This window comes from Myotis daubentonii, chromosome 6 (genome assembly GCF_963259705.1).
Source record: "Myotis daubentonii chromosome 6, mMyoDau2.1, whole genome shotgun sequence".
Lineage (NCBI taxonomy): Eukaryota > Metazoa > Chordata > Mammalia > Chiroptera > Vespertilionidae > Myotis > Myotis daubentonii.
The window spans coordinates 91,348,037-91,402,015 of record NC_081845.1 but is presented as its reverse complement, the minus strand read 5'-3'; the positions used below and the strand labels follow the sequence as shown (position 1 = coordinate 91,402,015).

The 53,979-nt window shown below is 45.6% G+C and overlaps 1 protein-coding gene across 7 annotated transcripts; it reads left to right on the top strand.

The window, feature by feature from the left end:
• Positions 1-4,024: 4,024 nt before the first annotated feature.
• RNF8 (ring finger protein 8) lies at positions 4,025-44,823 on the top strand. Of its 7 annotated transcripts, none has more exons than XM_059701811.1 (9): positions 4,026-4,278; positions 12,390-12,518; positions 24,349-25,089; positions 27,747-27,809; positions 30,003-30,092; positions 32,088-32,195; positions 34,223-34,427; positions 40,955-41,111; positions 44,349-44,823. In XM_059701811.1, the coding sequence occupies exons 1-8, from the start codon at positions 4,039-4,041 to the stop codon at positions 41,086-41,088; spliced, it is 1,710 nt and encodes a 569-aa protein (XP_059557794.1). In that variant the 5' UTR covers positions 4,026-4,038; the 3' UTR covers positions 41,089-41,111; positions 44,349-44,823. The 7 variants fall into 7 exon arrangements, with proteins under 7 accessions (XP_059557796.1, XP_059557798.1, XP_059557797.1 ...); XM_059701812.1 differs by having other exon boundaries at positions 4,027-4,230; XM_059701813.1 differs by lacking the exon at positions 27,747-27,809 and having other exon boundaries at positions 4,025-4,278.
• The last annotated feature ends 9,156 nt before the right edge of the window (positions 44,824-53,979 follow it).

The following is a 53,979-nucleotide window of genomic DNA, read 5'->3' as shown; positions in this document are numbered from 1 at the left end:
TCTTTCTGCTTCCTCATGGCGACTGGGTTCCAAGAGCAGCCCCAAAAGGCCCGGTGGAAACTATCACCTTTGATGGCGTAGCATCCCCTCTGAGTCACATACTCACTTAGATTCTTGCAACTTGAGAGTAAGAGCATGTGGGGCGGGTGATATTCTTGTAATCATCTTGGAAAATAATCTGCCACATTTTCTTTCCATATTTCTCTCCCACTTTCCTTTTCTTCTTGCCCTCTGCTTCCTCCTCTTGTCATTTTCCTTCCCCATTTCCCCATTCTTTCTAACATTCCTTAGACCTGTTCAGTTAACATTGATTGAGTACATGCAGTGAGACATGTCAGATCCACAGGTACAGGTAATACCTGCTTCATTTTCTGCATCCTGCTCTCTTTCCCAGGTATGGCCATCCCAGCTTAGAGACCACGGCTAGATTGTAATGAGGCTGCCTGTGGGGCTAGGTAGATCCAGGCTCACAGCCCTGGCTTTAGCCCCTGTACTGCCATTTACTAGTTGAGTTACATTCATTCATTCAATAAAAATGTCAGGAATACAACAGAAAACAAGACATAACCATTAAGAAGCTCATGGTAAGGACATCTTAGGCAACCCAGTAGTCTCAGGTTCCTCCTAGGTAAATGGGGATATCTTGCAAGATGGTAGTAAGGATTAAAATAATATATAAAAAACATGCAATAGGTACTCAAAATGGTACCTACTAATTCATTGTAGAACTATTTACCATAGCAAAAGACTGGAAAGAACCGAACTGTTTATCAATAAGGGACTGGTTGAAGAAACAATGGCACATCCACACCATTGAGTAACTACAACTATAAAGAGGAAGCAGGAATATATGTATACACTGCTATGGAGTACTCCAAGATATATTGTTAAATAAAACAAGCAAGATGTGGGAGTGGGGTGGGGGTGGAGTTGAATAGGTGAAGCACAAGGGATTTTTGTAGGGCTTAGAAACTATCCTCTATGATAGTGTATGTGTGACACTATGCATTTTGCCAAAACTTATAGAACTTTACATTAGAACTTTAATGGTACTTAAATTTTAAAAAATCATTTATGAGGTCAAGAGATCCCAGACAGAATGGGGACTTTGACAACAGATTCTAACCAATGAAATAATCTCTCTGAAAGGGGTGGGGAGAAAAGGTGCCAATCCTATTTAAGTAACTCTGGAATTGAGTGAACTCTGTAAGACTAAAGTCAAAAGACCTGCCATAAGCAGTCCACTCTAGTTGTTAAAAGATGTTTCCTGCAGGTGTATGAGCTAACAATTATGAAGCCACTATACACGTATCCTGGAAATGATAGTTAAGTAAATGAATGGTCGATAGTGAGAGCCAGGTTCAGTCTTGGAGTGCAAGGCTACAGATAAGCAAGGGGATGACTGGAATGATCCAGGTGGCAGCTGGTACTGCGTTAGAGTTGTAAAGCGTCAGTATGCATACATTTCGCTTACACATTGAAATAGATAGCTGTATATATATATGTATGTATGTTATTACTCATAGGTATGTGGATATAGAGGGGTTAGTATTCATTCACACATATTATTCCTTGCTCTATCAGCTGAGAGAGCCTAGAAGCAACAACTTTCCATTACCAGCAAGCATACCTAGTGCCCAGATCTTGGTTTCTAATACCATCTATATAATAAAAGCCTAAGCCACCGTTATGGCAGAACGGCCAGAACGACCGGTCGCTATGATACGCACTGACCACCAGGGGGCAGACGCTCAATGCAGGAGCTGCCCCCTGGTGATCAGTGTGCTCCCACAGGGGGAGCGCCGGCTGGCAAACACAGCGGCAGTGGCAGGAGCCTCTCCCACCTTTGCGGCAGCGCTAAGGAGCAGCAAGCAGGCGGGCAGTTATGGTACCCACCAATTTTCCTAACCTTTTTTTTTTATTTTTATTGATTTTTTACAGAGAGGAAGGGAGAGAGATAGAGAGCTAGAAACATCAATGAGAGAGAAACATCGATTAGCTGCCTCCTGCACACCTCCTACTGGGGATGTGCCCGCAACCCAGGTACATGCCCTTGACCGGAATCGAACCTGGGACCTTTCAGTCCGCAGGCCGACGCTCTATCCACTGAGCCAAACCGGTTTCGGCAACCTTTTGTGACATCACAGGCTGAAATTCTTGATCTGACAATGCCACACAGATAACAAGATCCATGGTTGTAGCCATGGTTAGGAAATTAGGTTCTGGAAACAGACTTCAATTGGAATCCTACTCCACCATTTAATTTTTATTTTGAGAAGACTTCTAAACCTCTCTGTGCCTCTTTTCCCACCATCCCTAAAATAGGAATTATAATTGTAACCACTATCATATTGTTTGTGAGTGGCAAGCAAATAAGATAATGTAGGGAGGTTGGTCCAGTTCTTGGCACTTAGCTGTCAATAAATGTTAGCTATTTACTATTATACTTTGTATAATTTATTTAATATATGTCTTTCCTCTCAACAGAATTTAAGAAAATCATTAACCAGGTATTGGAAGATTGAAAAGGCAAGAGGAGACATTGAATTATCACAGAGGTACTCACTATAGGGAGCAGTTACCACATTATATTGGAGAATCAAAGGAAGGACTTTGAGGGTTTTTTTGTTTTTGTTTTTTCAATTAACAGCTTTATGCCCTAGCCACTTTGGCTCAGTGGATAGAGCATCGGCCTGGGAACTGATGGGCCGTGAGCCCAGTCAAGGGCAAGTACCTCAGCTACAGGCTCAATCCCCAGTGCTGGTGGGGTAGGGGAGGGTCGCATGTGGGAGGCAACCAATCAATGTGTCTCTCCCATCGATGTTTCTCTGTCCCCCTCCCTCCACTCTCTCTAAAAATCAATAGAAAAATATCTTTAGGTGAGGATTAACAAAAGACACACACACATACACAAAATAACAGGTTTATTAAGGATAATTTACATACCATAAAATTCACCCATTGGAAGTGTATGTATGTTTCAGTGACTTTTTAGTAAATGTATACAACTGTGCAATCATAACTACAATCCAGTTTTAGAAAATTTCTAGCACTTTCCAAAATTCTCTCAAGTCTATTTGCACTCCATCATGGCTCCCACACCTAAGCCTCAAGTAACCGATTTCTTACTTTGTTTTGCTAATTCTCCCTTAAATATATATTTTCCATTTATTTTTAGAGAGGGGAAGGAAGGGGAATGGGGGTGAAGAGAGTCCGAGAGAAGCGTTATGTAAGAGTTGCCTCCTGTGCCTCCACGGGGGCCAGGATCAAACACGCAACCCAGGTATGTGCCTTTGATCGGGATCAACCCACTACCCTTCCCGTGCTGGCTAACCTCCAACCACTGAGCCACACTGGCCAGAAATCTGGATAGATTTGCCTAGTGTGAGTTTTATTTAAACAGAAGAAGAAATCCGGTAGTAAAAGGAAGTCATGTAAAATATATACTACTTAGGAACAGACTTAACATTTTAAAATTATCACAAGTTTAACGTTAAAAGTTGGTTACAGTTTTATGGAAATCATCATGAAGCAAAATGTTTAAAAAAAAATTTAAAAAAAGCCGCAGCCGCTTTGGCTCAGGGGATAGAGCACTGGCCTGCGGACTGAAGGGTCCGAGTTGATTCCGATCAAGGGCACATGCCCAAGTTGCTGCTGGATCCCCAGTAGGGGCTCTCATAGTTGATGTTTCTCTTTCTCTCTCCCTTCCTCTCTGAAATCAATAAAAATATATATTTTTTAAAAAGAGAGAGAAAGGAAAGGTGAGAAGAGGTTCCAGTTCAGTGCGGCTAGAACAGGGGGGATGGTACTAGAAAGGGCGAGGCGGGTGCGCCTCCAGAGTTAGGTGACCCAACACCCCCGCAGCACTGGGGGGGGGGGGGGTCCTGCGGGAGTCGGCCGTCCTCCCGCGCAGGCGCAGTGGCTCCGCTGGCGGCGGCGACGGGGCAGGGGCGGGGCAGGGGCGGGGCAGGGGCGGGGCGGGCGGGAGTTCGCGCCCATCGCGAGCGCAGAGCGATTGCTTCTGTCTGTTGTGTGGCTATGTTGTCAGAGAAGCGGCGGGGCGGCCGGAACCCGGCCAGGGGCTGGCTGTGTGCTGACGGCGAGCCGGGGCCGAGGGCCATGGGGGACCCCGGCTCCCGGGCTCGGCGGGAGCGCCCCGGGGGCCGCAGCTGGTGCCTGCGGCGCGTGGGCATGGACGCCGAGTGGCTGCTGCTGGAGGACGGGAGCGAGGTGCGCGGGCTGCGGGGAGCGCAGGGAGCCGCGGATGAATGGGAAGAGGTGGGAGCGGGCGGGGAGAGGCGCGCAGGGCTGCCGGGGAGACAGGGCTGGGTGCGGGCGCCGGCCGGCGACTGAGGGGCAAGTGGGGACCCCGAGGGGGAAAGGGCCGGAGGCGAGCGGGGAGCCGGCCGGGAGGAGGCGGGCAGGTGGGTGCAGAGGACGTGAGGACCCGCTGGCTTTGGGGGAAGGAGGTGACTTGGGGGGTGGGGGAACGGGCAGCCCCAGTTTGGGTCGCGCGGAGCCCAGCGCGGGCGCCGGAACCGTGAGCCCAACTTGCGCGGAGATCGTGAACTTTCTCTAGTTTATTTGAAAACAGTTGCGAGTTTTGAGTCAAATTGCTCAAACTTAATGTGAAAAAGCCCTCTTTTCTAACTCCTGAGGGGAATGGGCGCAGGGGTGCGGGCCACGTTTCTCCTGCGAGCTCGGTGCTGCCGACGGGACCCCGAGCTGGGTCGGGCCGGGATTGGGAACAGCCGAGGCTCCGATGCCGTTCCCGGTGCGGCCATAAAGGCAGAAATCCCCGAGGGGAGGCGGGCGCTCCTCCTGGAGGCCGTTTGGAATGTGGGGTTCTACGGAGGGCGAGGGCGCGGGAGGAGGGAGCCGGGGCGGGACCCGCTGTCGGAATGGAACCTTTGGGTCTCGGAACAATTTGTAGGGAAGACAAAGCAGTCTTTCATCATATGTGTGATGTTTAATTAGATTTTCCTACCAACTATATGGTCTCAACTCGGCCCTCCAGGTACTTACTGAGTGCTTACACTGTGTGGTGTCTTATAAAGGAGCCAAACAATAAGGGCTCTCTCTGCTCTCCAGGAGTCTGTGGCTGAACGAGGAAAAAGGAGTTTATACTGTGCACAGTGCAGCAGCCTGAGAACATCGAGGCAGGCATGGGTGATCGAGTGCCAAGAGGAGGATTGTTTAGTGCTGTCTTGGAGCAATGGCTCCTCAATTCAGAGCAGGGATTCAGGTCCAGCCTTAAATGCTGCTGGATTAGGGGTTCTAAAGGGTTCCTTGTATGCTGTGGTTTGGAGAACATCGGGAAGACACTTCTGCCCCCCATCCCTCTTCTCTCCAGGTGTCATTACCCAAAATCCACGTTAGGCATTCATTCTTTTAGAGAATGCACATTTCCCTTTCCCCGCACTGCCCTTTCCAAAATCGTATGCCTTTGGGAAGTTTCACAAATGAAGATCCCAACACCTGAATAATAACTATATTTGCATAGGGTTGGGGCTTTCACATTATTACCTAATCTGAGCCCTACACATGTACGAGGCTCCCACACACAACTCTGTGCAGTGGTTCTCAACCTTCTGGCCCTTTAAATACAGTTCCTCATGTTGTGACCCAACCATAAAATTATTGTCGTTGCTACTTCATAACTGTAACGTTGCTACTGTTATGAATCGTCATGCAAATATCTGATATGCAGGATGGTCTTAGGCGACCCCTGTGAAAGGGTGGTTCGACCGCCAAAGGGGTCGCGACCCACAGGTTGAGAACCGCTGCATAAAGTACTCAGAGGTCAAGTGTTAACTCATTCCTCAGATTAAATTGCTGTGGATTAATTTATTACTTCTGAATAGCTTGGTAATACTGGGAGTCTTGATGAGGAGAGGAAGACAGAGAGAATTAAAACACCTGCAGCCAGGGCAAAAGAACTAAAAAGCATTCCTATCCATATTTTAAACTGTTGGATAATTTTGTGTGGGGTCGCTTCTCTGAGGAGAGACCCACAGATGCCAGAGTGAATGGTGAAAACGAAAACACGTAGGATTGGCTTGTCTCACAGTCCTGTGTGGTGGAGAGGCCTGCCAGGCCTGGATGTATTCAAGGTTGGGGTGTCTTAGGAAGTAGTTGGAGCATAGCCTGCAGTATGTATGAAGGGAGGCCTGAGTGAAAGCCAAGAGATGAAGTCTTACTTATTGAAATAGTCCCAAACCATAGCACAAGCTGATGTGCACATGGCTTCAAGAGGTATGCTGGCATCATTTAATTATAACAGCTGTGTAAGGTCAATTTCCTGCCTTCCTAGTTCACTTCATAGTCTCAGATTTCTCAGATCAAATGATAAAACAAGGTTCCTCTCATTTCACTGTAGGGAATACTGTAGTAAATTGCCTGCCTGAGTGTATGTCTTTAAATTTCTTAAACCAGGGCATTTTTTGAAAAAACAAGTTAGATTTATTGCAAATTACCTAGTTTTCTGGTCATATAAGTATGTAGGCCTTTGGGGAAAGTCATCGTATCTTCATTTGTTCCTTGTTCTTTCTTGTGTTTCTCTCTGTCTTTCCCTCTCTCTTCCACTCTTGTGCACTGAGAGGGTTGGAAAAGGGAAAGAAAGGATGGTTCTAGAATACATGCTGGTCACCTGGTAAAGAGTAGGAGCCATTCCCAGGAGGAAAGGGATAGGATTGGTGAAGGTGGGTAAAGACGAGATAATCTTGTAGACCAATGGTCTCAGTAAGTTCAAAGCTTTGCAGAACTGTTGTACAGCAAATAGAAACAACCCCAGCATAGGAGCTGGCAGTTTGTTGGCACTCAGTTCCCACAGGAAATTAAGTTTTGTGTTAACAAATGATGCCGAGATATCCAGATAAGCTCACTGCAGGCTGCTGAGCCTTGGTTTACTAATGTAAATTTTAGGGCCAGTGAAGAGAAGGACCAAAAAGAGTGTTTCCACCCTAGCTGGTGTAGCTCAGTGGATAGAGCATGGCCTGCAGACCAAAGGGTCCTGGGTTTGATTCTGGTCAAGGGCAGGTACCTTGTTACTCGGTTGCAGACTCCTCCCCTCCCTGGGCCCATGCAGAAGGCAACCAGTCAATGTTTCTCTGTCTTTCCCTCTTCCACTCTCTAAAAATCAGTGGAAACATACCTTCAGGTGAGGATTAAAAATAAATACTGTGTCCTTCCTTTTCTAGATCCAGAGTCTGTAGGAGGCAATTTCAGAAAAAGGACACTCATCTCCCTTTTCTGTATTACTTTTTCCAGGCTATTTACAATGGCAATATGGTTCTCCCCTCAAGTATTAAAATGGAATATGGAATACTTCCTTTATTAGAAATAAAGCTTCCTAAATGGGAATTCGTACTGAATATGGTTGACGATAAATCCTTAAATACTCAATTTTTAAAGGATTTATACATATATTAATTCAGAGGAACTTCTATAATTAATGGATTTTTAAAAAAATATCTTTTATTTATTTCAGAGAGGAATGAGAGGGAGAGAGATGGAAACATCAATGATGAGAGTCATTGATCAGCTGCCTCCTATATGCCCCACACTGGAAATTGAGCCCACAACCCAAGCATGTCCCCCAACCAGGAATCAGACCATAACCTCCTGGTTCATAGGTCAGTGCTCAACCACTGAGCCACCACAGCCACGCCAATTAGTGTAATTTCTAACAAACCATCAAAGAACTGCAAAACTTTGGACTTACGGTTTCGGTAGAAGTGGTCACCACAAAATATTTAAGGGCAACAAGTCAGATTTTAAGAGTTCCTGGCTGCTTGTTGCTCTATAGTTTCCAGTGGTAATAACCCACTTTCCAACTTCTGACCTAAAAAGCACCCATTTTAGAATCTGGGAGGACGCATAAGCAAGATCTCTTTATTACATTCATTCGCAGACATTTACTGAGCACCATGTCAGGTACAGAAATGCAGTGGTACACAAGACAGATATGGCCTCGGCTCATGAAATTTATATTCTAGTAATATGGAGACAGAAATAAATAAAACGAGCAAGTTAGTTTTGGATTGTCATAAATGCATGCTAATAACCTAAAGGAATGCAATGGAGTAGGATGGAGGTGGGTAGGCAACAGGCAGCAACTTTAGAAAGGGTAATTAGGGTAGGCCACCAGGGAGCTGAAAATTGAAAGATGAGAAGGAGCCCATATAAATGTCTGAGAGAAGAGTGTTCTAAGCAGAGCCTGACAAGTGAAAAGGTAGCAGTGAGTGTTTCTGATCATGGTATGAGATAAGACTAAAGAGGTAAAGGGGATTAGGGCATTCAGGACCGCATGGGCTATGGAAGGAAGTTTGGAGACTTTTAAGGAAAGAGAGGAAATGATCTGATATAAAGTTTTTACATTACCCCCAGCTGCTGTTTGAAGAATAAAGTTTAAGAGGACTAGTGCAGCCCTAACTGGTTTGGCTCAGTGGATAGAGCGTCGACCTGCGAACTGAAAGGTCCCAGGTTCGATTCCGGTCAAGGGTATGTACCTTGGTTGCGGGCACATCCCCAGTAGGGAGTGTGCAAGAGGCAGCTGATTGATGTTTCTCTCCCATTGATGTTTCTAACTCTCTATCCCTCTCCCTTCCTCTCTGTAAAAAATCAATAAAATATAGTTTTTTTTTTTAAAAAAGAGGACTAATGCAAAAGCAAAAACTGGAGGAAGCCAGGTTGTTTTGACTAAGATAGTGGCCATAGAGATAGAAATGAAGCGATATAGGACATACTAAATTACAACTAGTAGAATTTGCTGATGATTTGAATGCAGGAATGAGGGACAGAGAAGAATCAAAGATAGCTCCTGAGTTTTGGGCTAAGTGCTGATTGGATGATAGTGTCAGTTACTGAGGTGAAAGTCTGTGGGGAAGAAAAGATGGAGCAAGGAAAGTCATTTACTCTTTGAGGGACTGAGGAGGACAGGCATGATCCTGAAAGATTTTCAAAAAGAGCCAAGCGGGCAACTTTTAGAAAACCACAGATCATTTGGTGTAATGTTCCCAGGTAAGGTTGTGGTATGGGTCATTAAAGAGGTGTTTTGTGCTCCAAGAACAAGCAGGAAATTCCAAGATCTGGATCTCAGAAAAATTGCATTTTCTTCCTCAACAGGGTTATTATGAACTAGACTGGTCCCTCTGGAAAGTATGGTAGATGTCAATTGAGGCCCCTTTGCAACCTTTTCCAGGGGCTCTCATGCTGTCCTTGGGATAAGATGGAAAGTATGGACTTGATACAAAGACTTTGGTTGAATTACAACTGGTTGAAGGGTATATCCAGAACGTGTGGTAGAATGTTTACTAGGCATTCCTGAGAGCTTTGTCTTTGACTACGTCCTCTTTCAATCTTCTATCTGTGTCTTTTTTTTTTTTTAATCTTTATTGTTCAGATTATTACAGATGTCCCTCTTTTTCCCCCCCCATAGCTCCCCTCCACCCGGTTCCCACCCCACCCAGGCCCTCACCACCCCACTGTCTGCATCCATAGGTACTGCGTACATGCATATAAGATCTTTGTCTCGTCTCTTCCTGCACGCCCTCACATCCCCTTCTCCCCGAAAATTGTAAGTCCGCTCCATTTCCATGCCCCTGATTCTGTTACCAATTTATTCTGTTCATCAGATTTTTTATTCATTTGATTTTTAGATTCACTTGTGGATAGATATGTAATTGTCACTTTGTTCATAATTTTTTATCTTTACCTTTTTCTTCTTCTTCCTCTTCTTAAAGAATACCCTTCAGCATTTCATATAATACTGGTTTGGTGGTGATGAACTCCTTTAGCTTTTTCTTGTCTGTGAAGCTCTTTTTCTGACCTTCAGTTCAAATAGGTTTTCAATATCTTGCTCTCTCTCTTCTTCTGGCACCCCCATAATTCAGATGTTGGTATGCTTGAAGTTGTCCCAGAGGCTCCTTACACTATCTTCATATTTTTGGGTTCTTTTTTCTTTTTGCTCTTCCAGTTGGGTGCTTTTTGCTTCCTTGTATTTCAGATCTTTGACTTGATTCTTGGGATCCTCTACTCTACTGTTGAACCTCTGTATATTATTCTTTATTTCAGTCAGTGTATGCTTAATTTCTGACTGGTCCTTTTCCATATTTTTTGGCATTCTCACTAAGGTCCTTAAAGGTCTCACTAAGTTCTTTGGAAGTTTCTAGAAGATTCTTGAGTTAACCTCATAACTGTAGTCTTGAACTCTATATTCAGTAGTATGCTTTCTTCCATTTCTTTCATTTGTGACACATTTCTTTGTCTCCGCATTTTGGCTGCTTCCCTGCGTTTGTTTCTGTGTATTGGGTAGCTGCTAAGTCTCCTTGAATTGATAGAGTGGCCTTGTGTAGTAGGTGTCCTATAGGGCCCAGTGGCTCAGCCTCCCCAGTCACCTGAGGTGGACACTGTTGGTGCACCCTTTTGTGCGCTGTGTGCACAGTCTTGTAGTTGAGCCTTGATTGCTGTTGGTATCACTGGGAGGAATTGACCTCCAGGCCAATTGGCTGGGAGGACCAGCTGTGTCTACAATGTGCAGGAAACACCCCTGTGTGTCAGGACTTGCTTCAGTGGGGCTTTGGTGCTCACTGAGTCTGCCCCTTGAGTGTGTCACTTATGGATGTGACGAGTTGTAATCTGGTATGGTCTCACACTGACCACTAGGTACACTGGCTCTTGGATCTCCAAGGAGGTGCAAAGTCAGCTACTGCCTGGGGCCACCCAGCAGGAACTAAAGAGAGATCTGCAGATTCCTCCTCTTTGTATGGGGTTTGGAAGTGCCCAGATGAGGCACAGCTGTGAAGCAAGGCAGGCTGCTGCTGCCGGGCCTTGGGCCTTCTTTTGGAAGCTTTGGGGCTCCCTGACCCAGCTGTAGTTTGACAGGTTTTAGGCTGAGAAAGGACCAGCCATTCATAGGCAAAAGCCTCTGAGCACAGCTTTGATAGGGTTGTAAATTGGATGGGTCAGAGCAAACAGCAATGGCTGCTAGTCAGCCCTGCACGGGGAGGAACAATGTTCCGTTGTGAGCACCTCTGTCTGGAAGAAAGCCGCCCCTGCATTCCTGCCCCGATGCCAGACAGTCCAGTTTCTCCCCATATGTGTCTGGGTCCCCCAAAGTCTCGCCCGACACTGGAGCTCAGAGCTAGCTGGAGCTTGTATCTCCCTCCCGATTAAAAAAGCAGCACACTGGGTGCCAGCCTGTCAGCGCCTCCTTGCCTCCGCACCTCCTACCAGTCTCAATGCGCTTTTTTCTTTACCAGTAATTCTCTATGTAGTACTTCCACTCAGCCAGCTTTCCCGTGGTTCTGGATGATAGTTGTGCTGTATTTTAGTTGTAATTTTGATATGCTTGTGGGAGACAGCAAGTACAGGTGTTTACCTATGCCACCATCTTGGTTCTCTCTCTTCTATCTGTGTCTTGAACGAAAGTACATAGGCATCATATTCGTTTGGTGAGAGGAATATTGAGTTTATCAGATGGCGGGTTAAAAATTCATAAAGGTCTTGACAAGCTCCTGTAATAGGTTGAACTAACAAGATGAAGTTTAATAGGAATCGATGTAAGGTCCTTCATGCGAATCCAGATTTACCAACTAGTCAAGTATAGGACAGAAGAGATGTGACTTTGCATGTAATACTTGGGGGAGGGTCAGACCAAGAAATTTAATCATTCCTAAGCCTGAGGGTACATTGTGTGATACATCTGCTATGAAAGCTGATGCAGTTTATCCAGTGATGATATTTAGAACTTGGAAAGTGATACTTGAATTCGACTGTGTAATAGAAATTAAGTTTATTTTTCTTATTATGGCATCCAGGAATAAAAATATACCATTAAGATAGCAAAGAGACGCAAACCTACACCATGAGAGTTAGGTTGAAGTAACGTAGGTCCAACAAAAGAAAAGGCTTGACAGGCACGATAGCTGTCATGTGGGAGGGGATTGGGGATTTCCTGATAGTGCCCATGGCAGAGCCAGGGCCAATGGATGGAATTTATGATGAGAAAGACGCCAAGTCTGAGCCCTTAAAAAATTGGACAGACTGCCTTGTATAGAGGCTGTAGTTCTTGGCAGTGTTTAAGACTAGTTGATGAGGGTGTATAGAAATAATTTCTCCATCTTATGATTTTTCAGAGCCCTACCAACCCTGACATTCCATGAGTAAATGCATTCAGCTGTCTCTTCTTGTCACAGCTTCTTGCCTTTTTCTACCTGGTGGCTCCCATGGCAGCTGAAGGAGGATGGCTGATGAGCTGTGTGGGTTTCATGGGAGTCTGGTTTCGTGTCAGGACATGTGTGCACCACTGGTCGACAAGATTGTCAAAAGGACCTCCCTTTTCAGCACAATGGCTGATGGTGTCTCTTATATTGTTGTTGTCTTCCTAGGTGACTTTAGGCCGAGGATTTGGTGTCACATACCAACTGGTATCAAAACTCTGCCCTCTGATGATTTCCCGAAACCACTGTGTTTTGAAGCAGAACACGGAGGGCCAGTGGACAATTATGGACAACAAGGTAACAGGAATCCATAGATGCCTAATGATTTTCATTGGCTTTTTATTCATTTTTAAATTGCTTTTTTTTTTTTTTGTACAGGTAATACATGGTATAAAATTTAAAGATTCAAAAATATATTATCTTCCCTAACCACCCAGTTGTCTTCCCCAGAGACAACCACTTCTGTATGCTGCCAGAGATTAGATTATGTCAAAGTAATTTCAAAGGACTTGAAGTTAGTTACTCTGAAAGGAACACCTGAATTGCGGCAGTAGGTTTGCTCCAGAAACTAGACTAAGTTATTGAGGGAATTGGCCCTTTGTCACTTGAAGGGAATCTAGTGAAGATTCTGGAGTGTACCTGTATTCAGGGCATGGGGAGGAGGGCAGAGCTGAGCTTCCTACACCCAGCTCCTTCCTCTCCCCACACCTTTCCATCAGAGCAAACTGTCTCCCTCCTTTTTAAGCCTGTTTTATGCATTACTTTTTCTGAGGAAGATTTCCTTTGAATAAAGGGTTTTTCTGCTTTAAATTTTTGAAAAGCGTGAATTCTAAGGGAGGTGAAGTATGTATAAAGCTCAAAAATTAGGAAATACCTAAAATACAGATACATAAGCACTTAGGAATACAGTGAAAGTAAAGACTATGAGGTGAGAGAAATTTTAATGTAGACAGTAAGGATTAAGAAGTATAAAATATCTTTAGAGCATTTTACACTGCTCTGGTTAGAAGAATTTTAAAGATAACTGTTAGAAGGAAGCATATTAAAATGGTTCTGAATCCCTAGCTGGTTTGGCTCAGTGAATAAATCATCGTCCTATGGACTGAAGGGTCCCAAGTTCAGTTCTGGTCAAGGGCATGTATCAGTTGCAGTTCGATTCCTGGGTCTGGTTGGGCACATGCAGGAGACAACCAATTGACGTGTCTCTCTCACATCGATGTCTCTCTCTGTCTCTCCCCCTCCCTTCCACTCTTTAAAAATCAATGGGAAAGAATTCCTGGGTGAGGATTAACAAAAATTAGATGAAATTAAATGGTTCTGAAATTAATTCCTACATGTGGAGAGGATTATCCCCACACCATCAAGCAATGCTGGGGACACCAGCTGGATGTCCTACAATTCTGACACTATCTACCTGAGGATGGCATCAAATCCCATAGGTAAAGGGCTCAGCTCTACAAGACCATCCTCCACTTTGGATTCCAATTGAGAGCCCAGCTTCTGATCAGCTAGATATAGATTGGAGGTTCCAAGGACCCCTTCCTTGGACTTCAGATACCAGTTGCAAGTCCAGGTTGTTACTTGTACTTCTGACCAACTGGCTATAAATCAGAGGTTCCGAAGACCTCCTTCCCCTATTGATTCAATTAATTAGCTAGAGCGACTCACAGAAACATTTATTTATATTTACCAGTTTATTATAAAAGGACTAGAGGCCTGGTGCATGAAATTTGTGCATGGGTAGGATCCCTAGGCCTGGCCAGCAATCAGGGCTGATCAGGTTCCCTGCCTCCCCACCTCCTCGCCTCCTCCTTCCCTCACTCCCTCAGCGCCCTGCCACCCCCCCTGGTTGCCCACCATGTTCCATGCCGCCCCCTGGTGGTCAGCGCACATCATAGCGAGCGATTGAGCTCCCAGTCAAACTCCCGAGGGGTCACTTTGCATACTAGCCTTTTATATATACAGATAGGAGGGTTTCCTGTTAAGGTGGTGCGTAAGTAGGCACAGTGCTTATGTCCTTCCACAACCACATCAAAATTACACTAAACTACAGAACAACCATCATTCAGAACTGCCTGAAATCTAGCTGAATGAGAGTCCTACAACTAAAGATAGAAGAAGCCACATCCAACTGTGGGACTGGCTGGTCCCATACCTGTGTGTGGTGGATAAAAATCGGGAGGGATATCTCAGCCGCAGAAGTCTCCCCTGAGGAGCAAGGGGTCCCAGCCCCATACCATGCCCTTAGTCCAGGATTCCAGTACCAGGAAGAGAAGTCCCCACAACTTCTGGCTGTAAAAACCAGCAGGCACTGTGACTAAGTGACTTGGAGGTTGCTGGAGTCCCAGGCAGCTCTGCTTAAAGGGACTGTGCGTGGATTTACTCAGACTCACTCGCTCTGAGCTCCAGTGCTGGGGCAACAGCTTGAAAGGCACCAGGGACATACAGGGAGGAACTGAAGTGTCATCAGGGCAAGAGCTGGAAGGGTAGCTTTCTCCCAGACAGAGTGCTGGCAGAGGCCTTTGTTCCTTTTCTGAGCTTTACCCCAACAGAGCTATAGCTGAGTCTCCATCAACACGCTGTCACTGCTTCCCGTCTTCCCCATCCTGTGATTCCCTGAGACCCTGCCCCACCACCCAAGCTCTTTCCAATGGCTTTTCTATATGAATGGCCTGTCTTGGCACATGCTTATGTTCATAGCTTGGCCTCTCCTGGGCACCTCCAAGCCCAGCACAAGTAGCAGCCATCTGAAGATCTCTTTGTAGCTCATGCTGAGTGGCCCCTGACCTTGGCCTGCACCTCCCAGGAAGCCCCAGAGCCAGCGTACCCAGTGGACAACCTCAGATCACCTCAAAGTACCTCCACAACAGCATACTTAAGGGGTGGACTTAGTGAGCACCAGAGCCCTGCTGAAATAAGTCCTGCTCTGAAGGGTAGGCCTCTGCACAGCTGATCCGTAGTGGTGGTCACAGCCAGTTCTTACAGTCAATCAGCCTGGAGGTAAATCCCTCTCATTGATGTGCCAACAGCAATCAAGGCTTAACTACAACAGGAGGATGTACACAGCCCACACAAGTGCACCTGGAGTGCCCAGCTTGTGTAAACAGGGAAGCTGTACCACTGGTTCCTATAGGACACTTAATACATTAGGCCTCTACCAAGCCTGGGAGACATAGCACCTCTACCTAATTCATAGAAACAAACACAGGGTGACTGCCAAAATGAGGAAACAAAATTTGTTCCAAGTGAAAAAAACAGAACAGAACTCCAGAAAAAGTACTAAACAAAATGGAGACAAGCAATCTCTTAGATGCAGAGTTCAAAACACTGGTTATAGGGATGCTCAATGAACTTAGGGGAAGAGTAGAAGAACTTAAAGAGAACTTCAACAACATAAAAAAAGGACATAGAGCCGAAACCGGTTTGGCTCAGTGGATAGAGCATCGGCCTGCGGACTGAAAGGTCCCAGGTTCGATTCCGGTCAAGGGCATGTACCTGGGTTGCGGGCATATCCCCAGTAGGAGATGTGCAGGAGGCAGCTGATCGATGTTTCTCTCATCGATGTTTCTAACTCTCTATCTCTCTCCCTTTCTCTCTGTAAAAAATCAATAAAATATATTAAAAAAAAAAAAAGGACATAGAAACCATAAAATGAACAGTCATAAGTGAAGGATACACTAACTGAAATGAAGAATAATTTACAGGGAATCAACAGTAGAGTACATGAAGCCAAGAATCAAAACAATAATTTGTTTTTGTTTTTAATGTATTTTTATTGATTTCAGAGAGGAAGGGAGAGGGAGAGAGAGAGAGAGAGAAACATCAATGATGAGAGAGAACCATTGATTGGCTGCCTCCTGCATGCCCCCTACTGGGGATCAAGCCCACAACCCAGGCATGTGCCTTTGATCAGAATCAAACTCAGGACCCTTCAGTCCACAGGCCAATGCTCTATCCACTGAGCCAAACCAGCCAGGGTGCGGTGCTTTGTGATTCAGAAAACACCCAATCAGAGCAGCCAAAAAAAAAAAAAAAGAATCCAAAGTAAATGAGGATAGTGTAAGGAGGTTTTGGGATGACTTCAAGCATACCAACATTCTCATCATGGGGGTGTCAGAAGGAGAAGAGAGAGAGCAAGAAGTTGAAAACCTGTTTGAAAAAATAATGGCAGAAAATGTCCCAACCTATTGAAGGAAATAGACATATAAGACTAGGAAGTGCAGAATCACAAACTGGATAAACCCAAAGAGGTCCACACCAAGACACATCATAATTAAAATGCCAAAGGTTAAAGACAGAGAATTTTAAAAGCAGCGAGAGAAAAGCAGTTAGTTACCTACAAGAGAGCTTCCATAAGACTGTCAGCTGATTTCTCAACAGAAACATTGCAGGCCAGAAGGGAGTGGCAAGAAATATTAACCCTTTGCGGTCCAATGTTATTTTTGGAATTCAAACAGTCTGGTCCAAATTAATTGACAGGATTGAATGTTGAACTTCTTAATGTTCTTATTGCTCGACGTTGGACCTGCTTCTAGCGCCTGGTCTGTCAAGTTGGCCTCGAGGTTGGACCGAAAAGGGTTAAAGTGGTGAAAAGCAAGGACCTACAACCAAGATTACCCAGCAAAACTATTGTTTAGAATCAGACATATAAAGAGCTTCCCAGATAAGAAAATGGTAAAGGAGTTCACCACCACCAAACTAGAAATGTCTGTCTTTAAGAAAAAAAAAGATAAAAAATATGAACAGTAAAATGGCAATAAGAATATATACCTATCAACAATTGAATCTAAAAAATAAAATAAATGAACAAGCTGAACAGAAACGGACTCCTAGATACAGAGAACATTTTGATGGTTGCCTGATAGCAGGGTTGGGGGGATGGATGAAAGGTGAAGGGATTAAGAAGTACAAGTAGATTTTTACAGAACAGTCACAAGGATATAAAGTACATCATAGGGAATATAGTCAATAATGTTCTAATAACTGTGTATGGTGTCAGATGGGTACAATTTATCGGGATGATCACCTGAAACTAATATAAATATTGTAATTGAAAAACTGTAATCGAAAAATAAAAAGATTTTTTTAAAAAAAGGATATGATAAGGGATATAGATGAACATCCATTTGGAAGAGATGTGTTAGGGCAGGCTGTGTGGGAAGGGGCGTGGAACTTTCATGCCTGTCTGGGTACACCATTCTCCAGCACCTCCATGTGTTCACCAACCCTCAGAACCTGTCCTTTTTTGGGGCGGGGTAATGGAAGCTTCATTACAGAGGCATGATTGATTAAATCACTGGCCACTAGTGATGACTTCAACCTCCAGCCCTCCCCTCCCAAGAGATCCAGGGGTGGGAATTAAAGTTCCAGCCTCCCTGTAATTATCCCTCATTCTTAGGTGACCTAGGGACAGTCCCAAAGTCATCTCATTAACATAACAAAAGACACCTTGATCTCTTATCACCGCTTAGGAAATTCCAAGGGTTTCTGAAGCTCTGTTCTAGAAATGGGGGTGAAGTCCAAATATATGCTGCTGCTTATAATTCACAATATCACAGGTGTCTTGCAGACCTGCCCAGCAGCCTCCTTTTTCATGTATAAAACTGCTAGAGTTAGCTGTTGGAGAAAGTACCTTCCTGCACTGGGTTAAGTTGAGTTGGCACTGTGTTGAAGGAGAGGCTGTATAAATGCTAAGTAAATTGGTTCAGCACTCTTGGCAAGGCACTGTGAGAAAAGAAATTGGCACTGAAAAGGGGAGCTTAGAGATGATACAGTTTAACCCCTTCTGGGGACAGATAGATTTGAGGCCCAGAGAGAGAAATTGATTTGCTCAAGGCCGTCTACATAACTGGTTGAGTGAATAAACCAGGGCTCAAACTCAAATAAGTCTCCCTGCTATGCCCCGTTTTCGAATAGTAGTGGAGGACACAGCAGTTTGCTATCCTGGCTGCGTGATTTAAAATAATAATAATAATAATGATGCATATCTCTGACATAGCTGCAAAGTTTTAAAGTCCCTACAGTAGCTTATATCAAAACTTAATCCTTGGGGAAAGAAGTTTTCCTCATCAGAGTTGGGTATTTGAGTAACAGAGTTACAGTATTATAGAGATGATTGTCTGCTGCTGCTTTCCTTGATTATGTACCACCAGCTGACTGATTTTAATGTTCCTTGAACATCAACCTCGGGGACATAGAGGCAGCCTGTGACAGCAACAGATATGACAGTGCTCCCGGGGTTGCTCTCCAGTTTGTTTTGTACCGTTTCTTCTAGGGCTGTACTCATAAGGTTCCTCTCTCAGGTCTCAGATAGAGAAGATAGAGGGAAGGTAGGCGCCTGATTCTTCCAAATGTTTTCTGGTTTAAGCGTCTTAGCTTTGATGCAGTTGGTGAGGTAACTGAGTTTTGAAAAAAAGCAATGACTGGTTGTTTTTGATGGAGCAACTATTCTTATCAGTAAGCCCCTCTCCTCACTTCCCCCTCCCCCACTCTTAACATGCTTCTTTTCTTTTTGACAGGAAGCCTTATCAGCCTTCTCCTGATGAAGGATTTGAATTTTAGGTGCAGGATATTATTGTTATATTACATCTGAAATCTTTTGCCAAGTCCTTTTAAGATGTAGATATTGTTAGTAATTCAAAACTCAGAACTACATTCTATCTTCAAAAAAATGATCTCTCTTATATGCTGGAATGGCCAGACAGGGAAAGCTTAAGTACAGTTACAAAAATTGCAACAATATCAATTTTAGTTTAAAATTAAGTTAGGAAAAAAAAAACAACCTTGGAGGATTGCTTATCTTGCACATGAAACATGTGGATGGTTGTAGTTATATAAATTTCAGTTAATTTAGTAGCTCTTCAGATAGCTCATCCTATGTATTGGTATCCGGCTGTTTCAGAAAATTTGTGATTTCAAAGTCACAATCTGAAATGCTTTGGTGGGTTTGCTTATCTCTAGTCCTAGAGACGCAGGCATATCGTTTGAGCCTTTCCCATTCTTACCCTCCTATCACATTGCTGTTCACCTGCTACTTAGTGGTTCCCGCTTTGGTCCTTCTGTAGGTTCTGGCATTTAAAGTTTCTGGTGAGTTATACTGTGTGAACACGCCTTGCTGCTTGGTCTTCCAGCAACTAGAACAGTGGTTCTCAACCCTGTTTCAGTTTTTGTCCTTCCCTGGGTACTTATAAAAAAAATACTGATGGTATCACATTAAAATTACGAACTTCTATTCATCAAAAGACACCAATAGGAGAGTAAAGACAAGCTCAGAGTGGAAGATATTTGCTACACATAACTGATGAAGGACTTATAATTGGATATTTACAGGACTCCAAATCGTTAAGAAAAAGAAAGATAACCCAGTTTTTTAAATGGACAGGAGCCAGGCACTTCACAAAATATTGTATCCAAATGTTCAATATCCATCAAAAGTTGTTGAGCCTCGCCCTAACCAGTTTGTCTCAGTGGATAGAGCGTCGGCCTGCGGAGTGAAGAGTTCCACGTTCGATTCCGGTCAAGGGCATGTTCCTTGGTTGTGGGCACATCCCCAGTAGGGGGTGTGCAAGAGGCAGCTGATCTATGTTTCTAACTCTCTATCCCTCTCCCTTCCTCTGTAAAAAAAAAAAAAAAAAAAGTTGTTCAGCCTCATTCATGATCAGGAAAATGCAAATTAAAACCAGGATGGACTAGCACTACACACCCACCAGAGCGGGTAAAATTAATACTGAATGTGCCAGGTATTGATTGGCAAGGGTGTGGAGCAAATGTTGTCTGGGTAGAAGTGTAAGTTAGTACAACTATTTTGGAAAATTATTTGGCATTATTTATTAAAGTTGCACTTATATATACCCTGTGACAGTATGTTTAGTCACAGGGAACAGGGAAATAGCCCAGATGTCCATCAACAGCATCATGGAGAAATAAACTATGGAATATTCTTACAATGAAACACTATACTGTAATGAATGTGAATGAACTGCTACTGTATCCAACAACCCAGATAAATCTTACAGACATAGAATGGAGTGAAAGAAGACAGACACCAAAGAATATATATAATTTAATGGCATTTATTTAATGTCAAAACCAGCAAAATTAATGTGTGATGTTACGCCAGTCTAGTAGTCACCTGATGGGGGTAGAAGGAGACTTAGTGACTAGAGAAGACAAAAGGATGATTCTGGGGTGCTGATAAACGTGGGTTAGGGTATTTTTGTTTGTTTTTTAACTTTGTGGTAGTTACACTGAGATGTTCACATTGTGGTTAGTCATCTAGTTGTACATTTCTTATTTGTGCACTTTTATGGTTGTATGTTATGTTTCAGTGAAGCATTAGAAATATTGACTGATACATACCAATTAGAATTGCTGAAATAAAACAATACCAAGTGCTGGTGAACATGGAATCGTAAGCATTGCATGTGTGAATACAAAATGGTACTGTCACTTTGAAAAATAGTCTGGCAGTTTCCTGCAGCTAAACATACACTTACCAGTGATTCTGTTTCTTGGTATTTACCCTAAATTAATGAAAACTTAATGTCCTCAAAGAAACGTGTGTGTGAATGTTTGTAGTAGCTTTGTTTAATTATCAAAAACGGGGAAAACAACTAGGGAATGGATAAACAAACTTGTACACCCATGTCTGGAATACTAGTCAGCAATAAAAAATACCCAACTATTGTTAATGCAACAACATTGGCAAGTCTCAAAGTCATTGTGCTAAGTGAAAGAAGCCAGACTCAAAAAGGATACATACAGTGTGATTCCATTTATACAACATTCTGGAAAAGGTAGGGCAGAAAACAGATGAGTAGTTGAATAGGAGTTGGGGAGGGGTCGCCTGGAAAGGGGCACTATGACTTGACCCAATTATAGACTACGTATTTGTATATAAACTGATGCCCGGTTCTAGCCTCAGACTGTTAACTCAGTCTGAGGGTGAGACTCAGGTATTGCTATTTGTTTCAAACATTTCCAGGTGATTTCACTGAATAGTCAGGGTTGAGAATCACTGAGCTACATAAATCATCTGGAAAACTCCAAGAGAACATTGCCTTTTGACTTTGGGTTTCACTCTCCAACAACTGACTAAAAACACTGGGCAGAGGTTGAGCATCAGGTGAAGTGATTATTGTATAGGGGTGTGTGCTATCCCACCTTTTCCCACTGATGGCAAAGAGACATTAGGCAGGCTTTTGTTGTTGTTGTTATCACTTTGCTGCTACTGACATTGTTCAAACTGATGATTATGAAAACCTAACATTAAGAAAGGCTTGGCCCTAGCCGGTTTGGCTCAGTGGATAGAGCGTCGGCCTGCGGACTGAAAAGTCCCGGGTTCGATTCCGGCCAAGGGCACATGCCCGGGTTGCGGGCTTGGTCCCCAGTGGGGGCCATGCAGAGGGAAACCGATCAATGATTCTCTCTCATCATTGATGTTTCTATCTCTTCCTCCCTCTCCCTTCCTCTCTTAGATCAATAAACAAATATATTTTTTAAAAAAAAGAAAGGCTTGAACAGAGTTATTTTATTTAAACCATTGTATTTGAGATTATATTCTGGGCAGTATTGATTGTTCTTATATAGCTATGGTATTTTCATCCTTTTCTATAGTCACCTTGTGAACAGACCTGACTCAGGGCTGTGGTCCCAATTATACCACTAGGTGTCACCAGGAAGTGATGAATGGGTAAACATAGAAGGATCTGAGGATAAAATGTGATGGGGAAATGTGAGAACTTATTTTCCAGGCGTAAAGGGCTCTGAAGGAGGCAATTTAATGCAGAGGATCTAGTGGAAGGCTGCAATATGTCTTGAAAGTTTTCCCCAGCTTTTTAGGGACTCCCTGTTCTCTCTAGTTTGGGGCTGCTTCTGTGACCTTCATTCTTTATTTAATCTTATCTTTGCCTTTGAGGTTTTTCTTAAATGTCTATACCTTGGCATTAGGTAGCCTTCTGTGTCACACTACTTTTCCTGAAACCTTTTTCCTAAGTATAATCTATTTTGATATAAAACTTTTTTAATTGCCCTAACCGGTTTGGCTCAGTGGATAGAGCATCGGCCTGCGGACTGAAAGGTCCCAGGTTCGATTCTGGTCAAGGGCATGTACCTTGGTTGCGGGCACATCCTCAGTAGGGAGTGTGCAGGAGGCAGCTGTTCGATGTTTCTCTCTCATCGATGTTTCTAACTCTCTATCCCTCTCCCTTCCTCTCTGCAAAAAATCAATAAAAAAATAAAAAATATATATATATATAAAACTTTTTTAATTTAAATTCTTTATTGTTGAAAGTATTACATATGTCTCCTTCCCCCCATTGACCTCTCCCCAGCCACTCCTGCCCTCCTGATATAAAGCTTTTAAAATAAATTCTTCTACCTCCATCGCCCTCCTGTGTTATTTTCTCATGTGTTGTCAGCAGAACTCATCAGTCCTCATTCATAGTTTCTCAGGCTGAATATGAATAGAGAGGTTGGGAGAAGGTTAGCCAGATAAGCCAGGTTAGACCCCAGGCAGTGGGTGAAAGCCGGTCTTTCTGTTTAAATGTATCTATAGCTGTGCTCTGCTTTCTCCCCTCTTTCTGCTTGAGCCAAATGCTATAAAGCCAGAAATAAGGGCCTAATACCAGAACAGAGCTGAGATCCGATCTCTATTGCCTTTCATCTTCTGTACCTTGTGGCCAAGCCCCCACCTCTCATATTTGGGTTAAACAGGTAATTGTTGTAGCTAAAAATAGGTAGCTGTAGTTACCAACACAAACATAAATCTTAGTACCAATTCAGCTGTGAGCTTCATCTCTGGCCTGTCCCCCAAAGTTAAGTCCTTGATCTGGGTTGAAGTGCCCACTTGTTTCTTTAAACTCTAAATTCTTCATTCCCATTAGGCATCTCTTAGCTAACCCAGCTTCACATAATATCCCATTGCATTTATAGGCTGTGCTTTTATGTGCCCTTGTGTTTTTCTTTCTACTATCAGCTGCTAATCATTTTCATGTCTTCCAATTTTGCACTTTGTATATTTACCTTGCAAGATACTGAGCATAGAATGGAAGTGATTGTTGATAAATCAAGCCAGATCATAGTAATAGTAGAGAGCACTTATATAATGCTTATCATGTGCCAGACACTTTTCTAAGTATATTACATATGTTATCTCATTAAATCCACACAAACACCATGAGGGAGAGACTATTATTATTTTCTGTTTTATAGATGCGGTAACTGAGGCTCAGAGAGGTTAAGAAACTTGCCCAAGTCCCACAGTTGTTAAGTGATGGAGCCAGATCACAAACTTAGGCATTCTGACTCCAGGGTCCATGCTCTTAACTCTGAACTCTGATTTAGTTATAACCATAAAGCATTTATATGTGAGTCACTGTGCTAAAGGTTTTACATGTATTTTCTCATTTATTCCTCACAGGAATTGTATGAGGTAGGTACTATACCAGCCCTATATTACAGACCAAACTGTTGAAGTAAATTGCCAAAGGCCATGCAGCTAATAAGCCTAGTAGGTTAAGAGCCCAAATCTGTCTGAGTCCAGAGCTCCAGCTCTTCACCACTATGCCCCTGGACCTCTCGTGCTATTAAATGGGTCAGATCTCACCTGCGGTTTGACCCCAGGACAAGTGTTGGCACTCTTTTTTTTTATTTATGTGTCCTGGAAAGTGCTCTGCTCACTCACCAGTGTGTTCAGGGGGCACATGCAGAGACGGCGCTTGCTGGGCTTTCCTGGTCAAGACTTTCCTTTTGAGCTTTATCATTAGATGCCACTTTCTTTACTAATAGCCGATTTTTCAGTCCTGGGTCAATAGGAGCTATTACATTTCCGTTTCTTTCAATGCTACTGCATTTATTTGAGTAATTCATCCACCGGTGTTAAGGGGATTCCCGCCTGTTACACAGGCCGTTCTCTATGGAGGCATGAATGTGAAATACAGGTAAAAAGCCAGAATCCTGTGTGAAGAATGCTGTTTCTAAGGACGGTGGTTTATGAACCTTTCTTTTCTATTTGTTCTCAAGGGTTTTCCTTCTGAAAAGGCTGAAGGTTTTGTAGCAGCAGGGGAGACATTCCATTAAGAGGAGGAAAATCGTGAAGCTTATTTTGTCTTTCTTTCCCTTTTCCCAGAGTCTGAATGGCGTTTGGCTGAACAGAGTACGTCTAGAGCCTTTAGAGGTCTATTCTCTCCATGCGGGAGACCGCGTCCAGCTTGGGGTGCCTCTGGAAAATAAGGAGAGTGCAGAGTATGAATATGAAGTTACTGAAGAAGACTGGGAGAAGATGTGTCCATATCTTGCCCCAACGAATGATCAGATATTGGGGAAAAACAAGGGCTTGAGAACTAAAAGGAAATGTAGTTTGGATGAATTAGAGGGTCCTGAAGCTGAAGGCCCCTCACACTTGAAATTCAAAATGAATAAAGTGTCTAGTGAACCTGGTCAGCCACTGAGGTCACGTGGGAAAGGTGAGCTGGCCAGTGGACCCTCTGAACATTTGGAACCTCAGCTGACTTCTCTTGAGCCAAGTGACAACGTCTCAGGGGCTCATGTTTTGTCTGGCCCCACCAAAGTCCTGGCACTGCATCGTCACAAGCGGAAAGCCTCAAACCAGTCAGTATCTCAGAGCCGCTTAGAGCTGTTCAAGGTGACCATGTCTAGGATTCTGAAGCTCAAAACACAGATGCAGGAAAAGCAAGTAGCTGTTCTGAATGAGAAAAAGCAGACCCAAAAAGGGGACTCAAAGAATATTGTGCAAATGGAGCAGGAACTGCAGGACTTACAGTCGCAGCTTTGCGCAGAGCAGGCCCAGCAGGAGGCCAGAGTGGAGCAGCTAGAGAAGACTTTCGAGGAAGAGCAGCAGTATCTCCAGGTACCACACAGGAGGGAAGGGCAAGGGTGCCTCTCAGGGTGGGCAGGCCTTTGTGAGCCTCCGGATCAGGGACCTAATGCTGAGCGCCAGGGACAGGAGATGGAATGGGAACAGAAAACTTTGAGGTAAGAGAAGGGGGTGAGTCAGAGGTTAAGGCTTCAGTATGATGATCAGGTCAAGAACCAGAGCTGGGTGCCAAGATGGGGTAAGGTGACTAGCAGAGCCAGCCCCAGGTTGTAACTGATCTCGGGATGTAAAGATGAGGCATTTCAGAACTGAGGTAAATTCAGGGGATTGGCTGAAGGTCAAGATGCCACAAAACCACAGTACTCTCCATTTAAACCAATGGTTGTCCTCATGAGTTTTGGGGTTTTTTATCTGTGATCAAAGCCAAGTCAGTCCCAAGGCAGGTATAGGCCAGCTGGTTACTCTGCCCTTGATGTACCTGTTAGCTTGTTAGCTCTGTACCGAACCTAGGAAGTGGGAGGCAAAAAATGCTTTCTCTCCATCCTGAGCAGCCAGCGTGGGAGGAAACAGGTCCACCATGATGCAGTTGTTGGGTTGAGTGATAAGCCACCTTCCACAGTGCCTTTAGCAAGAAGGTAAAATAAAGACTCTCTCAGCGGTGTCAAGATAAGGCCAAATGTGTCATCCCCGAGTCATTTTCTGAGATGACAAGCTGTTGCAAAAGGCTTCTAGGCTAGAGCTGGTCCTTGCTCAAAAATCAGTTCCACAGGTTTATTCCCACCTACTTGCTCAGGTAATATTAAATGTCAAGAATTCCCCACTGTTGACTAGAACTAAGACAGACCAGTGAGGATTGCTGTGACAATGCTTTTATCTTGTGTTTACTTTGTTCAGGGCAAGGAACAACCAGCAGTGTTCTCTTATTTCTGAACAATATATCAGTTTCATTCTAATCTTTTGTCCCCTGGAACTGGTAGATTAGCTGAGGCCATGGATTAACTACGTCTTTCCAGGGGACACACTGCTATGTGTACCTTTTTGCTTCCCTTTTGCAGCCTGGACTAAGTTCTTGAAATTGACAGAGGGAGGTTTATCTTTACACTAGAGGCCCGGTGCACGAATTCGTGCACGGGTGGGGTCCAGCCGGCCCACCCCAATTGGGGCCAATTGGGGCTGCCCCGTGGGAAGGAGCTGCAGGAGGTTGGCTGGCCAGCCTCGCCCCCATCGGGGTGGGGGTGGCCGGTAGGAAAGGCTGTAGGAGGTTGACCAGCTGGCCCCACCCCAATCAGGGTGTGGAGGGCTGATTGGGGGCAGGGCTGGCCTGGGGGAGGGGCCATGGGAGGTCGGCCGGCTGGCCCCTCCCCGATTGGGCTGGTTGGCTGGCCGCAGTGCACGTCATAGCGACTGGTCATTCCCGTTGCTTAGCTTTTATATATATAGATATGTGCTATATGCCGCCATTCCTGCAGCAGAACTCTCTTTAAGGGCTAATGTGTTCAGGAATGAGAGTGACTATTAATATTTGTGGCTGCTCTGGGCATGCTTGAAGGAATAGCTGTAAAATCTTTTTCCACACCAAAATGGTAAAGAAAAGCCAAAAGGACTGGTTAAGAAATTTTCTCATGAGAAGCTCACATATAAATGGCTCATAGTATCTAGTCCAGCCGTGGGCAAACTACGACCCGTGGGCCGGATCTGGCCCGTTTGAAATGAATAAAACTAAAAAAAGGAGACCGTACCCTTTTATGTAATGATGTTTACTTTGAATTTATATTAGTTCACACAGACACTCCATCCATGCTTTTGTTCCGGCCCTCCGGTCCAGTTTAAGAACCCATTGTGGCCCTCGAGTCAAAAAGTTTGCCCACCCCTGATCTAGTCCTTTATTTATTGGGTTGGATTTCCCTTTGTCACAAGCCCTAGGGATTTATTCTACCCGACCACTTGTTCAGAAGTTTGTTTAACCCTTCCTGCTTCACACCAATGCTTTTTTTTTTTTTTTTTTTTTAAGCACACGTGTCGCCTGGTACTCTGCTTGGGTTCAAATGGTTATAAAGATGCTTAATAAATGTGTCATACCTATAAAATAATCATAAGTTTTAAGTCAGTATATTTAAATTAGAGAATAATTTCAAGTTGGCATATTAGATGGATAGATAATTCTTTAAGGAGGGAATGGCCCAGAGGTTCTGTGGAATGTGCTGGTCATAGGGTAATGATGGGGGTGACGGAGGAAATACAGCCTAAGTTCAGGCAAGGGAGGAGGAGCCATTCAAGGCTGGAAGTGGCAGAGACTCAGTGTGAGAGATGGAGGTGCCCAGAATCAAAGGGAGGAACCTATGAGTGCTGGCCTGGGGATGGTGCTTAGAGAGTTGGCAACTCAGAACCTTTCAGTTAACAACCTTTGGGGAGTTACCACATTTGTGGGAAATTAATCCAGAGTTTCTCCAGAACAGCCTGAGTGGTGGCTTACAAGTGACAGCCCTGAGGCGAGCAGTATTTAAGCAGTTAACTCTTCTTAGATCCCTTGCTGCCAACAGCTTGAGTAAAATGGGAAATTTTCCACCTGCTTCCTGCCCCCTGTTGCTTCCAGATGCTCGTGCTAGCTGGTCTGCTCTGCTTGTTGCTGGATTTTGTTGCTTGTTTCCCTCTCTGCCAGGAAAGCTTCCATTTGGTTTTTGGTTTTGCAGGGTTTGGTGAAAGAGCAAGGAGAAGAGGACCTGAAGCAACAGCTGGCCCAGGCTCTGCAGGAGGTAACTTAGCTCTTGCCATTGTGGACTGTGGAGTGGGGGCAGCCAGGCTTCACATGGCCACTGGCTGCCTCTGCTGCTTAGCGCACACCTCTGCAGCACCTGCAGTCTAGATAGAGCCGGTGACAGCTGCTCACACCATCAGGTCGGAGACTGGAGCCTCACAGACATGCCAGACCTCAGCATGGAAACTCACATCTTCATCTGAGCAGAAGCTGCTCTGGTGAAGACGGAATGGAGCCTGTAGCTCCATTAGGAGGCTCTGGGGAAGTGCTGCACCTCCAGGAAGGTGAGGGCAGCAGAGGGGAATCGTGAGCCATGCCTTCGCCACCACCAAGGCCTGCAAGGCCTCCATTCTGTCATGGATCCCAAGCTGAAGCTGCCCAGAACCCATTCGAGAATGTTCCAATTAAGCATTTTAGGTCAGGTCGAGAATGTGCAGTTTAACAGTGAGCAAAACATACTGATTTACTGAAAAGGCAGGACTCACAGGAGCAAAATTCTCCTAAAAGATAGCTTGTAATTTATTTAACTTGACTACTTTTCTCATCTGATTATTTTTATAAAATTTTTTTGCATCTTTAAAACCTGCTTTGTCTTCTATCCTTTATGTGTTAAAATGAGTAGTTTGATGCAAATTTAGTCGGGTTAGTGGATGGTTCGTCTCCTTGAGAAAAGTGAGTGGTCGCATTAGAGTTTGTTTAGGATAATTGATCCTTACAGCTCTTTTATTGCACACCTACCTCCAACCTTCTTGCAGTGCTAACAGTCACATGCTATTAAAAGCTTGGGAGGTGCCTGCCTTGATTCCTTGAGAGATGCACAAACAGCTTTGGGAAGAACTAGGTGAAAATTCAATTTGTTTGGAATTTTATTTTCTAAGTTTGTTTATTTTCTAGGGTGAGAAGGTAGGCATGCTTCCCATGTAAAGCATTATTAAATTAATATTCAGATACTGTTTTGAAATTGACTGGAAAAGAGTAAGGTTCTGCTGGTTGGAAGTCTCTGAGGGACCACTGCATACTCCACGCCCCCAACTCCTCACCCTCTCCTGAGACGGAGGAAAACACTGTCATTCAGCATGAGGTGCTGGCCCAGCCTCCCCTCATTAGCCGCAAATGGGGTACTTCTAGGTCATGGCTCTGCGCCAGCATGCCTGGGGACATAGCGCTCTCTCAACTGAAACATGTTGGTTCTTCTGAAACTGTTCTTTTTCATTTACCAGATGATTATAACAACTGGATTTACGTAAAGTGTACAACTTTTCTGAATGCTTTCTTACCTGTTGTTTTATTATTAACACCGATGTGGGAGAGGTACCGGTTTTCCCATTTTGTAGATGAGAGGATTACAGCACATCTAATTAGTGGTCAAAATGAATGAATACCCGGGCCTTCTGAAGTAACTGCTTTTCTCAGGAGATCACACATTTTAAAGTTTCTTTCTTGAGTAATATCTTTTTAGAAGTACCTACCTTCACTCCACCTTCTTTTAAAAAAGGATGTGAGGAACGATTTAAAGTATAAGCTACACTTAAGCACAGGGCGTTCAGAAATCAGGTTTCATATAAGTGGAACCTCTTGGCACCCATCCAGGCAGGTAGCCCCCATGAACAAGCTGTTAGCTCCTGGGCACGCCGGGTTCCAGAAAATGCGGGCAGGGTTTAGGCGGGACTGTCTTGTGCGGGAGTCGTGTGTGATATGTAGAATAAGTAGGTTAAAGGCCTTTTTTATTTCAATGAAAATAAAATCCCCGAATCCCATTTCTCCCTGATTATTTCTTAAAAGCTTACTCCCAGTACTGGGTAGCCTCAGAGTTACTTATTAGTTCTTGAGCGTTGGTTTTTAGAATCACTTGGGCGGCTTTTATAAAAACATTCTGGGCCCCCAGCAACACCTGCAGAATCAGACTCCCTGCAGGGCAGTTCCTCAGTTGATCTGGACAGCCATGGAGGCTGGGCTATTTCCAGAGGGATTAATAGATTTCATGGCCTCCCTCCCTGTTTGCTCCCTTCCCCCAAAAAAGCAGCAGGTAAGTGTCCTGAAGGAACAAAGGCATTAATTTGAAATTGCCAGTCCATTGATCCCTTGAACTAACGCCACTGACCGGGGTGGGGGGCGGTATGGAGGTGTGTGTGGCTAAAAGGAGGGATGCCGTGAAGCTCGTCTTGAGTGTGTATCTGCTGTGTTTCTGCAGCATCAGGCTCTAATGGAAGAGCTAAACCGCAGCAAGAAGGACTTTGAAGCAATCATTCAAGCCAAGAACAAAGAATTGGAGCAGACCAAGGTACTAGAAAGAAGATGAAGGTTTAGAATTTGGTTAGTACGTGCAACTCAGCATTTTCAACCGTGCAAGGGTTGCTATGGTGAATGGTGAGAGAAGAGAGTATGTGGCTCTTCCCAGCCTCAGGGGAAATAATCTGTAAAATTACTCAGGCCTATAGAAGGGTCTGCCTGTAAGACAACATCTGTTTCCTTCCCTCATTCAGAAGCAAAATGCTACGGATAAGACACACTTGCTGCAGTCTAATCCATTGTCTAGGGTAGATGCTCCCTCAGTGTGTCCACCCACTGACACAGGCTAAGGGGTGCTGTAGTCAAAGTTAAAAGGAGTTCGTCCTCATGCATTTATGTAATTATTTCCCACATCAAATCAGTAGAACTCGTAAGTTAGGTGTTATTAACTCTAGTGCCCACCGAGATCAGACTGGTAATGGAAGTGAGTGTGTCCAGTGAGGACGAGGCGCACGGGAAAGGAGCCTTTGCCCCCACCTCCCCGCTAAGAGCAGCTCTGCTGCAGCCAGTTGTTGCCATCCAGAAATGCGAGCCCAGTGTTGTCAGATCTGAGTTTTCCACACAAGAGGGAAATCCAAATGTTCACATAAAATATCCCAATTTTCAAATACTGGCAATAAGTTCAGTTTTTTTGTTTTGTTTTTTAATGGCCAAACTAAACCAATCTGTAGGCTGGATCCAGTCCACAGGCCACCAGTTTGCAGCCTCTGCCCCGAATTACTGCCTGAGCCCGGCAGCATCTCACAGCTGCCCCTCCTCACAGACAGCCGTGGAGCAGAGCACAGGAGGAGGAGACTCGTCACTTGGACTGATAGCCTTATCCTCTGTTAGTCACAGAGTGCCTTCTTTCCCAGCCTCCAAGAAACCAACCATCTTTTTAAACCCAGCAATTCGTAGTGTTCAGGGAACGTGACTCCAGTTAGAAATGGGCCCAGACCTTCTTCCCTGTCATAAACAGTCTTGCTTTGATTAGAAGAGAAAATAAAAGATGAAAAATGAGCCTGGCCCATGTAACTCAGTGGTTGAGTGTCAACCTGTGAACCAAAAGGTCACGGTTCGATTCCCCGATTCCCCATCGGGCCACATGTCCAGGTTAGGGGCTCCATCCCCAGTACGTGGTGTGCAGGAGGCAGTCAATTGATAATGTTTCTCTCTCTTGATGTTTCTATCTCCCTCTCCCTTCCTCTCTCTGAAGTCAGTAAAAAATATATATGTATATTTTTTTTAAAAAGATGATAAATGAATCAATTATATTCCCTAAATAGCACTTCCTCTCTCAGAGGCTCCTGATACTTTCTTTTGGGGGGACGAGGTGCCAACTTAAATAAATGACTGCTTCAAGGGCACACACCTAGGATGCTCCCTAAAAAGATTGTCCGCAGCGGGTTGACCTCTTGGGGAAAGCACAGGGAAACTGCACTGCAGGCCTTGCAGGAGTGGCCTGACACCCTCCAGCCTCCAGGAAACAGAGATCATCCCTATTTTATAGAAGAGGCAGCGATACAGAGCACAAGGGACCGTATACACTAATGCAAACTTCCTGCCTCTGTGGACTGTTCTTCATGTCTTCTGTTTTGTCCAGTGAGTTTTCAGTTTGGGGGATAATTTTATATTATATCCCCTCTGAACTGCAGTTCACTATGGGATTCTGAATGTCTCCTTCTGGCCTTGGGTGTTGGTGAGGTTAGTATACTGCCTTCAGTTCTTCTCATTTGGTTAATTTAGGGAAGGAGACAGAAACTACAATACAAATACTGAAAAATCGGAGAGAGGAAAGAAAGGAAGACAGCACCCCCTATTAGAAACCAGTTCTGAGAAACAGTACCCCCTGGGAAATGCTTTATTCTCTGTGTTGCTCCGCCAGAATGAATTTTTAATTTAGAATCCTTCTGGATCCTATTCCAGATGATTAGCCCTGCTCCCTGTCCTGTTTTGCATTCTCGTTGGTCCTCCCGAATGACGGGCGGGGTTGGTTGTGTCTTTGCAGGAAGAGAAGGAGAAGGTGCAAGCACAGAAGGAGGAAGTTCTTAGCCACATGAATGACGTGCTAGAGAACGAGCTACAGTGTATTATCTGTTCAGAATACTTCATTGAGGTAATTATGAACAGTGGCTCCCGCGCGCCTGCCACTCTCCCGACCCTGGGAGCTCAGCGGCACAGGCTGCTGCTGCTGTAGGGAAACATTGGGAAGAGCTTTTTCTTGCGGGAACTTCCTGTAGCTATCTGACTGCAAAGTGATGTCTAGAGGTGGCCACTTCTCATTTATTCTTGTAGTCTTCTTTAACTTTCCTGTCCCTTTTCCTGTTTCATTTGTTCTTGAGTATTTACTTGATATAATCAATATTTTTAGCTGCAAAACAGCCTTTCTCTCTGTTGTTGGGGAGAAAACAGAGCCATATGGCATTAGTTTTTGAAGAATCAGAATAAAGCTGCTCAATAAAGCTCCTCCTCACCATGAATGGGCGCCGTACTGAGAGTGGGCGTGCAGCACAGCCTTTAAACAGGGCGGTCATGTCATTGATGTGCGGGCACTGGGAATTCAGCACATGTGGAACATGTCTCAGGGACTCTGAGGCCTTGTGAAAAAGGAACAGCTCTCTCCTACGTTATCATTAGTTACCTGTCATATTTTTGCACAGACTCTTATTTTTGCAAATTGTACCATTTGTGACCAGTTCATCTTATGCCACAAGTTTAAATTCGAGTTGTTAAATGACAGTGCTTTTCAGCTGCCTTTACAGAGGAAGTCACATACTGGCCCTGCTTCCTTTTTTCTGGTGGTCTTTATGAGGCTGAGTCTACCAGCCTCCTAAAAACTCTCTCCTGAGCAGACCTGTTTCTTTGCTCTGGATCCACTCTGACTTCAGGTCATAAATTTCCCCATAATTTCTAGTCATTTGATTTGGTTTACAGACCCTACCAGGGGAAGAGAGGAAAGGGGGCTTGGAACAGGGGATGGGTTAGCCAAGCTGGGGCTTCTGCACAGACAAACCAGACGGACATCATGGCCTGTGTTTTGTGTACTGCATATTGCCTGACCTTTTCTACTGGTCAACTCTTAAAGTCAGTGTTGGAAAGAGGTTTCCTTTTAATCAGGCAGGTTTTCAGTGCTGTTTATAAGAATTTACCTCCTATAGAAAACAGATTGTCTCCTAGTTGGCTTTTGGGCCAACTTGGCATTTGAAACATACATTATTTCTGTGTCATTTTCCACTGCCATCCTAAACGGAGGATGAAGACTTTTGAGCCTCGGAAAAGTTGTGTCTTAGGAAACGTACATAAACAGGAGCAATGAAGATAATGCTTTATATTCTTGGGGATGAAAAGCACGGCGGAGATGGGACCGCTGGTCTCAGCGAAACCCCTCCAATGACAGGGCCCCTCTGCTTCCTCCCTCTTCACAGGCTCATTCACTCAGGGTCAGGCTCTGGCAGGGAGCCCATTACAGTTTTTCTATTTTCCCCTTTTTCTTCAGCCTTTTTAGTTGCCTTTACATGTATTTTACTTTTTTGGTTTCTTTTGACTAAAGAGGAGGACTCCTACCATCCTATATGCTGAATTTTCTGTATGTACTCCCCTTTCTATATTAAAATTGAGGTTCTAATTCCCCATTAGCAAGACACACATTTGTTTTCCATAAGAGAATTAGTGATGTGCTTGTACCAAACATTCACACGCTTACTAGTCCTTCCTGTGTCCAATGACGTTTGTTTGCAAGGCAGCTAACCCATGTTGGCAGTGGCCTAAGTTGGTGGAACAAGACAGACAAATCAGCCACCTGGGCCTGAGTCTATGAATTTAACTTTGAGAAAGAAAATAAATCATCTAACTTGAAGCTTAAAATTTCCCATCTGCTGCCCAGCCGGGGTTGCTCAGTGGTTGAGGTCGACCCATGCTCCAAGAGGTCACTGATTCAATTCCCTGTCAGGGCACATGCCCTGGTGTGGGCTCAGTTCCCAATAGAAGGCAGCCTATCGATGTTGATGTCTCTCTCTCCCTCTCCCTTCCTTCCTCAATAGATTGTGGTTGAAAATCCACTTGGTCTTGCTTAGCTTTGAGATCACACCCACCCTGGGAAAGTAAACCTGACAGTTCTGATGTGTGTTCACATTCCCATTGCAGGCTGTCACCTTGAACTGTGCCCACAGTTTCTGCTCCTATTGTATCAATGAATGGATGAAGAGGAAGGTAGAATGTCCCATTTGTCGGAAGGACATCAAGTCCAAAACCCCCTCCCTGGTTCTGGACAATTGCATTAGTAAAATGGTAGATAATCTGAGTTCGGAAGTAAAAGAACGACGAACTGACTTAATTAAGAGACGAAAAGGTGAGTGATTATGTACAAGAAGGTGAGTGCCCTCAATGAAGGACTTACAACTGGTTGGGGAAGAGAGTCAGATGAAGAAGATGTGGAAGAAAGGGAGAAAAGTAAAAGGAGTTAAAGATAATGTTTGAGAAAGAGTTGAAGTAGCGTTAACTCCCTTACTTGAGCAGCGGGAAACGGGGAGGCTTAGTGTATGTGCCTTGGTTGTAGGGGTAAAAGAGATGTGATTAGAAACACATGGTCAGTCAGTCAGTTTGCTGTTTTGATCACTAGATGGTGCCGTTGTTCAAGACAGTTTAGTTCTGTCCAGGTGTTGTAAACCCTTGGATTGGGTATACAGTCAATTATAAATTGGATGTGTACAAGTCAGAGATTCACAACTTGAATGCCTGAAGGAAACACATATACAGGTTCTCTCTGCGATAATCACAGCTTAATTACACAAATTGGGCATAATGTTAAACCAGAGGCAGGTAAGTTTAATCCTGCCATGTTAATGGGGGTGCTAATATGTTTACCAACAAGTCTCCCAGTTGGAGGGAATTTGGATAAAGGGAATGGGGAAGCGGTGGGCGAATCTCCCTAACAAACCATGCTTCCATTGTGAACTCCTCTTATTTAACAAATGACCTCATCACCCCTGCTGCCTGCTCTGCTGAGGGTTGCAGAGCTGCTCTGCTTAAGACCTGAACGGCCTTTGGCGAAAGGACATGTCCGGGGCAAAGCACAAGGGACTTAATGGATGAGAAGGTTGGTTATCCTGCCGTGATGAGTGCACAGAAGCGGGGCGCACTTGATTATCACTAAGTCCCTTTAATAATCAGTGTAGCGCTGCCTTGTGAGAAAGCTGCAGAGCCAAAGTGCTGTGACAGCAATCGGCTGCGCATAAAGGCCTATCAGAGAAGAGGCAGAAGCTTGCTGCCATTCCAGGTGCTTCCCGCCACCTGGCCATGGTAACCCCTATTCACGTGTGCCTTCGGATGTACCTTCCCCTAAGTTCAGAGAAGCTGCAGGCTTAAAAGCCACACAGCTAGCACTAGGGTCTCGGCCCACTGCTTCCTTTCTCCCAGCCCTCCCGCAGGGAGCAGCCACTTCGAGTTGGGCCAGGAATCTGATGCTGATTTTGGAGCAGCTGTGGCAGGAGACGCCCTCGGGTGGTCAGCTACAGCAGAGGCAGTCACAGGGCTGGGGGTGCTGAACAGGAGCGTTGTTGAGCCTGTTACACTCAGGGAAGATATTCTGACCTGCGCCCCATTTTAAGCCCCCAGAAATTGTTTTTTACCTCCCAGGAGCCATTGATTCTGGCAGAATCTCATCGTTCCTCCTCTGCACCTCCCTCCTTCCATAGCAGGCACAGGAACACTGTACTACGGGCCAGGATGCAATGGTCCCTGAGGCACTGTCTCAGCCTCGGCACTCACCGTCGGTGGGGGAGGTGGAGAGGGACACAGGTAGCATGACAAGGTCCACAGCAGGGCTCTAGGAAACTGCGGGAAGAGGCACTCACGTCGGCCTGGGCAGGCAGAGTGCGGGCGAAGCTTCACGGAAGAAGTGCCTTTTGAATGAGTTAAAGGTTCCCTAAGGGGCAGCTTTCCAAGCAGAGGACTCAGCACAAGCAGAGCACAGAGGTTTGAGAAGCATGGCTTGTTCCTAGCAGTGCCCCTCATGTCCACACCAGGTAGAATGTCTTCATGGTGCCGAGCAGCGGGTCTCCTGGGGCATTGCATGTGCCTTCTGTTCGCTTTCCTCTTTCCTGTCGGCGGGAGCAGTGACCTGGGCACCCTGCGCTGACCAGGCTCAGCCTTTGAGCTGAAGTGTGCTGGGCCTGTCGGGGCGGGGGAGACACCCAATACTTTCTTCATCCAGCCCATTGACTAGGTTTCCTCTCGGAAGTTCAGGCTCGGTAGATGGCTTCATGCAGCACTGGAAAGGGAGAGAATACCCAACTCCCTTTTCTCTCCAAGGCTAAAGAGGGTATCTCTGCCTTTTTGGTAACACGTGGATCGGACTCCCAGCCATGTGGGTTTCCACAGTTCTCACAGTGAGCGCAGCTTTGAGGCTTCCTACAGAGACAGGCAGAAGTTCTGAGGCCTGGTTAGGGAAAGGCGCCAGAGCATCCGCAGCTGCACTGGTCTGCGGTGGGACTGAGCAAAGGTCTCATTTCAAATACCAACCTTCCTAGCCAACAGAAAGCTGGTGTAATCCCCAGTGCATGGAAATTTAAAAAAAGACCAAACTTAGGCTCTGGGAGCTAGGGTTGGCAAGCCTGTCGTTGTCGGAGCGCTGACACTGGCGGGCTCTTTTCCTCCTGCAGGGGTTGCTCTCAGCACGAGTTCAGAGAGAGAGACCCGCCTCTCTGGCGGTATGGGGCTCATCCCACCTGGGCCTCCCTGGCTGGTGAAGTGTCCCATGGGAGGCGCAGTGCCTCTTGACTGACGAGCCATTGGTCCCTTGTAAACTCTGGGTGGCCAGATTATAGCGGAGAGACGGAGAATGCTAGGGTGAAGAAAGGGTGCTCTGGGGCGGAGGCAGATCAGGAGCATCAGTAAGTGCTAGCACATGAGTAATTGTAACTCACCAGGATGCTGACGGGAGGTTTGCCTGCAGGGAAGACGTTTACCCCCTGTGGAGGCCCCCCTCCCCTGTTGTTCTGTCCTCCTTGGATGTTTGTTGCTTGACAAGAGTGTTAACATTCCCACTTTTAGCGTTCCCCAGCAGTTTCTCTGGGTTGGGCTCAGAAAAGAAGAAAGCAAATTTTCTAGAAATAAAACCCTGTTGGTCCTTTAGGACAGTGATTTCCAGTCCAGGGGCTTTTTCAAACCACATTCCCCAGCTCCCTTGAGACTATAATACTAGTGAGAGCGCCATGGCCTTCAGGTGTGCTGAGGTGGGGAGAGAGGTTCATGAGCCACAGCTTTCCCGAATCCAGAGGTTGAGGGTCTCTAGAAAGATCAGCCCAGGTCAGTCCTGGCCCGCTTCCTGCAGCTAGCTGAGCGTGGTCCCGGCACGGGACGCAAGAAACTGGCAGTCTCTGAAGAGAGTGCCTGCCTGCCCACCTGGAAGGCTGTCCCTGATATTGCCATTGCCCCTTGCTGAAAGAGAGCCCAGTGAAGGCCTGTGTGGGGAATGGCAGAGTAATAGTGTCTGGCAAGTTGACTTCATCCAGAGAGAATACTTGTTGGCAAGGACTTTTAATGCACCCAGTCCTGCTCCTAGGGCAGGGATGGCGAACCTTTTGAGCTCGGCGTGTCAGCATTTTGAAAAACCCTAACTTAACTCTGGTGCCGTATCACACATAGAAATTTTTTGATATTTGCAACCATGGTAAAACAAAGATATTTTTGATATTTATTTTATATATTTAAATGCCATTTAACAAAGAAAAATCAACCAAAAAAATGAGTTCGTGTGTCACCTCTGACACGCGTGTCATAGGTTCACCATCACTGGTCTAAGGGACAGTAGCGTGGGGTGGGGTATCCACCTGCATGCATCCAAATAGTATATAACACTGGACTCTACAAATTTATCTTTTACAGAATTGTCATGGGATAGAAAATTGGCAGGCTTATTTCTAGAAGTTTTTTTTCTTTATAGTCCAAAACCACCCTCCATTTTTTGCCCCTCCTTTTATATATATTTTTCTAAATTGAGATTTTTTTTTTATTCTTCTCTTGAGGATACATTTTTATTGATTTTTAGAGAGAGAGGAACAGGGAGAGGTTGTAGAGAGGGAGAAGAAAGCCACCCAGCCAGGGCTTTCTTCTTCTTCTTTTTTATTGTTGACACTAATCCAGATGTCCCCACATATCCCCCTCGTCCCCCCTCTACCCAGCCCCCGCACCCCCTTCCCTCTGGCCATCACCACACTGTTGACTGTGTCTGTGGGTTATACATATATGGTTTTGGCTAATCCTTTCATCTTCTTTCATCCAACTCCCCACTCCCCTCTGACAGCTGTCAGACTATTCCATGTATCCATGCTTGTGGTTCTATTTTGTTTGTCATTTTATTTTGTTCATTAGGTTCCACATATAAGTAACATCATATGGTATTTGTCTTTCTCTGACTGACTTGTTTCACTTAGCATAACACTCTACTGGTCCATCCATGCTGTCTCAAAGGATAACAGATCCTTCTGTTTTTACAACTGTGTGGTATGCCATTACGTAAAAGTACTATAGCTTTTTTTATCTGCTCATCTGCTGATGGGCACTTGGACTGTTTCCAGATCATGGCCATTGTAAACAGTGCTGCTATGAAGCATATATTCTTTCTGGTTAGTGTTTCAGGATTCTTAGAATATATTCCCAAAGTGGATCACTAGGTCAAAAAGCAGTTCCATTTTTAATTTTTTAAGGCAATGCCATACTGTTTTTCCACAGTGGCTGCAGCAGTCTGCATTCCCACCAATAGTGCACTGGTGTTCCCTTTTCTCCACATCCTCGCCAGCACTTGTTTGTCGATATACACTGAGTGGCCAGATTATTATGACCACCTGACATTTGTAGGCAAATTCGCTATAATTTTGCGCTGAAGTTGCTAGAGGGCCAGACCATTATAAATAGGGAAGCAGGTTGTTTACCATGTTTATCACAGTAGGAGTGATTTTTTTCTGAAGATATGGGTAAACAACGCAATTTAACAGCCTTTGAATGTGGGATATATTTGAACGTGAGTGGCCAGATTATTATGACCACCTGATGTTTGTAGGCAAATTAGCCATACACTGCATCGTACGGGATATGGAAGCCGAAGGCCTGTTCGAACACCTTTGCTGTCTGCAGTTACCAAGATAAAACGTCTCCAATTCGCACAGGAACACAAGGATTGGGCAGTCGAGCTTTGGGGAAAAAGTCATATGGTCCGATTAATCACGTTTCCAGTTGCATCATGAAGATGGCAGAGTGGAAACAGCATGAAAGCATGCACCCTACATGCATGAGTACAACCCTTCAAGCTGGTGGGGGCAGTGTTATGGTTTGGGGCATGTTTTCCTGGCATGATTTGGGCCCTTTAATTCGTGTGGAACAACGTCTGAATAGCACAACATAATAAGTATCCTTGCTGACCAAGTTCATCCTATCATGTTGATGGCGTATCCCAATGGAGATGGCTTCTTCCAACAAGACAATGTGCCATGCCACAGTGCTTGTATTGTGCAGGAGTGGTTTCAAGAACATGAGGGAGACCTTACCTTGCTTAGGTGGCCCCCACAATCACCAGATCTCAATCCAATTGCGCATTTGTGGGACAAAGTTAAAAGCCATCAGGCAGCTGGTTCCACAACCATACTCATCATAATACATATCTCACATTCAAAGGCCATTAAATTGCGTTGTTTACCCATATGTTCAGGAAAAAAATCACTTCTACTGTCGTGGTAAACAACCTGCTTCCCTGTTTATAATGGTCTGGCCCTCTAGCAACTTCAGCGCGAAATTATAGCTAATTTGCCTACAAACGTCAGGTGGTCATAATAATCTGGCCACTCGGTGTATATACTATTAATGGTAGCCATTCTGACAGGTGTGAGGTGACACCTCGTTTTAATTTGCATTTCTCTGATGATCAGTGACTTTGAACATTTTTTTCATGTCTCAGCCATCTGTATGTCCTCTTTTGGAAAAGTGTCTATTCAGGCCATTTGCCCATTTTTTAAATTAGATTGTTTGTCTATCTGGTGTTGAGTTGTATACGTCCTTTATATATTTTGGAGATTAACCTCTTATCAAATGTATTATTGGTGAGTATAATGGGTTCCTTTTTCATGTTGTTGATGGTTTCTTTTGCTGCCCCTCCTTTCTTCCTTCCCTTCTCCTCCTCTTTTGTCTCCTATTGGTCTTCCTTTCCTTTTCCCTTAAGTGGTGTCTCGCTCGTCGCCCTTATTGGCATCTCAGATTGCACAGTTGCGGCCTGGCCGGCTTGGCTCAGTGGTTGAGCATAGACCTATGAACCAGGAAGTCACGGTTCGATTCCCAGTCAGAGCACACGCCCGGGTTGCAGGCTTGATCCTCAGTGTGGGGTGTGTAGGAGAGAGCTGATAATGATTCTTTCTCATCATTGATGTTTCTATCTCTCTCTCCCTCTTCCTTCCTCTCTGAAATCAATAAAAATATTTTTTGAAAAAAGATTGCACAGGTGGAAGGGACAAGGGCAGCATAGGAACTGTTCACCCAGTGGCGAAGGTACTGTGATCTTAAATGAATTGGAATATATGGAGTGGCCATCAGAGTCTCCGAACCTCACATTTCTTGTTGACTCTGTAGTCCTGAGGTTTCTGGATGGTCTCCTTCCATCGGGAGGTGAAGCCTGTTCCGACCAGTGCTCTGTGGAGGAGTGTCTTCTCTCCTTCACCGAAAGCTGCCACCTCACCACAGGCCCCCGGACAAGCTTTCACGGCTTAGGGGATGGCCTTCCTGGCATAATGATCCGTCGGTGCACCCCAAATGCGTGCCTGGCTGGGTTTGAGGGAACCACGCCTCGTGCTAGAGAAGAGACCAGGCTGACCTTTGCTTACCTGCCTGCAGAGTCAGGAACTCTGGTGAGCACCGCCCACCAGCACCACCACCACCACCACCACGTTGTACTGAGGGCAAGACCAGTGCTTGCTGGCCAAGGCTTGCCCACCAGCCGGAGAGAAGGGCCCAGGGGAGGAAGCTGAGCACACCTAGAGCTTCAGGAGAAGTAAGTGAGCGGCTCTGGTCGGCGGGTCCAGCAGGAGGGGCTTCACCTCACTCGTTGCTGTTTCCGCAGCACAAGTTCCTCCTGGCCGTTTTGGTTTTGTTTTCTGTAACGATAAAACAGTTATTTTGGCTCTAAAAAGTGGATCCTCTCTTCCCGCTAACGTGCACCTTTCAGTTGGCTTTTCAGATAGGCTTCCAGGAGCCTCTTATTGTGGGAGACCACTTGTGTGAATGTAGCGTCTGTCATTACCCGAGCAGCTCCTCCTGGCGCCTTCCTTGGTCCCGGCGCTTACGCTGGCTGTGCCGGGTGTTTTAGAGCACACTCCGATCAGCGGGTGTTCTAGATGCCCATGAACCCGTCAGGGGCACCGTTTCCTCCTCGTCCTTCCCTCATGGAACCCCATAGGGTTAGGTCCGTCACCAGGAGGCGTCTCTGCATCAGCTGCACTGTATCCTGTCCAGTGCCTGTTGCTGTGGCTCCTGTGACGTCTGCTAAGACCAGGCATGCTCCTGTTTCTGGCCAGGGCTCCTGCTTGAACAGCCTCCTGCTTTTCTACCTGGAGAGTTTGGACCTTTTTTTTTTTTTTTTACTTTTGGCCCATGAAACCTGAACCAGAACCAACCCCAAAGAAACTGCTCTTCACTTCCTTCCTCTGGACCCTTCCTTTTTCTTAGTACCTACTGTCAGGTGCTGGGATGGAAGCGGGTGGGCGCTGCAGCCTGCCTGGTGGAGCAGAGCTTTCATCCAGACGCAGGGCCTGGCCGGTTGTAGTAACGCCTCAAGAAGAGAGGTGAATGGTGTTAGGCAGGGGCCCAGGGACAGCAGAGAAGTGAAGGGAAGTGAAAGGGGAATGGGTGCATATCACCGGTAAAGGGGCTAAGAGCAAGAAAGCAAGGGGTGCTGAGGGCGGGACGGCAGGGTGCTAGAGAGGGTTGAGCATTGAGGCTGGTGGACCGTGAAGGGTCCCCTAGCCTGTCCGCAGGATTTAGACTGGGGGCCGTGGGAGAACTACAGAAGGTTTTGGGTGGAGCTGTGACTGTCCATGTTACACTTTTCTGGATAGGTTAATGGGGTGCAGTGAAGATGACACATGGGGATGGGAGCAAGACCAGAGGCAGCAGCTCTGGCCAGGGATGATGGCTGGGCCAGAGAAGTAGCAGTGGGGATGCAGCGAGTGGCTGGACTTGAGCAGTGGTTCAGAGGGTGGAATCTACAGGTTTGTGGAGCTGGTTTGCTGTGAGGAACGAAGGAGCTCAGAGTGGCGGATCACTCCGGTTTCTGCCTGGCAGCGGGGCGATGATGGTGCATTTGCTGAAATAAGGTGCAGGTTGTCAGGGAGGTGAGTTTAGTTTTCGACTAAAGTTGTTTAGACCAAAGTGAGTTGAGAGTGCCTGAGGGCATTTAAATATGTGGACCTGGAGCCCAGAAGAGTCTAGATTTGGGGATCTTGTCTGGGTGGTCAGAGCCCAGGGTCAGGTCCCGGCCCGGAGCAATGCCAGCATTGCAGGTGCGGGTGGTGGAAGAGGAGTGTGCAGGGCAGGCGGTGAGGAGTTGGCCAGAGGTGGGAAAGGGGGCGTGTGGGACAGGCCATCGGAGTGGTGTGCTTTGAGCCTTCCTGACCCCACCCTTAGCCCTTATTACATTCTAGACATCTCCCTATTTATTTACTTCAAGTACTTACAATACTGAAATTGTATTTGTTAGTGTGTTCTTGCCCCTCCATTTGTAAACTGGGGACGGGCTGTATCTGTCTGTGTGTGGTCTCAGGCCTAGGAGAGTGTTCGGCAGGTCCCCAGTGAATGCACAGTTACGAGTGGCCACGAGCTGAGGGGTGGGCAGTGCGGCTGCGGCTGAGAAGATAAGGACGGAAAAGTGCCCTTTGGACAGAGCAGGCGTGGCGGGGACTGGCGGGTCAGCAGCCAGTTTGCATTGAGTAGAATGGGTATGGGCTAAAGTAGACAAGAGTAAGATGAACAAGTTCTTCAAAACATTTGGCTACAAGTGTGGGGAGCTACCTAGAGAAGGCCATGCTGGGAAGGACGTCAGGGTAAAGGAATTTTTGAAGACATGAGAGATTGTAGCATGTTCACCTGCTGGTTGGAGGGAGCCTGGAGAGGAGATGCTGGGGAGCCGGGATAGCGGACAGTTCCTACGAAGGCGGGGAGGGAGGGAATGCAGAGCCAGAGGGAGGAAGTAGTCTTTAAAAGTAGGAGGGTACGTCCTGTTTCCCAGAGGGAAGGGACAATGTGGGAGGACAGGCAAGGAAATGTGCTTGAGGGAGTCAAGAGCATTTCTTTCCGGTGGCTTCTGCATTTTTCAGTGAGCTGTCGGGGAGGCCCTTAGCTGAGAGGAAGGGACGTGCATGCTTCTCCCAGCTCTCCAAGGCTGCCCGTCCCACGGCCTGCCACCTCAAAGGCTGCCCCGAAGTGGGAGAAAAGTCACTTTTACAACCCGTGCAGTCCTCCTCCCAAAGTGTTCCGGACCTCAGACTCAGGGAAGGGGGGTTTCCTTGGTGGCTGTCTTGTGCCCTCGGGGTAGGCCAGGATTCCCGCTTCTCCATGAGGAGGCAGAAGTTATGGGAAAAGACCAGAGGCCAGCAAATAGCCCCTCCGACCCCTCCCTCCTGGGCCTCGGAACTCCCGCCTCTCCCTCCAGTCACTGTGGATGCAAGCCCCTCTTTCCTTCAGCAGGTATTTACTGAGGGCCAGCTTGGTGCCAGGCACTGTTCCAGGTGCAAGAGATAGAAAGAGAAGTGAAAATCTAGTAAATTAGTACTGTGGAGAACAGCAGGCTCAGGAGTGATGGGGAGAGCTTCGGCAGTTTTGCTGGAGCCGTCAAGGAAGGCGTCACCAAGGAGGTAGCATTTCAGTAAAGCTCTGTGCAAGTGGCCGCTGCATTGGGGGAGAGGGTCCCACAGGGAGGGACTAGAAGGGGAGTGTGCTTGGGGTTGCTTGGTGTGTAGGACGAACGGTAAGGAGCCCAGCTGGCTACAGTAGAGTGAGTGACGGAGGAGGGGGCAGGAGGCAGGTCGTGTGGGCCTGATAGGCCTTCGGAAGGCCCTTGACTTTGCTCTTACTCTGGGGGAAGTGAGGAGCGGACTTTGAGCAGAGTGTTATGATCTGACCTGTTTCTCTTTGCAGGGGCTGGTCTGTGGGGAAGAGATGGAGGGTGGCAGTGGGGAGGCCAGAGAAGGCCCATGCAGCTCGTCTTTTATTTCTCTTCTCTTTCCCTCCAAAGCACAGAGATTGTTGTGAAGACTGCTGCGGGGGCCTTTGAAAGACTGCCAGGCAACGGAGCGTGGGGTGGTCTCAAGGATCCTCTGTGGACTGTCTTGGGCTGCGCCGGGACAGAGCGCGGGAGAACCACGTGGGACAAAGTCTAAGTAAGAAGTCGTCCGTCAGGAGCCTCCCATGCTGGCCAGCCCGCTGCACCGTCACCTGAAGCACCCCGTGCCCACCGCCCTACGGCTTCCGGGCACTAAACAGACTCTGCCTCACTGCGTGTTGAATGGTTATGTAGTTCCGTTTGCTTTTTTAAATTTGTTGTTGTTTTGTTACTGTTTTGGTGCCTCTGCTGACCTTGTTCCGGACAGCTTGAATGTACCCCCGTGTCTGCCCCTGACGCTAAGGCGGCCTCTATTTGAGAGGATGGCACCCCTCTTTGTGAAAACAAGATGTTGTTTCCTGGAAATAAAATGTAAAACGTAACAGTTGCTCAGCTGGGCTTTGGTGTATTTATCTTCCTTCCCTTCCAGCTCCCAGACAGTCTCACAGGTAAACACTGGCAGCTCATAAATTGCAACCAAGAAAGTGACTGTATCAGATGATAGACTCGGCGAATGTCAGCCCAAGGAGCCGGGCCCAAGGTCATGGCCATCGCAGATGGGCTCCGGGAAGCCCTGACTGTTGGTTTCCTTCTCCTTCCAGAGCTGGGGCCCTGCTTCCCTGGCTTCGGGACGGGGTGGCTTCCCTTCTTCAGCTGGGGTTTGGAAGTAGTTTCCAAGTCTATTTTATTGTGTCAGAAAACACAGGTAATGCTTTTATGTGTGTGCATTTTAAAAAAAAGTAGAAGTCATCTCTCTTGCTACCTCCTAAGCAGAAAGAAAACTAGTTTGAAATTTGGGAGCTAGAAGCTAGGGAAAACCTGTGGTATCCTTGGTTACCAGTGATGAGAATGAGGGACAATACAGGAAGTTGAAGAGTAGTCGTTAGAAGCAAGGAGCTATTAGTATTGTGAACTGCATTATGTCAGGCTGTGATTTGCCTCTGGGCGGAGCGGGATTCTCCTTTACCGTTTGATGCCTACCTGGAGAATCGTTCTTTGCAGTTTTCATAAAGGATTGGAAGCTATTGACTGGACAATTTTTTAGGCTGGTAGGTTTTCTCCTTTGTTGAGTATACTGTGAATTGGGATGCTGGAGTCCCTCGTCTTCAATTCCGCCTGTCTCGCCGTTTGTACTGATTGATTACTGGTTTAGTCAAGGAAGAAGTAAATAAACATGGAAAACAATACTACAAAAATACCCATCGTAACCACGTTGTAAAAATTCTGGAGAAACAGGGAAGAGAAAGAAAGATTATCCCCATCTTGATGTGATAACCTCCTATTTATCCTATACATGTATTTTGTTTATGTGATTGCATGGCATATATAAATGTTGACTTACTCTTTTTTAATTGATTTAAAGAGGGGAAGGGAGAGAGAAAAAAAAAATCACATCAATATGAGAGAGAAACATTAACCAGTTGCCTCCTGTTGGGGATTGAACCCGAAACCTGGGTATGTGATGTGCCCTGACCGGGAACCGAACCTGCCGCCGTTCAGTGTATGGGGCAGTGCTCCAGCCAACTGAGCCACATTGGCCAGGGCTACTTAATTCATTTTTTTTTATTTTATTTATTATTATTTTATTTTATTTTATTTTTTTATCCCCCCGCCCTAGACAGTACCCTAGCCTTCCCTATCCCTCAGTGTCTTATGTCCATTGGTTATGCTTATATGCATGCATACAAGTCCTTTAGTTGATCTCTTACACCCCTCCCTCCTGCTCCCCAACCCTCCCCGGCCTTCCCGCTGCAGTTTGACAATCTGTTTGAGGCAGCTCTGCCTCTGTATCTATTATTGTTCAAAGTTTATAATGGTCTCTATTGTCCATGAATGAGTGAGATCATGTGGTATTTTTCCTTTATTGACTGGCTTATTTCACTTAGCATAATGCTCTCCAGTTCCATCCATGACGTTGCAAATGGTAAGAGTTCCTTCCTTTTTACAGCAGCATAGTATTCTATCGTGTAGATGTACCACAGTTTTCTAATCCATTCATCTACTGATGGGCACTTAGGCTGTTTCCAGATCTTAGCTATGGTGAATTGTCTGCTATGAACATAGGGGTGCATATATCCTTTCTGATTGGTGTTTCTGGTTTCTTGGGATATATTCCTAGAAGTGGGATCACAGGGTCAAATGGGAGTTCCATTTTCAGTTTTTTGAGGAAACTCCATACTGTCTTCCATAGTGGCTGCACCAGTCTGCATTCCCACCAGCAGTGCACAAGTGTTCCTTTTTCTCCACATCCTCTCCAGCACTTGTCGTTTGTTGATTTGTTGATGATAGCCAGTCTGACAGGTGTGAGATGGTACCTCATTGCTGTTTTGATTTGCATCTCTCGGATGATTAGTGACTTTGAGCATGTTTTCATATGTCTCTTGGCTTTCTGGATGTCCTCTTTTGAAAGGTGTCTATTTAGGTCCTTTGCCGTAATTCATTTCTTAAGTTCACATATCATAATCACTTTTAAAAGAGTAGAGATACACTTTTTAATTTTTATAAGAATTTATTTAAGCCAAACTGACAAATGCCAGGGAGCAAGACTGCAAATTCTCCCCAGATACACACTTTTGAATGGGTGCTGTGGTCACATGGTTTGAAATGGAAAGTACAAGAGAACCCAGAGTGAAAAGCCTGCCCGCGTCTGCCCCCGGGACCACTTCCCTGCACAGAGGCTGAGTTCCCACTTCCCCGCGTGTCCTCCAGAGATCGTCTCTCCATAGGCAGACACGCATGTGTGGCCTCTTCCTCTGCACAACTGATCATAAGCTACACATTATTCTTACCTTGCTTTTGGCAATGACTCCCTGTCAGTACCTGAGAACTTCCTCTGTCTTTGTTCCCGCTGCCAATCATCCCATTGTGTGTTTGCACCATAACTGTTTTTCCAGTCTGTCTGTGATCTAAGTTGCTTCAAACTCTCTTTTTTTCATACAGCTCCCCAGAAAGTTCTATTAAATAAATCTCAGAATATATCCTTTTAAGTAAAACAACAAAAATAACAACAACAAATAGACATAGAACCCATAAAGTAAAGAAGGGAAATCTGGAGGCCCACATGCTGGGAGCTCTCTCTTAAAATCAATGTGCCTCCCTCTGTTTCTTTGAAAAAAGATTCACAGATGTAACTTTCTCTAAATGTTTGTTAGTAATAGTCTTGTAAGTCTGGTTCCATAATAGTCTATAATGTAACTACTTCCACTGAAGGCCCAACAATCTGCATTGAAATAAGAATGAAATTGGTTAGGCTCCCAATTTTATAAAACCCATTGTCCCAGGTAAAATTGATCTGCTCCCCAGCATCCAAGAAAAAGAGTGCAGCCGCCACTTTGTATGAATAGCCATTTACTTTTTGACAAGAGATGGGCTTGAGAAAATTAACTTTAAAATATGTTTCATTGCCCCTGAAATTATGTTGGGTGCTAGAAAACACAGCTGTGAACACACGAGCTCTGTATTTATAAGGTGGACTGGCTCTTGCGTAACTGTTTATTCTCTACATATTTACATACATATCCCACTTTGAGGTCCTCACACTTGTCTCCTCCCCCCACCCCCCATGGTGATGGTGGCCACCCTCCAAGGTCCTGTGGTGACGGACACCCACACTGAGGACCAGCGCATCCACTCCTCACAGGACAGTCTGCAGTCAGCACCCTCAGACACACATCACTAGAGGGAAGATCTCAAAGAAGAAACACGGGACCTGGCCTGAAAGCCGTCGGCAGGCTGATCTCCGGCTGACCATCCCCTCCCTGGGCGCCTGGACACAGTGCCTGGCAACCTCTCCCTTCGGAGCACCACATTCCTCCCCAGTGAGCACGCGGGTTACTAGTGAGCTCCTGCCCTGGCCAGTGTGGCTCGGTGGGTTGGGCATTGTCCCATGCGCCAAAGGCTTGCCGGTTCGATTCCCAGTCCGGGCCCATGCCCGGATTTCAGGCTCGATCTTGAATCCCAGCCCTGCCATTTGTAGCTGTGTGACATTGGGCAAGTTACTCAACCTCTCTGAGTCTGTTTCTTTACGACGTCTGAAATACTGTGGTGTGCTATTGTGAAAGCCCAAATAATTCTTCCAGTTACTGCACTGCTCACAAACCAAACCTGAGTGTTCTATTTTTAAAAGACTCAAACCAAAAATTAACTCAAACTTTTGCATTATTTCTCTGAGCTACAGTATGTTCTTTCCCTGGAGAGATTTCTGATATTAAACATCATCTACATTTTGCTTGCCTAGAAAAATACATGGTAACTTCTGCCTTGCAGCACCAAACCACAGTATAGCTGAGCCCCACCACTGTGCAGAGGGCTCTAATTAGAGGCATGTTCTCTACCACAGGGCTCTGAGAAACTGGCTAAGGAGGGTTTGTTTCAGATTCTGCCTTTATTAAGCAGATGAATGCAGCCAGCACGCTCTGTGAAGCACTTTGCAGTGAGTGGCAGGTGTCCCATATCCATCTGATTACGTTAACCTAGAAAGGCCCGCTCTGCCTCTAGGCAATCAGACTCTGCCAGGGCAGGGGCTTTGCCCTTTGTGGGTTGGGTAGCTGGATACTCATCCTCTGTTCTTCTGATTGGAAGCTGCTGTGTTTTTTTTATAGAAAGACCCACATCCGCTCATTATCTCCAGCCCTTCTCTTTCACTACTTTTTCCTCCTCTGAACAATGAGTCAGGCAGTCACCATAGCTGCAAGTGCCTGGGATGGCAGCTCTCTCCAACTGCCTGTTTGCTTTTGACAGCCTGACTGGCGAGAACCTTCCCACTGCGTATCTAAGGATAACCTAGGCACTCGCTGGAACTCTAGGTTTAAGAGAAGGAACTTGCACGGTGGTCCTAACCTTAGAAGATTAGGAGAATCCTGGAATGACTGTCCCTTGCCCAGAAATGCAGGCTTGTTAACCTGTCTTGAGCAGCTTGCTGCTATTGGTTACAGTGGCCCAAGGGCTTGCTCTTCTGAACTCTAATTAGCTTCTTTCAAAGAAAGAAAACTTCCCATGTGGTCAACCTTTCCTGATTTTTCCATAAATGGGGATTGAAGCAATAGAATAGGGGCTCCTGGGGAGAAGATGGGTTCTGGTGTTGATGGAAAATAATGAGCTGCTTTGTGCTGCTGATTCTGCGGTTTATTTATTTGTATTTATTTACTTGATTCTTCAGTTTGTTTTTTAAAATATAGTTTTATTGATTTCAGAGAGGAAGGGAGAGGGAGAGAGAAATAGAAACGTCAAGGATGAGAGAGAATCATTGGGCCTCCTGCACGCCCCTCCTCCCCCACTGGGGATCAAGCCCACAACCCAGGCATGTGCCCTGACTGGGAATCAAACCGTGACCTGGTTCATAGTTAAGCGCTCAACCATTGAGCATCACCAGCTGGGTAATTCTGCAGTTTAGAAGCGCATATGAATCTGAAGGGCTGGGCCTGTAGTAGGTACTCAATAAATACGCAGATGCTGTAATTCCTTTGCAGCATCCCCAAACAGTACCCACGATGGGTTATCGGAGTTCATTAATCTCCAAGCAGTATAACCCAGATTCCCAATTCAGATCCAATTTCCAGACCCACTATTCCTGCTGTCCACTTCCCTTCAGTTCTGTGAATACTTTCATCTGCTGTGAATTTTTTGTCATATAGCAGCCAAATTCTGAATTCTGGATGTTTCACATAAATTCAATTCATCAATAGTTTTTGGATGCCCATTCTTTACGAGGCACTGTTCTAGGTGTTTAGGGTATGGCACCTAACAAAACAAAAAAGGTATTGTGAACCTCCTTCCTAGGAAGGGGTCAAAAGGTCTAAAGCTTCCCACAAAGGTTTTATTAGATTCTGTGGGAGTGGTTCACCAGTGTGTCCTCACATTCACAAACTCCAGGCCACCCCAAGATACAGAGCCGCATTTCACACCTCCAGGGCCTGGGGTGCCGGAGCCTTCTCAGTCTACCTCCCCTTCGGATGTAGGGACCAGCCCTCTGGAGATCAACTCTCCTGGGTCTCTACCCAGCTCCCACCAGGGCCTTCAAGGCATCCCTGAGGCAGTTTGGGACCCCTCCTCACCACACAAGAACACCGTGAGTCCTGTGTACGCCGGCCGGCACCAGGAGCCCTAGACCACTGAGGGATCCTCAGGTGACACGCCAGCCCAGGGAGACAGTCACGTTTTTCTGAGGTGAATATTGACACCACACCTAACTTGGTGATGGGTGGGACTGGTCAGGTTTTCGGGACATTCTAAAGCAAATGGGTTTGTCACCTCTTCAACTCATTCTCTTCCTTTCACAAACTCAGGGTAAGCCTGGGACAGTGAATGTTCCTGAAGCTAAAGGAGGTGAGAGACAAGAGGGAATGGAAGGATCTCCCTGAAATATTACGGAGGAGAGAGAGAAGTACTTCCTGAACCTCACCCTCTTGCAAGCGGCCTGGCTCACAAGGAGCTCTCTCAGAACACACATACCACACATCTTGAAACCCAGGTCCTGGACAGAATGCACAGGTTTCCAGGCCTTCCCTCTTCCCAAAATCTTTCAATAGCTCTCTAAATAACCCCTGCTCATTGCTCTTTCCCTCTCTAATCCATTTTCCACACCTGAGAATGTGGTTTTCTGAAAAATATGTTAGATTATGTCTTGGCCACCTGTGTCTCTGCTTAAGCCAAATGATCTAAAATTTCTAAACCTTACCCGGCCGGCATGGCTCAGTGGTTGAGTGACCAGGAGGTCACTGTTCGATTCCTGGTAAGGATATATGCCCAGGCTGTGGGCTCGATCCCCAGTAGGGGTGTGCAGAAGGCAGCCAGTCAATGATTCTCTCTCATCATTGATGTTTCTATCTCTCATTCCTTCTCCTTTCCTCTCTGAAGTCAATAAAAAATATATTTTAAAAAATTCTAAACCTCAGTTTTCTCATCTGTAAAATGGGGATAATAACACCTCATGGAAGTTGTGAAGATTAAATGAAACTGTAGCATAGTACCTGGCACATGGAAAGAGCTCACCAAATGATTGCTATTATTAATATTACTAGAGGCCCAGTGCACGAATTCATGCACAGGTGGGGTCCCTCGGCCTGGCCAGTGATTGGAGCCATTTTGCCCAGTCTGGGGGGAGGGACCGTGGGAGGTTGGCTGGCGGGTCCCGATCAGGGCCAATCAGGGCGGTCTGGTCAGGGGGAGGGACCACAGGAGGTTCGCCGACTGTGGGAAGTTGGCTATGGGAGTGCACTGACCACCAGGGGCCAGCTCCTGTGTTGAGCTTCTGCCCCCTGGTGGTCAGTGCACATCATAGTGACCGGTCATAACAGTTGCTTAGGTTTTTATATGTGTAGATTGATAGTGCAGAGAACTTAGATTGCCCACACTGCAAAATAACCCTGTAGTCTAGTGGTCATGAGCATTGGCTGGGGAGTCAGACAAACCTGAGTTTGAATTCCTGCTCTATGTTACCATCCATATGAGCTTGGGCAAGTCAACTAATCTATCTTCTAATTTCATTTCCAGAAAAAAAAGATAATAAAATCTTTCCTCCCAGGGTTTTTGTTAGGATGAAATGAAATAATGTATGCACATCAGAATTAGGTTAGGCCAGTGATGGCGAACCTTTTGAGCTCTGCGTGTCAGCATTTCGAAAAACCCTAACTTAACTGTGGTGCCGTGTCACATATAGAAATTTTTTGATATTTGCAACCATAGTAAAACAAAGATTTATATTTTTTATATTTATTTTATATATTTTTTATATTTATTTTATATATTTAAATGCCATTTAACAAAAATCAACCAAAAAAATGAGTTCGCGTGTCACCTCTGACACGCGTGTCATAGGTTCACCATCACTGGGTTAGGCTAATCCAGGGCCCTGAAAAAAGCCCTTCCCCTTTCAAGAAGCTTAATGGAGGCTCTATTATTAAAACTTGGGTTCTTTCTTTCTCCTTTACCATCCTTAGTGGTTGCCTAATAATCCAAGTCAGCAACTATCTGGGAAATTCTAAAACTTCCCAGAAGCTCTGACAACTTCTACTTATACCTCAGGAGCCAGAACATAGTATATGGTAACACCTAGCAAGGGAGGCTGGGATTATAGGTTTTCACTTGACAAATTGCCATCCGGAATGAAATCAGGTTCATCAAGTAAGTGAGGCTTCTGCCAAAAGCCACATGAGTGAGATTGGAAGTGGATCTTCCAGCTGAGTCAAGCCTTTAGATCAGCAGTTCTCAACCCGTGGGTCGCGACCCCTTTGGGCGTCGAACGACCCTTTTACAGGGGTTGCCTAAGACCATCGGAAAACACATATATAATTACATATTGTTTTTGTGATTAATCACTGTGCTTTAATGATGTTCAATTTGTAACAATGAAATTGGGGGTCACCACAACATGAGGAACTGTATTAAAGGGTCGTGGCATTAGGAAGGTTGAGAACCACTGCTTTAGATGATTGTAGTCCTGGCCAACAGCTTGACTGCAACCTCATGAGAGACCTTGAGTCGGTACATTGAGATAAGCTGCTTCCAGATTCCTGACCCCAGAAACTGAGATAATAAGCGTTGTTTTAAGCTACTAAATTTTGGGGCAATTTGTTACGCAGCAATAGATAATACTGTGGGCAACCAATAGAACCAAAGCTATTTTCATATCACATAAAGTTGCTATAGATATTTCAAATATTATTCCTACTCATAATTACTTCAGAATTACAGTATCACTAGATCTACTACTAATAAATAATACATAACTACAGTCTTCCATCTACTTACATTTGTGTGATGTAACTGGCTAACCATTGGGCAACTCTGCACTTAGTAATTGATGTGTTTCTCACATTGATAACTCAGTTATCTTTGTGCTTTCCAGGAATAGTTCTATCAAAAAATTTTTATTGATCAAACAAACAAAAGAGGCTGAGTTGTTTCATTGTTGGTTCAAGTTTGTAAACAACAGTCCAATGATGAGAATTATTCTCTCCATTAGGCAGCTTGACCTTTTGTAAAATGAACAAGTGTGCAGTCCAGAGGGTGGACTAGGCAGCTTCAAACATGTCTAATGGTTGTGTTAACTATCACAGGATGTTATTCAACACTAGAGGCCTGGTGCACGAATTTGTCATGCACAGGTGGGACCGGCCGACCCGCCCTAACCTGGGCCAAACCAGCCAAGGGGAGGGGCCAAGGGCATTTGGCCAGCCAACCCCACCCCCGATTGGGGTGGGGGGCGATTTGGGGTGGGGCCAGCCAGGGGGAGGGGCTGCAGACAGTTGGCTGGCTGGCCCCACCCCCTGGTCTAACTCCTGGTCGAGGGGACAATTTGCATATTAGCTTTTTATTATATAGGATAACTTATTATTGATAACACATGATAAGAACATTAAAGAGTTACAAGTTCTGTGAGTAGCAGAGGTTCTGTCTTTGACCTTTCCCCTTGAACTCCCTTTTTGTACGTTGTCCATGTTTTGAAGTAAAGGCATGAACAAACAATATGTTGTGCAGGTAGTATTTGTATATTATTTTTCCTTGGAAAATAATGAGCATTTAAAATAAGAAAACTGAAGGCAGG

Bases quoted from the DNA above. Each gene is read 5' to 3' on its own strand.
- RNF8 (XM_059701811.1), top strand. From the start codon at position 4,039: ATGTTGTCAGAGAAGCGGCGGGGCGGCCGGAACCCGGCCAGGGGCTGG. The intron at 27,810-30,002 runs GTAACTTAGCTC...GTGTTTCTGCAG, and splicing joins TGGCCCAGGCTCTGCAGGAG to CATCAGGCTCTAATGGAAGA. The intron at 32,196-34,222 runs GTAATTATGAAC...TTCCCATTGCAG, and splicing joins GTTCAGAATACTTCATTGAG to GCTGTCACCTTGAACTGTGC.